We start from the raw sequence: 70456 nt of genomic DNA on the forward strand, positions 1-70456 counted from the left end.
TGGATTGCAGAAAGAGTTTCAATACAAGTATTGATCTTACTTCCCATAAATGTATCCACACAGTGAATAAACCATATAAATGCACAGAGTGTGGAAAAAGCTTTACTCAAAATACTCAACTTCCGTCCTGTAAAAGGGCCCAGACAGGAGAGAAGTCACATATCTGCACAGAATGTGCAAAGAACTTCACAGCAAGTGGTTCCATTACATACCATAAAGCAATCCACACTGGGGACAAACCATATAAGTGCCTGAAATGTGGGAAAAGTTTCAATCAGAAGAGTTTGTTTACTTCCCATGAAAAGATCCACGCAGGGATGAAATCATGTCAATGCCTGGATTGTGGGAAAAGATTCAGTCAAAGCAGTCATCTCATTTCTCATAAAAGGATCCATACAGGGGAGAAAGGATTTAAATGCATGGAGTGTGGGAAAAGTTTTACAAGGAAGAATGGTCTTACGTCCCATGAAAGGATCCACACAGAGGAGAAACCGTATCAATGCATGGAGTGTGGAAAGTGCTTTAAATGCAGGAATGATCTTTCTTCCCACAAAAGGATCCACACAGGAAAGAAACCATATCAATGCATGGAGTGTGTAAAGTGTTTTACAACGAGGCGTGATCTTACTTCCCATGAAAAGATCCATACAGGAGAGAAGCCATATAAATGCATGGAGTGTGGGAAAAGCTTCAGTTGGAACAGTAGTCTTATTTCTCATCACAGGATCCACACAGGGGAGAAACCATTTAAGTGCATGGAATGTGGAAAGAGTTTCAACCGGAGTAATTCCCTTCGTCGCCATGAAAGAATCCATACAGGGATGAAACCGTATCAATGTATGGATTGCGGAAAGAGATTCAATAGAAGTGGTGATCTCATTTCCCACAAAAGGATCCACACAGGGGAGAAGCCATACAAATGCACAGACTGTGGAAAGAGCTTCACCACCAGTTTTTCACTTACTGTCCATAAAAGGATCCACACAGGGGAGAAGCCATATAAATGCATAGAATGTGGGAAGTGTTTCAACTACAGTAGTTCACTTACTACCCATGAAAGGATCCATACAGGGATGAAGCCTTATCAATGCATGGATTGTGGGAAAAGATTCAGTCACAGCAGTTATTTTAGTACTCACAAGAAGATCCACTCAAGGAAGAAACCGTATAAATGCACAGACTGTAAGAAGAGCTTTCATAGAAAAAGTATCCTGATATCACATAAGAGGATCCACTCTGGTGAGAAACCATATCATTGCATGACCTGTGGAAAAAGTTTCACTGTAAGCAGTTCCCTTAAATCACATATGAGGATTCACACAGGAGAAAAACCGTATCAGTGCCAGGAGTGTGGAAAGAGTTTCAGACACAGCACTTCCCTCTCTTTTCATAAAAGGATCCACACAAGGGGGAATTAATGTCCCAGCATGTAATCCTGAATGAGCTTTATTTGGAAGAGTGAACCTCTCATAAAAGCAGCCACTTGGAGATATACCTGTAGTATGGAAAGAACCATATAAAAATTTAATAAATATAAAAAGATATATAAATATAACCTCAGCAGCTCCATTTTTGATCACAATATCAAAATGGAAAGGGGGTGGATTATGATTAGTAAATGAGTTAAAAGTGAAGGAAGAGGGAGAGAAAGAATAAAATGGATGGACCACATGAAGGAGTTTACAGGAAATCTTTAGAAGAGCTTCAAGTTATTACAAGAGGGAAGCTGATCTCTGTGTAGTGCGTACAGAATGAGTGGATTTGATGCCACCTAATACGCATAGTCTCAAATGTAATCCCATCTGGGAAAGATAAGGGATCCCCAGATTTTATTAAAGCATTACTTGAATGGGGATTGAGGTTTTTTCCCCTTGCCCAATCATTATCTGTGAGTTCACTTGATTCAAACGTTTGGGGACTTAGATATGTATGTTTCTGTTTGGAACTCTTAAGCATGAAAAAAAAATTACCTTGGTAGAAAACATGAGATTTAGAATAGGCAAAAAAGTGGCTTTTTCACATGTATTTTTTATACTGTTAGCATCTAATCAAACATATGAAGAAAAAAACCATTAGTGAAGGAAACAATTTAAATTTATATGGAAGAACTAAATTTAATAGATCCCCGAGTTTAATGTATGCACCCAAACGAGAATATAATTCTATACAACTCTGCACCAGATTTTTTTAGGCTGGATTATTTTTTAATATCAACTTTACATCACCAAATTCAAGAATGTAATATTGAGGTTTGTTTATCCAATTGTTTCAAGTTTATCCTGTCATAGAATGATGTTTCAGAAACTAATTAAGGTATCAAGAAACTAGTATTTCAGTGTTTCCCTATTGAATAATAAAAAAATTTGTACAGTCGTTTTCAGAAAGTCTTTTGAGTCTACCTATCTCTGAAGTATTACTTGTAATCATATATTGGCTTTGTTGGCAACCTAAGCTATTTGTCATGACATTTTTAAAAATTATTCATTTATTTAACATAATTGGCCAGTCTAACACAGTATGTTTATCCCAAAATACATATATGGCCACAGATGGTTAGATGTCCATCTATGATTAAAAAAGGCTTCAGTTAAAAAGTTTCCCTTTTCACAAGGAAAAACACCTACAGTATAAATGCATGGAAGAAAGAAAGGAATTCATCAGTGGTTATACTCTTCAGTTGTGTTAAAGCAGACATGTCAAACTCGCGACATCAGTATCGGAGCTTTTTCCCCATTGCTGGCAAAGCGGTGGTCGTAGTTTCATCGTGACGCGTCCGGCCTGCGGGCCGGCAGTTTGTCACCCCTTTATTAAAGAATCTATATAGGAGAGAAACCATAGAAATGCACAGAGTGCAGAAAGAGCATTAAACAGAGTGAACGTTTCATAAAACAATCCGCCCCAGAAAGCCATATAAAAATATGGAACACAGAAGGAACAGCACTAAGAGCTGTGGGGGTGCAATGGTTAGAATGCAGCATTGCAGGCTAACTCTGCCAACTGCCAGCAGTTCAATCCTGACCTGCTCAAGGTTGACTCAGCCTTCCATCCTTCTGAGGTCAGTTAAAATAATGATCCAGATTGTGGGAGGCAACATGAATGGCTCTGTAAACCGCTTAGAGGGGGCTGTAAAGAACTGCAAAGCGGTGTATAAGTCTTAAGTGCTATTGCTAACATGGGATTTCCTTATTTCATCTGATCATCAGGAAACTGAGGAGTCCTTGGTGCTCTCTGAGCTTTGTTGTTTTCTTGCAGACACTTCCATTACCCAAACTGGTAACATCACAACTCGCATTGATGTGGGTTTTTTTTTTGTTTTTTTATTTTTATTACATTTATATCCCGCCCTTCTCCGAAGACTCAAGGCGGCTTACAAGCTTAGCAGTAGCCTTCACTCTATTTTTTTATTTTAATTCCATTTATATCCCGCCCTTCTCCGAAGACTCAGGGCGGCTTACAAGCTTAGCAGTAGCCTTCATTCTATGTATATGCCTGCTTGTTAGGGCTTTCGGACCCCCCCCCCAAGCGGCATTATTACAAAGTCAGCTTATTGCCCCCAACAATCTGGGTCCTCATTTTACCTACCTCGGAAGGATGGAAGGCTGAGTCAACCTTGAGCCTGGTGGGACTCGAACCTGCACTAATTTGCAGGCAGCTGGTGTTACTTAAGGAGGCATTAGCCCACTGCTCCACCAAGGCTCCATGTTACCTAGTTTGGATAACGAAATGTCTGCAAGAAAACCACCAAGCTCAGAGAACACCAAGGACCCTTCAGTTCAAGCCTGAGCTAGGTATAAATTCTCTTTTATTGGCATTGGCCGCTTCCAACGGGTCTTCCTCACAGACAGGGGGGGAACTCTTAACCCCGCCCCTTCCAACGGGTCTTTTCCGAAGGTTCTCAAGAGGGCAGTTCCCGGAGGGGATTCCGCCAGGGCAGCGAAGGAGAGGGCCGGAAAGGCCACTCTCTCAGTACGGCCTTTCTAGGGAGAAGCACTCGCTCCCTTTAACCCTTGGAGACCCTGGAGAAAACGAGGATGCTTGGAATGCCTTGGATGTCCGTGTGAGCGGCTGCATCTGCGGGGCAGAGGGAGCGCGGGGGTGGGTCGGTGGGTGGGGGAGGGAGGTTGGTCCTCCTGCAGCCTCGCTTGGGATCGGGGTTCCAGGCGAGGGGGAGCTTTCGGCACGTCCATTTCTTCCCCGCGGGCTCCCAAGCAAGGAAGCCGTTTCTCTGTGCCAAGTTTGCCTCCGGCGTTTCCCGAAAGGGTCGAAGCCGCTGCCTGCATCCTCGGGAGGACAAAAGGAGCCAGTTGGGATGCTTTTATGCTGGAAGCCTCAGTTGCGGATGGCAGGAGTGAGGAGAGGAGGCCCGGGTTTCTGCTCATACAGCTCTACTATAGTAATAATAAATAATAATAAATAAATTAATAATAATAATAATAATAATAATAATAATAATAATAATAATAATAATAATAATAATAATAATAATAATAATAATAATGATGATTAATAATAACAGTAAGCCGCCCTGAGTCTTCGGAGAAGGGCGGGATATAAATGGGATTAAAATAAAATAAATAAATAATAATAATAAGTTTAAGTTTATTATATTTGTATACCGCCCTTCTCCCGAAGGACTCAGGGCGGTGAACAGGGCACATATAAAATACAAAGTACAAAAGTTAAAAGAGAATTAAATATAAGCCCGAGCTAAAACAATAAATAATAGTGTAAAAAACCGCAATAAAAACCCCAACACATCCCCCATCAGGCCAGGCCGGCTTGATAATAATAATAATAATAATAATTTGGAAGGGACCTTGGAGGTCATCTAGTCCAACCCGCTGCTCAGGCAGGAAACCTTATACCATTTCAGGCAAATGGCTGTCCAGTCTCTTCTTAAAAACCTCCAGTGTTGGAGCATTCACCACCTCTGGAGGCAGATTGTTCCACTGGTTAGTTGTTCTGTCAGGAAATTCCTCCTTAGTTCTAGGTTGCTTCTCTCCTTGACTAGTTTCCACCTGTTGCTTCTTGTCCTGCTTTCAGGTGCTTTGGAGAATAGCTTGACTCCCTCTTCTTTGGGGCAGCCCCTGAGATACTGGAACACTGCTATCATGTCACCCCTCACCCTTCTCTTCGTTAAACTACACATACCCAATTCCAGCAACCGTTCCCAATATGTTTTGGCCTAATACGTAGTACTGGCTTCCAGGTCTATGGAGATTCTCAGTAGTCTTCTTCATGAAGCTAGCCATCCCCAATTCCAGCAACCGTTCTTGATATGTTTTAGCCTCCAGACCCCTGATCACCTTTGTTGCTCTTCTCTGCTCTCTTTCTAGAGTCTCAACATCTTTTTTTACATCGCAGTGACCAAAACTGGATGCTGTATTCCCAAGTGTGGCCTTACCAAGTCCTTAGAAAGTGATAAGAGAAGAGCTACACAGCGGCCTTACCAAGGTGTTATAAAATGGTAGAAAGGGGTAGAAGAGCCACACAGCGAGTACGCCTTGGCAGGCTTTAGCGGCATCTCCCTCTCCTCCGGCCATCCTGGGCTGGAAACCTCACTTCCCCGTCCATCGCCCCGCAGGCTTGGCACGTAGGACCCGCCAGAGGGCGCCCCTCGCAAACAACCGCCGGGTTCAGACGAACGGCTTTTGCTCGCTCCGGGGAGAAGCATCTCGCCCGATGCTTGCAAGGGAGGGCAGGAAGTGACCGTTCCCACGCCCAGGGCGCGCTTTGCAGGAAGCGGACCGAGTCTGCAAACGGATCCTTCCTTCCTTCGCTGGCCCTTCCTTTCCCGCAGCTGCCCGGATTGGGAAGCGCTTCCTTCGTCGTGGGGAAGTGAGCCAGGCCGGGAGATCTTCTCTGACTCCAGATCTGAAGGGGGGCGTGTCTTATGGGGCTAAGCTGAAAATCCCCCAATATTCCCACCTTCTGCACCTCCCACTCACTTGCTCCATTTTTGATAGAGCGCACCGGACTCTTATTTCTGCCAGGAGAGGAGCTTCTTGGTTAAAAGATTGAATTCTGCACATTTTTTTTAAGTCTCCAGCAAGTTTAGGGCTGAGTTTCTGCTAAGAACATCTGGAACATCTGCAGTTCAGAAGATCTGGGTTTCTTGGCTTGGGAAGAAGTCTTCTTTCCTAGGCTTGGAGGCAAGGAAACATTCCTTTCAGCAGAGGTTCAAGGGGCAAGGCTGATTTGCACCCCATGTGGATATCTGAGTCCTTCCAAAGTAGCATCTTGAGTAGATATTTGTAAAAAAAAATTAAAATTCACAAACTTCAAGATTTCTAACCGGCACACTGTGGGTGATGCCTGTATCTGATGGAAGTTATTTTTGTTGTATTGATGACTTAAGACTTACCCACCCCCACCCAATCCTTTTTTCCAGGAATTGATGGGAGTGAAATAGTCGCCTTTTGCAGCACTCCAAGGATCCAGGCTGATCTGCACCCCGTGTCAATGTTCCCAATAGATCTGAGTCTTTGCAAAGTGGCACCCTGGGTAGATATAAAAAAAGAAAGTAAACTCCCACAAATGTCAAGGGTTTCTTAACTTTCAAGAGAGACTTGCACATCCTTTGTAATGTGTAGCTGGGGTGGAAGTAGTATATGTGTTAATGACCAAGATTCTTTTTTCCCCCCACCCACTGCAATTTTCATTAGTCCTTGTGACCTACCGTTTTTGCCTTTAATCCTTGCAGGCCACTCTCGTGTGTATTTTTAGGGAGGCAAATTGTAAACGTATATATAATGGAAGTTTTCTGTCAGTGCTTTGGACTATAGTTTTCTATGCTTTTTCATCTTAGCCTGCAGGCTGAACGTAATTCCCAAAGAATTGAGTCATGGAGGGGAGAAATGCTTCATTCTTCAAGATGGCTGAAGGAGTCTCTCCTTGTGATTCTATTCCCACGAATGAAAGTTGCTTTGCAGATTCAGAAGAGCTTTTAGGTTTATTTGGACAAACAGCAAGAACTCAGCAGGACATTCTGAAAGAAGAAACCACACAAGGCGTCGTCCATCGTTGCCCTTTCAGGGAACTCTGTTACCAGGAGGCTGAAGGACTCCGAGACGTGTGCAGCCGACTCCACCATCTTTATGATCGGTGGCTGAACCGAGAAGACCACATGAAAGCTGAGATGATGGATCTGGTGGCTCTGCCCCTGGGCACTCTGTCCCAGATGGAGAATTGTGTCTGGATGTGTGGAGCAGAGACCAGCTCCCAGGAAATGGATCTGACTGAAAGCTTCCTCTTGAGCCAGCTGGAGCAGAAAATGCAGCAAAAACGGCAGGTGAGATCAATATAAATGATTTTTACATGTTCCCATTCCAAAATAGTTAGGATAGAATCCTGTCCTGGTTAGGTAAATGGTTCTATCCACCTTCCCTCTGATCTAGTGAAGAGAAAGAGCAGGGGAGACATGATAGGAGGATTCCAATATTTGAGGTGCTGTCACAGAGAGGAGGGGGTCAAGCTATTTTCCAAAGCACCCGAAGGCCAGACAAGGAATAATGGATGCAAACTGATCAAGGAGAGGTTCAACCTAGGAATAAGGAGACATTTTCTGATAATGAGAACAATCAATCAGTGGAACAGCTTGCCTTTAGAAGTTGTGGGAGCTTCATTACTGGAAACTTTCAAGAAGAGACTGGACTGCCATCTGTCAGAAATTGTGTAGGGTCTCCTGCTTGGGTGGGAGGTTAGACTAGATAACCTACAAGGTCCTTTCCAACTCTGTTATTCTATTCTATTTTATTTCCAAGGACATATAACAGGTTGGGACAGGGGCAGTAATATTTTGTTTGCCTGCTATTACAGGCTCGTGCGTTCTTCATGAAGGTGGCCACCCATGGTTCTAAAGCATCAGGAGATACATCACACCTCCCTCAAGAAATTGTCTTTGGGAAGATTTCCCAGGAGGACCTATGTCAGGAGACCTCATCAGGTAAAAGAGGGCTCCTTTTTATATATTGGAGTCCTCGGAAGTCTTTATTTTCCTGAGTTCCTGTTAAAATAATACCTTAATCCTGTGTGCAGTGTTTCTCCAACTGTTTTTAAAACATTGGCTTCCTCTGCTTTTATCTCATTTTCAGAAAATGGAGCAATGGTGATTGTACCAGTAGAAAGGTCTCCTCTTTCTGATGGTGCAGAAACAATGGTTATACTTCCAACTCAGGTAGGAGTATCACCTCCCAAAGTGCAACATGATTCATTCAAGGAACACGCAATTCTCTCCACAGTGGTCTGAATCACTTTTTCAGGCCAATTTAATATCTCCTAGCCAACAGAGCATAAGCATCTTCCCCAGCGAACTGATACCATCCATCCATTCATAGCATCTCAAGCTTCTTGAGGACATCTCCCAAAATGTTCATCTTGTTGTTCAGTGAAGATTGTGTATCTCCTACTGGGCAACATAAGACATTAAAGTGTCATAGGAATATCCCAATAGTTGCTTAATGAACGTGCCTCAGGAGTAGATCAAAATGAATATAGGAGATCTTCCCAACAAGTGGGATATTTGCCATTAGAATAAGGAATTTGCGAATATTTTCTGGAATTGTACGTTAACAAGGAGTGTTTTTGTACTTCAGATCCCTGTGTCCTTTGAAGATGTAACTGTGTTTTTCTCTGAGGAGGAGTGGGTTTTGCTGGATTTTGACCAAAAATCCCTGTACAGAGAGGTCTTGCTGGAAAATACCAGGAATGTGGAGTCCATGAGTAAGTGATTCATTTTGCTCTGGGGTTGAAATTGGTGGGGAAGGTATATTCTGATAAGAGCTAAGCAGCTTATCAGTTACTTGGAAGAGATTCAAGTTTGTACTTTTCCTGAAGATAACTGATGCAACCTTATGTGCATTGCACCTAGAGTCATGGGTGAGATGGGTAGCTGTATAAATCAAGGTAATAGTCTCAGCATATTTTTAAGGACTATGTTAAATAAGGTAATAGAAAACCTAATATAAAACTACATAAAAGTTAGAAAGTGCAACCTTTTGCTAAGTGTCTTCCCTTTTCATCTCCAATTAAAATTAATCAAGATCAACACTACATCATTGACTCTTAAAATACAGCCCCAATACCTTTTCATTCCATATCTTACCCTGTTTTCTACAAAGTCTTCTCTAAATCTTCAGCTAGCCTTATTAATCCCCAAAGATGTAGTAAAATTTAGATACACTATTATGTATTTCTAAAAGAAAAACTATTCAATCCAGATAATCATTAAACATCAGAAAAAATAACCTACTCTTTAACCGTACACAGGTAAACCAGTCTTACATATTTTTCCTTTTTCGTCCCAGCCATCTTTAAATCCTATTAATACTCCAAAATTATTTTAAAAAGAGGTTTGATTAAACCTTGAGTCCTGAAAAGCTGCATTTACTACTCAGAGATGGTGGAATCCCTAACTTCTAGCTGATCACAAACAGGTGCAAGAAAACAATAGTTTCTACTGTCTGCTCATAAAAATCAGCTGTCTGAATATACATATAGGAAATTTCCAGATCTCTCTTTTTTCTGGAGAGAATTTCAGTAGTCCAGATCTCACATCCCGCTACCAATTTCAAATGTAATGCCCCGTGAAAAATGCAGGCTTTGGTTCTCCTCGCCTCACTGGAAGTCATCATACACAAATCAAAGTAATAATAATAATATTAAAATAATAATTGCCTCTCACAGTTGTTCTGGTAGGAGCTCAGATTTTCATGCTGTCTCGAGAAAGGAACAAGCACCTTCTGAGACGGTTTCCAATATGGCTTACTCGGGTTTGCAAATCCCCTTAGAACTGTCTTTTACATTTTTTTTTCTGTCTATAATAACATTTGAAAATCCTGTGTTGCTTCTGATTTGTGCATCAACGCTTAAATTGAGGTTTGCAGGACAGATACCAAAGAACCACAGTGCAAGAGTGATGATAGCACTGAAAATAAACCCTTAGGGAAACTATATTAAAAATTGTCCCTGAATATATACCGTGAGATTTCATCCCCAAATAGCTGGGGGGGTGGGGTGCCGAGGGGGGGCAAACAGCAAGTAATTCTCTGCGGTTCAACTCAGGAGGAAACTAGGTTTGTGGGGCAAATCTTAAAGCCCTTCCCCCCGCCTCTGATTCCTCACCCTGTAGATTGTTCACCCTGTAGTTGGATAATTATTAAGAAGGAAGTTAATATTTGCATTTACATTGATTTAGAAAGAAGATATTATGAGTAAACAGGCAAAAAACTGAAAATAAACATTGTGAGGAATGTGCTTACTGGGTTTCTTTACTTTGTTCACTTTTGGACACACAAACAGTATGAAACTGATTAAGGTCTGGTCAGTTTCAGGCAGCAGCATAAGTGGGAAAGTTCAAATCAACTAATTACTGTGACAGAGCAGAGTTTGTTAACTTGTGGTCAGCCCTTATTAAAGAACCATTGGGCTGGGCAGAAAAACTTTTCAAGTAGATGTAGCTCGTTTAAGCCATGGGTGTCAAACCCGCCACATCATGTGACATGTCATGATGTGCCGCGACTCTTTTTGCATTGCCGGCAATGGGGTGGGGGCGGCTTTAGTATGATGAAACCGGCCTCACTACTTGGAGGAGAGAGAAAAAAAGGATCAAGTTCAGGCTGTCCTGATTGTCTCACACTGTTTATCTCAAAGTTGTTACTGTGAGTAAACACAGATCTCTATATCTCTATATGACTGCCAGCAAATGCAAGGAGCATGAAGGATCACTCCTGGAGTGCACATCTGGGGGGTTTTTTTCCCCAAGGGAGGGTGACTTTTATCTATCAATCACAATAGAACTGGAGGGGACCTTTGACCTTTGTTCAGGCAGGAGACCCTATACCAGGGATAGGCAACCTTGGCTCTTTTATGACTCGTGGACTTCAACTCCCAGAATTCATGAGTCACCCTACCTCTGCCCTATAACAAGTGGCTGTCCACTCTCTTCTTAAAAACCTCCAGTGAATCCCAGTATCTAAATCCAGTTCCCTTGTAGCAACAGCATCTCCACTTTCTCTAGATTTAATTTCAACTTGCTTTCTTCCACACTTGAAACTGATGGTTAAGCAACAAAGTCCACTCCAGTCCAGAACTCAAGACGCTACTCCCTGCAAGTTTCCTCTTGACACTAAATTATTTTCTACAATGGGGAAAAGTGATGGAGTTCTGTGGGACTTCATACTTCAGGTGCCTCCAAGCAGTCTGACGTTCTGGAAATAACCGGAAAGATCCGCGATGCAGTAAAGAAAGCCCCCAGTCATATACTCAGCACCTGATACAATAGTATTGAAATAAATATTTAACTAATATAATATGTTGGTACTTTTACTTTGTACCTTAAACATTTGATGATTTTTTTTCCTCTTTTTTTCTTCCAAACAGTTGACAGGATGCAACCACAGGGTTATAAAGAATCAGGTGTGAATTCTTTGAAACAAACTGAAACTGGAGAAGGGATATTGCAAAATCAGGAGGAGCCAAACATGACTGAAAACCAGCTGAATAATAGGATCAAGAAATTCTCTAATTTTCAGTATGGAGAAAATTGCACCTTTCATACGCAACATCACAAAGAAAAAGGGAACTGTTTAAAGCCTGAAAAAATGTTCATCCCTAAATCAGATGTCCATGAACATAGCAGTATCTGCATGAAAGAGAAACAGCTTGAATACAAGGAACATAGAAAAAATAATAATTTAAATATCTATCTTACTTTACATCAAAGCATCAAGATGCCAGAATCACATAAATGTTCAGACAGTAGGAAAAGCTTTAATGAGAACACTACTTTTATCACCCAGAAAACAATTCATAGAGTGGAGAAGTCATATAAAAGCAGAGAACGCAGAACAAGTTTCTGTGCAACCAATGATCTTATTTTGCACAAAAAATCCTACCCTGGAAAGAAAATTTATAAATGCATGGATTGTGGAAAGAGGTTCTATACAAGTATTGATCTTACTTCCCATAAAAGTATCCACACAGAGGATAAGCCACCTAGATGCACAGGCTGTGGAAAGAGCCTGGCCACACCTAGTTCCCTTACTGCACATGAAAGGATCCACGTAAGGGATAAACAACACAAGTGCATGGAATGTGGAAAGAATTTCAGCCAGAGTGCTTCACCTAATTCCCATGAACTGATCTATACAGGGGTGAGACCATATCAGTGCTTGGCCTGTGGAAAGCGATTTTGTACAAGCAGGGATCTCATTTCTCATAAGAGGATCCACACAAGGGAGAAGCCATTTAAATGCAAGAAGTGTGGGAAACACTTTACAATGAGGCGTGGCCTTATTTCCCATGAAAGGATGCACAGAAGGATAGAGAAAGAATATAAATGCATGGACTGTGGAAAATCCCGTGTAAGTAGAAGTGATCTTACTTCCCATAAGAGGATCCACACAGGGGAAAAACCGTATCAATGCACAGAGTGTGGAAAAAGCTTCAGTTGGAGCAGTAACCTTACCTCCCATAGAAGAATCCACACAGGGGAAAAGCCTTATCAATGCATGGAGTGCACAAAGAGCTTCAGAGACATGAGTTCCTTCACTTCCCATAAAAGGTTCCATACAGGGGAGAAGCCCTACGAATGTACGGAATGTGGAAAGAGCTTTACTCAAAACAGTCAACTTACTTCCCATAAAAGGGTCCACACAGGGGAGAAACCGTATAAATGTACAGAGTGTGGAAAGAGCTTCACCACAAGTGGTTCTCTTACTGCCCATAAAAGGAATCATACAGGAGAGAAACCGTTTAAGTGCATGGAATGCGGGAAGAGTTTCAGCCAAATTGCTTCCCTTACTTCTCATGAAAAGATCCATACAGGGATGAAACCATTCCAATGCTTGCAATGTGAAAAGAGATTCAGTACGAGCAGCGATCTCATTTCCCATAAAAGGATCCACACAGGGGAGAAACCATTTAAATGCATGGACTGTGGGAAAAGCTTTACAATGAGACGTGGTCTTACTTCCCATGAAAGGATCCACACAGGGGAGAAACCATACCAATGCACAGATTGTGGAAAGTGCTTTATAAGTAGGAGTGATCTTACTTCCCATAAAAGGATCCACACAGGGGAGAAACCGTTTCAATGCCTGGAGTGTGGAAAAAGCTTCAGTTGGAGCAGCAACCTTACTTCCCATAAACGGATCCACACAGGGGAGAAACCATATAAATGCATGGAATGCGGGAAGAGTTTCAGCCAGAGCACTTCCCTTACTTCCCATGAAAGGATCCATACAGGAATGAAACCATTTCAATGCATGGAGTGTGGGAAGGGATTCAGTACAAGCAGTGAACTGATTTCCCATAAAAGGATCCACACAGGAGAAAAGCCCTATCAGTGTATGGACTGTGGAAGGAGTTTTAGAGACTTGAGTTCCTTTACTTCTCATAAAAGGTTTCACACTGGAGAGAAGCCCTATAAATGCATGGAGTGTGGAAAGAGCTTTACTCAAAGCAGTCAGTTTACCTGCCATAAAAGGATCCACACAGGGGAGAAGCCATACAAATGCACAGACTGCGGAAAGAGCTTCACCACCAGTGGTTCCCTTACTGCCCATAAAAGGATCCACACAGGGGAGAAACCATATAAGTGTACGCAATGTGGGAAGAGTTTCAGCCAAAGCGCTTCCCTTAGTTCCCATGAAAGGATCCATACTGGGATGAAACCGTATCAGTGCATGGACTGTGGAAAGACCTTCAGTCAAAGCAGTCATCTTAGTTCTCACAAGAAGATCCACTCGGGGGAGAAGCTGTATAAGTGCACAGAGTGTGAAAAGAGCTTTCATACAAGCAGCTCCTTGATATCCCATAAGAGGATCCATTCTGGCGAGAAACCATATCATTGCATGGACTGTGGAAAAAGTTTCATTACAAGCAGTTCCCTTAATTCACATAGGAGGATCCACACAGGAGAGAAACCATATCAATGTCAGGAGTGTGGAAAGAGTTTCAGTCACAATACTTCCCTCTCTTTTCATAAAAGGAGCCACACAAGAGAGACCCCACCTGTCAGCATATAATATGGAAGACATTATATTGAGAATAGTGAACTTCTAATAAAAGGAGCCACAAAGAGGAGAGACCATACAGATGTACGCAGTGTGGAAAGAATGTAATGTTCCATTTCTGATCACAGTGTCAGAAATGGAATGGATTATGCTTAAATAATAGTAAAGGAAGGAGTAAAGAAAGGGTAACATAGATGAAGACAATTACAGGAAAATTTTAGAAGAGCTTCAGTTTACTACAATGTGACCAAGATTATGTGATAGGTACAGTTATAGATGAACTTGATGGGGTCTCACTAAGCATATGCCTGAAATATAATCCCATTGCATCAAGATACTCAGTATGCCCATTTTTTTATTAAACAGATTTTTATTAGGAGAGTTGTTTATCTGAAATTTAACTGTTTCTCTAAGGTCTACAGCAGAGATCTCTCTTTTTTTCTACTATCCAGGTGGATTAATATCCACTTCTCTCTACTTCAAACACCTCCAATTCTATTTGTTTCTGTATCCTCCTTTTCCAGTAAAAATACTTGTCAACAATTGCTCATATTTTTGTTGTTCCCTTTGGAATCTGGAAAGAGCGTGTTTGGGTGTGAGAGATAATGGTTGGTGCATGTAAACAAGAACCAGTCTGCTATCTTATTTAAATGGCAACAAAATTTTATTAAATTTTATTTACATTTTTATTCTTAACCTGTTTCTTTTTGAAGCATGATTTTGGCAGTCATGCAGAAATGTGACTGATATATGACATTTATTGACAAGGCAGCAGTAACTCATAATTGGATAACTAAGACTCTACTTCATTTAACCACTTAATATCCCAAAACTATTGGGAAAAAATGCCATGCTTTGGCCAAGCCTGTAGATGATACTGAAATATTGAAAGTAGGGAAAAGTAAAGTGTCAAGAATTTGAGAGGAATCTCTTCAAATAGACAGGTTCAGCCAATTCAGTGGACAATGTAGTTTGTGTTATGTATTTGGGCATAATTTCTTAATTTGACACACACATTACTGAATATTGAACTGTAATTAAGCAAGGATTAGGTTATAACGGAGCCCCCAGTGAAGCTATTGACTCAGTATGTGGCAGATAACAAAAAAAATAATAATCCCCCATTAGGGATCAGTAGGAAAAGAATGGAAGTAAAACAGCTGCAACTGTATATGAAAATTGTGTATAGTTCTGATTGCCCCATTTGAAAAATGATATAAAGGAGATGGAGAAAGTTCAAAAACAGCCATCCAAAAGATTAGCAGCTTGATTATGTTTGTGTTTGGCACCCTCAAGCAAAAACTAACAATAAATCACCCAGGTACGGTAGAGAAGGTGTGGCAGAAGTTGTGGATGGAGTTAAAAGAGGAATAAGCCTAGAATTCCTATGTAGCCCCAGTGGAATAAATCCAACCCATGAATTCCATTGCCCATTATCTAACTACAAACAGGTACTAAGCACTAGTTGGATATTAATCTTCTCAACTAACAGCATCAACTTGTACAAGCGAATTCAAGGAACAAGCGAATTCAAGGGGGTTGGACTTAGTCCGCTTGTGGCTATAGGAATTCTAGGCTGATTCCTCTTTTAACGCCACTCCCAGATTCTGTCACTCCTTCGACAGGTGCAAAACTTCCAGGGATCATCCAATTAAAGTTTAATAGGAGATTTAGAATAGACAGAAAAATGTTTTTTCACCTTGTCCATTATTAACCATAACCCTGCTAAGAAAACTGCATGTATTCAGTCTCCCAAGATTTAAATTCCACTCAACAGTATTTATCTCTAATATTGGTTTGGATTTGACTATATTAATATGTATATGTGTATTATTTTATATATATTATTTTTCACAATGTTAGCTATGCAGTCACGCATGTGAGATAGATGGCCATAGAAATCCATTAAAGAAAAATAAATTTACTGATTTTTATGTAGTTATGTATTTTTTAATTATTAAAAATGTAGTCCTCCAGCCCTGTGAATTCACCTTTGACTTCCAGCTGTATCTGGTTTCCATTACAATCTTTTTCTTCTATTGTCATTACATTTGCTTTTTCGAAAGTTCCCCCCCCCCCGAGCTTCCTGCACAATACAGGTAGTTCTCGACTTACAACAGTTCTTTTAGTGGCCATTCAACATTACAATGGCACTGAAAACAGTGACTTACAGCCATTTTTCACTTTTGTAGCATTCCCCATGATGATGTGATCAAAATTCAGATGCTTGGCAACTGCTTCATATTTACAATCATTGCCTGTCATGTGATCCCCTTTTGCAACCTTTTTTGAGCAAAATCAATGGGGAAGCCAGATTCACTTAATAATAATGTTGCTAATTTATCAACTGCAGTGATTTACTTAACTATTTGTGGCAAGAAAAGGTCATAAAATGGGACAAAAGTCACTTAACTGGTCTCACTTAACAACATACATTTTGGGCTCATTTGTCATAAGTTGAAGATTACCTGTATTTCCCCTCACCTTCAATTCCTGAGGTAATTTTTTTTTAAAGAACTGAATGTCTTTTGAGAAATATTCCCATTGGGGAATTTGATTCTTTTCAGTATTCTGGATTTTTCTTTCCCTCAGGACTCCCACAGCTTCTCCTCATAGATGTCATAGCCGCCATGTTTCCTCACTTCAGATCAGGGGCTGTTCCTCAAGAACAAAGTTTGCTAGTAGCATGATCTTCAATAGAGCAGATTGCAAGTCCTACCCTGGAAAAGGACTTTAGGGCAGAATCTCTGCACTGCTATTTTTTTTTCTTGTATTACTATTATATTACTAATGTTGTTTTACCAGAAGGAGGACATCTTTGTCACTCGGCTCTTCCTCAGACAGGCAGGAACTCTGCAGCTGCCAAAAAAGCCAACACAGTGCTAGGCTGCATTAACAGAGGGATAGAATCAAGATCAAGTGAAGTACTAATACCACTTTACAATGCTTTGGTAAGGCCACACCTGGAATACTGCATCCAGTTTTGGTCACCACGATGTAAAAAAGATGTCGAGACTCTAGAAAGGGTACAGAGAAGAGCAACCAAGATGATTAGGGGGCTGGAGGCTAAAACATATAGGGAACGGTTGCTGGAATTAGGTATGTGTAGTTTAATGAAGAGAAGGGTGAGGGGTGACATGATAGCAGTGTTCCAATATCTCAGGGGCTGCCCTAAAGAAGAGGGAGTCAAGCTATTCTCCAAAGCACCTGAAAGCAGGACAAGAAGCAACGGATGGAAACTAGTCAAGGAGAGAAGCAACCTAGAACTAAGGAGAAACTTCCTGACAGTTAGAAAGGGGTAGAAGAGCCACACAGCGAGTACGCCTTGCCAGGCTTTAGCGGCATCTCCCTCTCCTCCGGCCATCCTGGGCTGGAAACCTCACTTCCCCGTCCATCGCCCCGCAGGCTTGGCACGCAGGACCCGCCAGAGGGCGCCCCTCGCAAACAACCGTCGGGTTCAGACGAATGGCTTTTGCTCGCTCCGGGGAGAAGCATCTCGCCCGATGCTTGCAAAAGAGGGCAGGAAGTGATCGTTCCCACGCCCAGGGCGCGCTTTGCAGGAAGCGGACCGAGTCTGCAAGCGGATCCTTCCTTCCTTCGCTGGCCCTTCCTTTCCCGCTGGGCTGCCGAGCTTGCGAAGCGCCTCCTTGCCGGGCTCCTCACAGGGAAGCGGCGGATTCTGGAGAACCGCCGAGCCAGACTCAGGTGATTTCAGTCTCCGGATCTGGAGAGAGATTACTTATTTGCTCCCTTTTTTAGGGGGGGGGTGGCGAAGACGCTTATGTCTGCAAGGAGAGCCCCTTCTGGGTAAAAAGGTTGAGTTCTGCAGGAGCTGAGAACCCCTCCCACGTCTTCCGTACGGTTGTCAAAAGCGCTAGATATCTGCTGGATGCATCTGCAGGTTAGAGGATCTGGGTTTCCTGATCTTGGACGTTCTTTCCAGGACTGGAAGCAAAGAGTATTTCGTTCTGCAGAAGCCCAAAGAGCTAGGCTGATCTGCATCCCATGTCAATATTCTCCTGATACCTGAGACACTTATTTCTGCAAGGAGAGCCTCTTCTGGGTTAAAATTCAGCTCTGCACAAGCTCCCTCCTAAGGACTCCGGGGTTTGTTGTCTGCTGAGAGCATCTCAGGATCTTCCTGGCTTGGGATCTTTCCAGGACCTGGCGGCAAGGAAATATTCCTTTCAGCAGAAGTTCAAGGGGCCAGGCTGATCTGCATCCCATATCGATATTCCCCCAGATATCCGAGTCCTTCCAAAATAGCACCTTGGGTAAATATTTGCACAAAATACACACACACAAATAAAACCCACAAACTTCCAAGATTTCTAGCCTGCACACTGTTTGTGATGTCTATCTCTGGTGGAAGTTGTTTAGTATTAATGACTGAGATTTTTTTACACTCCTTTGCAATTATTTTCATTAGCAGTTGTAATCTGCTGTGTTTGAATAATAGAATGACAGAATAACAGAGCTGGAAGGGACCTTGGAGGACTTCTTGTCCAAACTCCTGCTGTGGCAGGACCCCCTATAAGTACCATTTCAGACAAACGGTTGTCCAATCTCTTCTTAAAAACCTCCAGTGTTGGAGCAGCCACAACCTCTGGAGGCAGGTTGTTCCACTGATTAATTGTTCTAACTGTCAGGAAGTTTCTCCTTAGTTCTGGGTTGCTTCTCTCCTTGATTGGTTTCCATCCATTGCTTCTTGTTTTGCCTCACTTTTATTCTTTGCAGGCCACTCAGAGTCATCAAATGTGTGGACTTAGGAATGTAAATTACAACTTTAATAAGGAAAAAGTTCTCAGCGTGCTGGATTAGAGGTCTCTACTCATTTTCATCTTATCCTGGAAGCTGAATTTTACTTCCCATAGAACCTAATCATTCGAGAAACACCTCATTCTCCAAGATGGCAGAAGGAGGATCTCCTTCCCATTCTGCTCCCATGAATGGAAGTTGCTTTGGAGCTTCAGAAGAGCCTTTGGATTTGTTTGGACAAGCAGCAAGAACCAAACAGAACATTCTGGAAGAATCAGTCATACATTGTGTTGTCCAGTGTTGCCCCTTCAGGGAGCTCTGTTGCCAGGAAGCTGAGGGACTCCAAGTCATATGCAGCCAGCTCCATCATCTTTACGATCGGTGGCTGAAACAAGAGGGCTGCATGAAAGCTCAGATGATAATCCTGCAACAGTCCTTGGCCACCCCACCCACTGAACTGGAGAGCTGTGTTTGGATGCATGGAGCAGAGATCAGCTCCCAGGAAGTGACAGCCAAAGGTTTCCTCCTGAGCCACGTGGAGCAGAAAATACAGCAAAAGCAGCAGGTGAGATGATCAAAACAATATGAATGAAGTCTTAAATATAATCAGGACGATTTTAATAAAATGTATCCTTGATAGGTAAATGAGTCCATCCCCCTTCACCCCTTATTTCCAAGGTCATATTAACAAGCTGGCGCAGGGGCGGTAATGTTCTCTTCACTGCTTTTTCAGATTCATGGGCATTTGATGGAGGTGGCCACCCATGGTTCTAAAGCATCAGATGTGTCACATCTCTCTCAAGAAATTGTCTTGAGACAAGACGACCCATCTCAGGAGACACCATCAGGTAAAAAAGGGTTCTTTTTAATGTATTGGGACTCCTCAAGAGTATGCACTGCCCAAAGTCTTTATGTTCATGAGTTTTGTTTACTGTATTACCTTAGCCCTGTATACAAAATTTTTCTCTAGCTGTTTTTAAAATATGTACCTCCTCTGCTTTTATCTCATTCTTAGAAAACACAACAATGGTGATTATACCAATGAAAAGGTCTCCTCGTTGTGGTGGATCAGAAACAGTGGCTGTACTTCCAACTCAGGTAGGAGGGTCCCATCTCTCAAAGTGCAACATGAATTATTCAAGGAACACGTAACTCTCTCCAAAACAGTTTGAGTCTTTTCCAGCATCAATTCAATAGCTCGCATCTAACCAATTATTCAGAGCATCTTCCCAGTGTTCTGATAACATCCATACATTCATAGCATTTCAAGCTTCTTTTTGAGGACATCTCCCAACGTCTTCTAGTTGTTCAATATAAGACTGTGTATGTCCTACTGGACAATATAAAACATTAATTAAAATATCACATAGTAATATCCCAAGATTTGATTGATAAGCAACCTTGCAGGAATTATTGGAATCCATTTTGCACCCTCATCTATTGGAATCCATTTTGCACCCTCATCTTGTCTCAGGAGCAGATCAAGAAGAATTTAAGTTGCTCCCAATGAGTGGAATATTTGCCATTAGAATAAAGAATTTGCAAATATTTTCTGGAATTGTACGTTAACAAGGAGTATTTTTGTACTTCAGATCACTGTGTCCTTTGAAGATGTAACTGTCTTTTTCTCTGAGGAAGAGTGGGCTCTGCTGGATTTTGACCAAAAATCCCTATACAGAGAGGTCATGCTGGAAAATGCTAAGAATGTGGAGTCCATGGGTAAGGGATCCATTTTGTTCTGGGTTGAAATTGGTGGAGAAGGTATATTCTGATGAGAGCTAAACAGTGTATCGATTAAAAAATGTGGAGAAGGTATATTTTTACTAGTTTCTCAGAGGTCTATAAACTAGAGGTCTATACTTTTCCTAGACAGAATGGAAATGACCGTATGTACATCATGGCCAGAGTCACATATGTAATACAGACAGCTATATAAATCAAAATAAATAAATTTCAGTAGAAAGTTTGGATTGGTTACAAGAAGGCATTTGATTCCCTGCCATATATTTGGATAATCAAATGTCCAGAAATAAGAGAAGTCTGTAGAAACATCTGAAGCTTTGTGAAATGATTAATAGCTCAATGGAAAACATAGTTGCTAGTCAATGATGTTAGACTGGGAGGGGAATCTTCTAAGGAGGCTCACTAACATTTTTGTCAGTGCATTGATTCCTCTCTCAACTATACTCTCCAAACAAATCAAGCCATAGCTAACAAGAACATCTGCCAGGTTACTTGACCTTATTTCCATTGGGCATCTTAATTCATTTAGTTTTCACCATTTTTTCTTCTGTGATTAATAAGAGTGGCACATTTGCTCAGCACAAAATAGTGCAATATTTGGCTGTACATTCAAATAGTATTGAGCAGCAATTTCATTTCAAATGATGTTTTTGCACACAATTGTAGAATGTGCATGTAGTTGAAGAAAGAAGCAGAGGGACTAATTCTGGCTGCACAAGACCAAGCTTTCAGAACAAATGCATACAAAAGCAGAATTGAGAAAACAACAACAAACAGCAAATGCTACCTCTACAAAAAAAACACAACTAGCTGCTGCAAGAAGATTGCACAGACTTACCGCAAACAATGCCACGTAAAAGTAGCAACAATGGTGCATTGGTACTGTATATCTGCAAAATTGCCATTTTCCTGCAAGGAAGAACAGGTGGGACCACAAAATAGACAGTCATAAAAATATTAAGTGCTTAAGTAGAGATAAAAACAATCTCTCCGCTCTTGAGGAATAAGGGAGATAAAGCACAAGATATCCTAATAGTCTCCATTTTTCTCACAGACATAACTTTGAATAAAGCAAGTGATCTGTGTGCCTGCTAAGAGGTTTAAGGCAAGCTGAGGGTGAAGGAACATTCCTGAAGTGCAGATCTATTTTTTTCAAGGGATGGCAACTCATCTCAAACCCACTCAATCCCAGCATTTAAGTACAGTTTGCTTGTAACAACAGCACCTCCATTTTTTCTTGATTTAATTTCAACTTGTCTTCTTCCCCACTTGAAATTAAATGTTAACCAATAAAGTGATGATATTCCACTCCAGAACTCTAGATGCTACTCTCCAGATGTTTCCTCTTGGCACCAAATTATTTTCCCTAATGGGTAAAAATAATGTAGCTTTGTGGGACCTCATACCTCAGATGCCTCCTAGCAGTCCAACTTTCTGGAGATAACTTAACAGGAATGATCAGAGATGCAATAAAGAAAGCCCCGGACATATTCCCATCACCATGTAGCTTAGAAGGAAAAATCTTGGTACAGTAGTGTTGAAATAAAAAAGGAGCAGAATATGATGTGATGGCACTTCACTTTATGTCTTAAATATCTCATGTTTAATTTTAGTCTCTCTTCTCTTTTCTCCTTCCAAACAGATGACATGGAGGAGCCTGAAGATTATAAAGGACCAGGTGTAAATTCATTGGAAAGAACTGAGACTGGAAAAGGGATATTGCAAAATCGGAGGAAACCAAAGGTGACTGAAGAAAACTGGTTGAATAATAGGAAGGAAAAATCGTCTATTTTTCAGTATAGAGAAAATTGCAGATGCAATATCCACCCTCACAAAGAAAAAAGAAGCTGTTTAAAGGGTGGAAAAGTATTCAGCAATAAATCACTCATCTATGAATGTAGCAGGACCCACTCTAAAGAGAATCAGGTTGAATGCAGGGAACATGGGGAAAAAAATTTGAGTCTATGTCTTACTTTACATCAAAGGATTGAGACACCAAAATCACATAAATATTCAGACAGTGGGAGAAGCTTTAATGACAGCAGTACTTTTAACACCCATAAAGCAACTCAGAGAGTGGAGAAGTCATATAAATGTGCAGAGTGCAGAAAGAGTTTCTCTACAAGCAAAGATCTTTCTTTGCATAAAAAGTCCCACGCAGGAAAGAAATATAAAAGGATGGAATGTGGAAGGAGGTTCAGTATGAGTATTGGTTTTACTTCTCATAAAAGGATCCACAAAGGGGAGAAGCCATATAGATGCACAGACTGTGGAAAGACCTTCACCACAGGTGGTTCCCTTACTGCCCATAAAAGGATCCACACAGGGGAAAAACCATATAAGTGCATGCAATGCAGGAAGAGTTTCAGCCAAAGTACTTCCCTTACTTCCCATGAAAGGATGCATACAGGAATAAAACCATATCAATGCATGGATTGTGGGGAAAAATTCAGTCAAAGCAGTGATCTCATTTCTCATAAAGGGATCCATACAGGGGAAAAACCGTTTAAATGTATGGAGTGTGGAAAAAGCTTTACAATGAGACGTGGTCTTACTTCCCATGAAAGGATCCACACAGGGGAGAAGCCGTATCAATGCACAGATTGTGGAAAGTGCTTTATAAGTGGGAGTGATCTTACTTCCCATAAAAGGATCCACACAGGCGAGAAGCCGTATCACTGCATGGAGTGTGGTAAAAGCTTCAGTTGGAGCAATAACCTTACTAGTCATCAAAGGATCCACACAGGTGAAAAACCATATAAATGCATGGAATGCGGGAAGAGTTTCAGCCAGAGCACTTCCCTTACTTCCCATGAAAGGATCCATACAGGGATGAAACCATATCAGTGCATGGATTGTGGAAAGAGCTTCAGTACAAGCAGTGAACTCGTTTCCCATAAAAGGATCCACACAGGGGAAAAACCATATAAATGCACAGCATGTGGAAAGAGCTTCCGCAAGAGTACTGATCTTATTTCTCATGAAAGGATCCACACAGGAGAGAAGCCATATAGATGTACAGTGTGTGGAAAGTGCTTTAGCCAACACAGAAATCTTTCCTGCCATAAAAGGATCCACACAGGGGAGAAGCCATACAAATGCACTGACTGTGGGAAAAGCTTCACCACCAGTGGTTCCCTTACTGCCCATAAAAGGATCCACACAGGGGAGAAACCATATAAATGCACGGAATGTGGCAAGAGTTTCAGCCAAAGTGCTTCCCTTAGTTCCCATGAAAGGATCCATACTGGGATGAAACCATATCAGTGCATGGATTGTGGAAAGAAATTTAGTAAAAGCAGTCATCTTAGTTCTCATAAGAAGATCCACTCAGGAGAGAAGCTGTATAAATGCACAGAGTGTGAAAAGAGCTTCTATACAAGCAGTTCCCTGATATCACATAAGAGGATTCACTCCAGTGAGAAGCCATATCATTGCACGGACTGTGGGAAAAGTTTCAATACAAGCAGTTCCCTTAGTTCACATAGGAGGATCCACACGGGAGAGAAACCATATGAGTGCCAGGAGTGTGGAAAGAGTTTCAGTCACAACACTTCCCTCTCTTTTCATAAAAGGATCCATGCAAAGAAGAACCCACCTGCCTGCATATAATATGGGAGGAACTTCTTTCAGAGTTCTGATAAAAGGAGCTACATTGAGAAAAGGCTCTGTACATGCATGATTCTGTTTCTGATCAGCATGCCATAATTAAAAGGGAATGGATTAGAGTGAAAGAAGGAGAAAAGAAGAAGTAGAATGGATGGAGAGATTATAGGAAACTTTGGAAGAGCTTCAAGTTATTAAAAGAGGAAGGCCAATATCTTGTCTGTGTAATAGGTACAATATAAATCAACTATATTTATTTATTTATTTATTTATTTATTTATTTATTTATTTATTTATTGATGGGATTTATATCCCGCCCTATCTCCCGAAGGACTCAGGGCGGCTAACAACAAAACATATAGTAAGTACAGAAATCAAGATAAAAATAAAATTGAAATCATCTGTGCAATAAATTAAAATTAAAGAATTAAAAAATAAATTCAAAATTCAAAATATAAATTAATTAAAATGCCTGTCAGTCCAGGTCAGCCTGGTGGAACAGGAGTGTTTTGAGGCCGCGGCGAAAGGATTGGAGGTTTTGGGCCATCCGAAGCTCAGGGGGGAGCTGATTCCATAGGGCTGGCGCTCCCACAGAGAAGGCCCTCCCCCTGGGGGTCACCAGCCGACATTGCCTAGCTGACGGTACCCTGAGGAGGCCTTCTCTGTGTGAGCGTACTGGACAATGGGAATTTGTTCCCGGCAGCAGATGGTCCTGCAAGTATCCCGGACCTAAGCCATGTAGGGCTTTAAAGGTAAGTACCAGCACCTTAAATCTCACCCGGAGGGCAACTGGTAGCCAATGCAGCTCACGTAGGAGGGGTGTAATATGGGAGTATCGGGGTGCTCCCATCACAACCCGTGCAGCTGCATTCTGCACCAGCTGAAGCCTCCGGGTGGTCTTCAAGGGCAGCCCCATGTAGAGAGCATTAATCAATACGGGAGGTAACGAGTGCGTGGGTGACTGTACGTAGGGCATCTCGGTCCAAAAAGGGGCGCAATTGGTATATAAGACGAATCTGTGCAAATGCCCCCCTAGCCACGACTCCAATATGATCTTCAAAACAGTCGTGAATCTAGGAGGACGCCCAGATTGCGTGCTCTATCAATGGGAGGTAACATCTCTCCTCCTATAGTCAGAGATGGAACCTCTTGGACTAAACGAGATGACGCTATGTACAGCCACTCAGTCTTGGCCGGGTTGAGTCGAAGCCTGTTTTCTCCCATCCAAATCTGTACCGCTTTCAGGCAACGGGACATCACATCGAGGGCATCACTGGGTTGGTTCTGTTGTGACTCAGGGCCAGCCTGTGGGTCCGACAGCCGGCTCCGATGTATCGGAGGACTCAGATGTGGGGGAGGAGGGAAACGAACCGGCTGATGATGATGATTTGGAGGCTTTGCAGAGTCCTCAGCCGGGGACCTCTTCTCAGCTGTGTGAGCCCGAGAGTGCGGAGGATGATGACCCACAGCTGGCCCTGTTCAAGGACGCCCGACGCAGGAGGCAGACGAGCAGGGACAAACAAAGAAAGACTATGGGACTCCTCGGGAGGAGGCACAGGGAGACCACGCCCTGAGCTCTCTATAAAAGAAGTGTTTGGGGAGGGGCTGGTTGCTGAAAGCAACTTTTCCGCTTGAGAAGACAAGCTCTTGTGTTTTTGTTAACTGCGTAATTAAATCTTGGCAGAAGCCTTTTAGCCTTGGACGCTTTCCAGACTCTTCTTTTAATTAGGGGTTGTGAGAAGAGGGCTGGTTCAGAACAGGTTCGGGGTGGAGATGAATAGCTGGGTATCATCAGCATATTGATGATATTTCACCCCGAAGCTACGGATGATCTCTCCCAGCGGCTTCATATAGATGTTGAACAGGAGGGGCGAGAGCACCGAACCCTGAGGCACTCCACAACTAAGAGGCCTAGGGCTTGACCTCTGCCCTCCTGCCAACACCGTCTGCGAACGGTCCGAGAGGTAGGAGGAGAACCACCGCAGAACGGTGCCTCCCACTCCCAGCCCCTCAAGATGACGCAGTAAGATACCATGGTCGATGGTATCAAAAGCCGCTGATAGATCTAATAGGACCAGGATAGAGGAATAACCTCTATCTCGGGCCCGCCAGAGATCATTCACCAGTGCGACCAATGCCATCTCAGTGCTGTGCCCGGGTCTGAAACCCGATTGGTACGGATCTAGATATTCAGCTTCCTCCAGGTTCAAAGGGAGCTGTCGTGCCACCACGCTCTCAACGATCTTCGCAAGGAAGCGAAGGTTGGAGACAGGACGGAAGTTGTTTAAAACAGCTGGGTCCAATGCCGGTTTCTTGAGGAGGGGCCTTACCACCGCCTCTTTCAAGGCGGCAGGGAAGTACTCCTCACTCAGTGAGGCATTGATAACTGCTAGGAGCCAGCCTCGTGTAACCTCCCGAGATGCATAGACTAGCCAGGAGGGACACGGGTCCAACAAACATGTGGCGGCACTTAGTTTCCCCATGATCTTGTCCACTTCATCTGGAGTCACAGGATCGAACTCTTCCCAAATGTACTCGGCCAACTTCATTGTTTTCCTCTCGTTAGATACTGCCCAGTCAGAGTCCAGACCAGCCCGAATTTGAGCAATTTTGTCCACCAGATATTTACTAAATTCCTCAGCCCGTCCATGTAGGGGGTCCTCTCCCGTCTCTTGACTTAAAAGGGAGCGGACCACTCTAAATAGGGCGGCCGGGCGGTTATCTGCGGACGCAATGAGGGTGGTGAAGTAGGCGCACTTTGCCACCCTCATTGCCACAAGATAAGATCTAGAAAAGGATCTTAACTGTGTTCGGTCAGACTCAGACCGACTGGATCTCCAAATGCTCTCTAGGCCCCTTCTCTGGCGTTTCATCTCCCGCAGGTCCTTGGAGAACCAAGGAGCGAGTCGGGACTTGCGCCGGGTCAGAGGCCGCAAAGGGACAACGCGGTCGAGAGCCTCCGAAGCAGCCTGTTGCCAGGCATTAACTAAGGACTCAACTGGGTTGTGGGAGAGGGAGGTGGGAATCGGTCCAAGCGCCATCTGGAATTTATCTGGGTCCATCAGGCGCCTGGGGCGGAACCACCTGGTCGGTTCCGCCTCCTGACAGCGGGGGGTGATGTGACAGAGGCCCAACCGCAGGAGGTAATGGTCTGTCCATGAAAGGGGTTGTGATGTTGGAGTAACCCCACCCAGTCCATTTAGCCATTGCCCAGAGACAAAAATAAGATCAGGCATGTTTCCTCCCTCGTGAGTTGGGTCCTGAGTAATTTGAGTCAGGTCCATGGCCGTCATGGAGGCCATGAACTCTCGGGCCACTTCTGATGCACTGCCCAGGGAAGGTAGATTAAAGTCTCCCAGTACCATAAGTTTTGGAAATTCGACCGCCAATCCTGAGATGGCGTCAGGTAGCTTGGGTAGAACCGTTGCTGTGCAGCTTGGAGAGAGGTATACCAGAAGTAGCCCAAACCGACCACCAGGACCCCATCTTAAGAGGAGGGATTCACATCCGTCTATCTGAGGGACAGTGGCCTCCCGCGGATGGAGGGTTTCTCTGATAACGACCGCCACGCCACCTCCCCTACCCTGAGCTCGAGGTTGATGTAGCACATGGAAACCTGGAGGGGATAAATCAGTCAGAGGGACCCCTCGCTCTGGGCCCAACCAGGTTTCCGTGATGCACGCCAGGTCTGCGTCTTCCTCCTCGATCAAGTCATGGATGAGGGGAGCTTTATTCACAACAGACCTGGCATTAAAATAGATCAGCCTGAGCTCAGGAGTCTGCCCTCCCTCTTCCCCAGGACAGCAGGTGAGAGCCAGAGGGTCGGAGTGCGCCACAGCTTGAAGATAGCGGGGGCGTGATCTCAGATTACGATATGGCCCTCTGCTCATCCATCTGCTGCCATTCCCAATTACTGTGGGGATCGGTATCCCTATCCCATCCCCCTGGGTCACAAGACTCTCCCCGGCCCTCATATTGCCGCGGCCATTGGCCAACCTAGACTGAGACAGGTCCGATAGGATCTTCCCCTCATTCTGCCGGGCCTGACCCTCCCCCCTCCCTAACCCTTCAAAAAATTTTAAAAGAAAACCCAAGAGCCTCTTTTTGGCGCCATGCCACCTCTCGGGGTCCCAGGACCCGTCATTAAGGAAACGGTGGCGTAGGTTTGATGGCCACATCTGAGAGGGGGGGAAGCTCTCAGGGCAAGTAGCTCATTTCTGGTGTAAGCCATCAGAGGTGGAAATAGGAGTAAAGGACGAGTTGGTTGGAACAACTGCATATCAAGACCACAGAGCTGAAGTAGTGGCTCCTGAAAACATGGTCACCCTCTCACAGTGATCAGGATCTCAGGGGACCACCATCCAGCCCTGGGTAGGTCGCAGGAGGAGAGAGAGTCCGGTGGTTGCTAGAAAAGTCTGTTGGTGGATAACTTCGTAGCTCCGGTGATGAGCGGTGGTAGTTCATCTATCTCCATGTCTTAGATGTCATCGCGACCGAGGGGCTGTAGTCAGTCTCCGGTGAAAAAATGAAGGAAGGATTATCTAGATTTAAAGTATGATCCCGAGGGGATAACTGCTATCTCGGGGGCCATTCGGCACATCCCACCTCCAAATTAAGCTTCAGGTGGTCCCTGGTGAATTCTGCCCTCCAGACCAGATACAGGAGGGTTTTAAATGGCGCTCAAGCCTACGGACGGTGGCCATCATCCCAAAGACCTCCGTCGGGGGGGAAGCTCGATGATCTAATAGATGGGCAGATGGGGGGCAGCAGCCACAAATTCTGGAGCCTCGCCGTCCGGACTACCTTTCTAGGCAGCCCCAGGTCGTTACAGCTCCTCCGCAGGTGGCTGCAGGACCGGACCGTTTGTCTGTCGAAGGGAGATCGATCAGGTCATTGCAGGTCCGTTGCAGGCTTCCGCACGCCGCGTATCCTAGCAGGCCGCTTAACAGCTGATTTGGAGGCCGCTGCAAGATGCCACCGGCAGCTACTGGCTAATATATGCTTTCTGCCGGTCTGAACGAGCCAGAAAAGGCTGTAAACTGCACGTTGCAGCCCGCCCATCATCGGCCGTTTTACAGGCTGCCGTGGGGTGCCGCCGGTTGCTGTCGGCCGTTGTAATTCGACCGCCTGCCTGATCGAGCCGTTCCGCTGGGTTATTTTGAGTCCGGGAGCCTTGCCTCCTCGCCGCCTCGCCGTCCTCTCTAGCACTGCCCCGCCGTCATTGCTGGTGCTCATTACGGGCTCCACCGAAGCCTCGGAGGGTCCTGTCACCCATCCGGGCTAGGGAACAACAGCCCCCTGCAGGGCCCCATGCCAAACTCGCACCCTTTGATCTCCGCGATCAGCTGCGAGCGGCCATCTTCCAGGAGGCGTGGCAAACTTATATACAGCCAAATCTCCAGCTAGGTATTAGGAATACCTAGATTTTTATTAAATCGCTTGACAATCCATTCCCCATTGGGACATCATTTCAGAACGTAGAGGTGCAGTGGTTAGAATGCAGCATTTCAGTTTGATCCTGGCCACCTCAAGAATGTCTCAGCCTTCCTTCCTTCCAAGGTCAGTAAAATGAGGACCCAGATTATTGGGGGCAATATGCTGACTCTAAACTGCTTAGAGAGGGCTGTGAAGCATGGTGAAGTGGTATATAAGTCTAAGTGGTATTGCTAAAGCTATTGCCTTACCTGACTAATGATGAGCAAAAAAGCTGTGGGAACAGGAGTTAACTGCCAACTTTCTGCTGGACTCCCCCATCAACTTTCCTTGGGTGAATCGGGTAAGGAGCATTGGAAATCTCCCCTTTCCCTTCTCTTCCCAACAGGCAGGTAAGTGGCTGCTGCTGAGTACAGGAGGGTGCAAGGGATTGTGAGAGTAGGTGGGAAACTGTCCCAGCACTACACCAGCTGTCAGTAGCAATGAGGCAGTTATAATTCCTTTGGGAGTCACTGGTCCCAGAATGGATGCATTCTGTAAATTAGCCCATAAGCTGCCCAAAGTAACCTTGTGGTAAGGTGGGCAGCCATTGCTTCAACTGAGTATCCCTGTTTACCCAGGTAAAGTCATGATGAGACCTTTAATGGTATATATAGATTATCCATACGGAAGGTGACTTTTCTTCCTTCTTGTATCTGTGAGTTGAGTTGGGGATGCTGACTTTCAGTGTATTTGGGAGCAGACATCGATGTTGAATATAACTGGGCTAGAGGCATAAATGACTATAGAGACAGCTGTGAATGAGCATTAGCCAGCCCTTAATCCTAATCCTAAATCTGGTTTTGGAGCATTGTGGTTTATCCTTGCTTGCCTGCAGAAATTTTAACTGTTTTTCTAAGGGCTAAAGTGGGCCCTTTCTCCCTTCCTCAATTCACTTTCCCATCCTCAATTCATTTTTCCTTCCTCAATTCACTGTTCTTCTGGATCATACACCTTTGGTTCTTTTCCTTCTCTATTTCCAGCAAAATTACCCCTTCCCCAATCTCTCATGTCTCTGTTGTTTCAGTTGAAGATGGAAAGGGCATGTTTGGATGTGAGATACAATGGTGCATGTAAATAGAAATTAATTTGCTCCCTTATTTTAACAGCAATGACATTTTATTACCGTATTTTCTGGCGTATAAGACGACTGGGCGTATAAGACGACCCCCCAACTTTTGAGATGATTTTCAAGATTTTTCGTCTTATACGCCGGAAAATCAGCAAGCCCGGGAAGGCACGCCCTCCCCTCTCACTGTGGAGGAAGCAGGGCAGGCAGACGTCTGGCAGGAGCCCGCAGGACAGTCCTGCGCACACGCGCACTCCCAGGCTGCTCCTTAGCAGCTGGGGAGTGCGCGCGTGTGCAGGACTGCCCTGCCGGCTCCCGCCCGACGCTCTTCCCTTTTGAGACAGCATCGCTCCCCGGCTCCTAAGGAGTCCTCGGGGATGCTGCCTCAAGAGGGAAGAGCGTCGGACGGGAGCCGGCAGGGAAGTCCTGCGTGCGCGCACGTGTGCAGGACTTCCCTGCCGGCTCCCGTCCGACGCTCTTCCCTCTACTTCATTTAACCACTTAATATCCCAAAACCATTGGGAAAAAATGCCATGCTTTGGCCAAGCCTGTAGATGATACTGAAATATTGAAAGTAGGGAAAAGTAAAGTGTCAAGAATTTGAGAGGAATCTCTTCAAATAGACAGGTTCAGCCAATTCAGTGGACAATGTAGTTTGTGTTATGTATTTGGGCATAATTTCTTAATTTGACACACACATTACTGAATATTGAACTGTAATTAAGCAAGGATTAGGTTATAATGGAGCCCCCAGTGAAGCTATTGACTCAGTATGTGGCAGATAACAAAAAAATAATAATCCCCCATTAGGGATCAGTAGGAAAAGAATGGAAGTAAAACAGCTGCAACTGTATATGAAAATTGTGTATAGTTCTGATTGCCCCATTTGAAAAATGATATAAAGGAGATGGAGAAAGTTCAAAAACAGCCATCCAAATGATTAGCAGCTTGATTATGTTTGTGTTTGGCACCCTCAAGCAAAAACTAACAATAAATCACCCAGGTACTGTAGAGAAGGTGTGGCAGAAGTTGTGGATGGAGTTAAAAGAGGAATAAGCCTAGAATTCCTATGTAGCCCCAGTGGAATAAATCCAACCCATGAATTCCATTGCCCATTATCTAACTACAAACAGGTACTAAGCACTAGTTGGATATTAATCTTCTCAACTAACAGCATCAACTTGTACAAGCGAATTCAAGGAACAAGCGAATTCAAGGGGGTTGGACTTAGTCCGCTTGTGGCTATAGGAATTCTAGGCTGATTCCTCTTTTAACGCCACTCCCAGATTCTGTCACTCCTTTGACAGGTGCAAAACTTCCAGGGATCATCCAATTAAAGTTTAATAGGAGATTTAGAATAGACAGAAAAATGTTTTTTCACCTTGTCCATTATTAACCATAACCCTGCTAAGAAAACTGCATGTATTCAGTCTCCCAAGATTTAAATTCCACTCAACAGTATTTATCTCTAATATTGGTTTGGATCTGCCTATATTAATATGTATATGTGTATTATTTTATATATATTATTTTTCACAATGTTAGCTATGCAGTCACGCATGTGAGATAGATGGCCATAGAAATCCATTAAAGAAAAATAAATTTACTGATTTTTATGTGGTTATGTATTTTTTAATTATTAAAAATGTAGTCCTCCAGCCCTGTGAATTCACCTTTGACTTCCAGCTGTATCTGGTTTCCATTACAATCTTTTTCTTCTATTGTCATTACATTTGCTTTTTCGAAAGTTCCCCCCCGAGCTTCCTGCACAATACAGGTAGTCCTCGACTTACAACAGTTCTTTTAGTGGCCATTCAACATTACAATGGCACTGAAAACAGTGACTTACAGCCATTTTTCACTTTTGTAGCATTCCCCATGATGATGTGATCAAAATTCAGATGCTTGGCAACTGCTTCATATTTACAATCATTGCCTGTCCCAGGGTCATGTGATCCCCTTTTGCAACCTTTTGACAAGCAAAATCAATGGGGAAGCCAGATTCACTTAATAATAATGTTGCTAATTTATCAACTGCAGTGATTTACTTAACTATTTGTGGCAAGAAAAGGTCATAAAATGGGACAAAAGTCACTTAACCTGTCTCACTTAACAACATACATTTTGGGCTCAATTGTCATAAGGTGAAGATTACCTGTATTTCCCCTCACCTTCAATTCCTGAGGTATTTTTTTTTAAAGAACTGGATGTCTTTTGAGAAATATTCCCATTGGGGAATTTGATTCTTTTCAGTATTCTGGATTTTTCTTTCCCTCAGGACTCCCACAGCTTCTCCTCATAGATGTCATAGCTGCCATGTTTCCTCACTTCAGATCAGGGGCTGTTCCTCAAGAACAAAGTTTGCTAGTAGCATTATCTTCAATAGAGTAGATTGCAAGTCCTACCCTGGAAAAGGACTTTAGGGCAGAATCTCTGCACTGCTATTATTTTTTTTATTGTATTACTATAATATTACTAATGTTGTTTTAACAGAAGGAGGACATCTTTGTCATTCGGCTCTTCCTCAGACAGGCAGGAACTCTGCAGCTGCCAAAAAAGCCAACACAGTGCTAGGCTGCATTAACAGAGGGATAGAATCAAGATCAAGTGAAGTACTAATACCACTTTACAATGCTTTGGTAAGGCCACACCTGGAATACTGCATCCAGTTTTGGTCACCACGATGTAAAAAAGATGTCGAGACTCTACAAAGGGTACAGAGAAGAGCAACCAAGATGATTAGGGGGCTGGAGGCTAAAACATATAGGGAACGGTTGCTGGAATTGGGTATGTGTAGTTTAATGAAGAGAAGGGTGAGGGGTGACATGATAGCAGTGTTCCAATATCTCAGGGGCTGCCCCAAAGAAGAGGGAGTCAAGCTATTCTCCAAAGCACCTGAAAGCAGGACAAGAAGCAACGGATGGAAACTAGTCAAGGAGAGAAGCAACCTAGAACTAAGGAGAAACTTCCTGACAGTTAGAACAATTAACCAGTGGAACAACCTGCCTCCAGAGGTGGTGAATGCTCCAACACTGGAGGTTTTTAAGAAGAGACTGGACAGCCATTTGCCTGAAATGGTATAGGGTTTCCTGCCTGAGCAGGGGGTTGGACTAGATGACCTCCAAGGTCCCTTCCAACTTATATTATTATTATTATTAATTATTATTATTATTATTATTATTATTATTATTATTATTATTATTATTATTATTATTATTATTAATATTAATCTTATCCCCACCCCTTCCAACAGCTCTTTTCTGACTTAGCCCCGCCCCTTCCAACCGTTCCTTTCTGAAGGTTCTCAAGAGGACTGTTCAGTTATTGGCCCCTTTTTAAAGGATTCCACCTTCCTCATAGAGGATTAAATTAAATTAATTCCATGAAATTTCTCCTTAGTTCTAGGTTGCTTCTCTCCTTGATTGGTTTCCATTGCTTCTTGTCCTGCCTTCAGGTGCTTTGGAGAATAGCTTGACTCCCTCTTCTTTGTGGCAACCTGTGGAACACTGCTCTCATGTCAACCCTAGTCTTTCTTTTCATTAAACTAGCCATCCCCCATTCCAGAAACTGTTCTTTATGTTTTAGCCTCCAATCCCCTGATCATCTTTGTTGCTCTTCTCTGTACCCTTTCTAGAGTCTCCACATCTTTTTTACATCGTGGTGACCAAAACTGGATGCAGTATTCCAAGTGTGGCCTTACCAAGGTGTTATAAAAGGGTAGAAAGGGGTAGAAGAGCCACACAGCGAGTACGCCTTGCCAGGCTTTAGCGGCATCTCCCTCTCCGGCCATCCTGGGCGGGAAACCTCACTTCCCCGGCCATCGCCCCGCAGGCTTGGCACGTAGGACCCGCCAGAGGGCGCCCCTCGCAAACAACCGCCGGGTTCAGACGAACGGCTTTTGCTCGCTCCGGGGAGAAGCATCTCGCCCGATGCTTGCAAAAGAGGGCAGGAAGTGATCGTTCCCACGCCCAGGGCGCGCTTTGCAGGAAGCGGACCGAGTCTGCAAGCGGATCCTTCCTTCCTTCGCTGGCCCTTCCTTTCCCGCTGGGCTGCCGAGCTTGCGAAGCGCCTCCTTGCCGGGCTCCTCACAGGGAAGCGGCGGATTCTGGAGAACCGCCGAGCCAGACTCAGGTGATTTCAGTCTCCGGATCTGGAGAGAGATTACTTATTTGCTCCCTTTTTTAGGGGGGGGGGGGCGAAGACGCTTATGTCTGCAAGGAGAGCCCCTTCTGGGTAAAAAGGTTGAGTTCTGCAGGAGCTGAGAACCCCTCCCACGTCTTCCGTACGATTGTCAAAAGCGCTAGATATCTGCTGGATGCATCTGCAGGTTAGAGGATCTGGGTTTCCTGATCTTGGACGTTCTTTCCAGGACTGGAAGCAAAGAGTATTTCGTTCTGCAGAAGCCCAAAGAGCTAGGCTGATCTGCATCCCATGTCAATATTCTCCTGATACCCGAGACACTTATTTCTGCAAGGAGAGCCTCTTCGGGGTTAAAATTCAGCTCTGCACAAGCTCCCTCCTAAGGACTCCGGGGTTTGTTGTCTGCTGAGAGCATCTCAGGATCTTCCTGGCTTGGGATCTTTCCAGGACCTGGAGGCAAGGAAATATTCCTTTCAGCAGAAGTTCAAGGGGCCAGGCTGATCCGCATCCCATATCGATATTCCCCCAGATATCCGAGTCCTTCCAAAATAGCACCTTGGGTAAATATTTGCACAAAATACACACACACACAAATAAAACCCACAAACTTCAAGATTTCTAACCTGCACACTGTTTGTGATGTCTATCTCTGGTGGAAGTTGTTTAGTATTAATGACTGAGATTTTTTTACACTCCTTTGCAATTATTTTCATTAGCAGTTGTAATCTGCTGTGTTTGAATAATAGAATGACAGAATAACAGAGCTGGAAGGGACCTTGGAGGTCTTCTTGTCCAAACTCCTGCTCTGGCAGGACCCCCTATAAGTACCATTTCAGACAAACGGTTGTCCAATCTCTTCTTAAAAACCTCCAGTGTTGGAGCAGCCACAACCTCTGGAGGCAGGTTGTTCCACTGATTAATTGTTCTAACTGTCAGGAAGTTTCTCCTTAGTTCTGGGTTGCTTCTCTCCTTGATTGGTTTCCATCCATTGCTTCTTGTTTTGCCTCACTTTTATTCTTTGCAGGCCACTCAGAGTCATCAAATGTGTGGACTTAGGAATGTAAATTACAACTTTAATAAGGAAAGAAAGTTCTCAGCGTGCTGGATTAGAGGTCTCTACTCATTTTCATCTTATCCTGGAAGCTGAATTTTACTTCCCATAGAACCTAATCATTCAAGAAACACCTCATTCTCCAAGATGGCAGAAGGAGGATCTCCTTCCCATTCTGCTCCCATGAATGGAAGTTGCTTTGTAGCTTCAGAAGAGCCTTTGGATTTGTTTGGACAAGCAGCAAGAACCAAACAGAACATTCTGAAAGAATCAGTCATACATTGTGTTGTCCAGTGTTGCCCCTTCAGGGAGCTCTGTTGCCAGGAAGCTGAGGGACTCCAAGTCATATGCAGCCAGCTCCATCATCTTTACGATCGGTGGCTGAAACAAGAGGGCTGCATGAAAGCTCAGATGATAATCCTGCAACAGTCCTTGGCCACCCCACCCACTGAACTGGAGAGCTGTGTTTGGATGCATGGAGCAGAGATCAGCTCCCAGGAAGTGACAGCTAAAGGTTTCCTCCTGAGCCACGTGGAGCAGAAAATACAGCAAAAGCAGCAGGTGAGATGATCAAAACGATATGAATGACGTCTTAAATATAATCAGGACGATTTTAATAAAATGTATCCTTGATAGGAAAATGAGTCTATCCCCCTTCACCCCTTATTTCCAAGGTCATATTAACAAGCTGGCGCAGGGGCGGTAATGTTCTCTTCACTGCTATTTCAGATTCATGGGCATTTGATGGAGGTGGCCACCCATGGTTCTAAAGCATCAGATGTGTCACATCTCTCTCAAGAAATTGTCTTGAGACAAGACGACCCATCTCAGGAGACACCATCAGGTAAAAAAGGGTTCTTTTTAATGTATTGGGACTCCTCAGGAGTATGCACTGCCCAAAGTCTTTATGTTCATGAGTTTTGTTTACTGTATTACCTTAGCCCTGTATACAAAATTTTTCTCTAGCTGTTTTTAAAATATGTACCTCCTCTGCTTTTATCTCATTCTTAGAAAACACAACAATGGTGATTATACCAATGAAAAGGTCTCCTCGTTGTGGTGGATCAGAAACAGTGGCTGTACTTCCAACTCAGGTAGGAGGGTCCCATCTCTCAAAGTGCAACATGAATTATTCAAGGAACATGTAACTCTCTCCAAAACAGTTTGAGTCTTTTCCAGCATCAATTCAATAGCTCGCATCTAACCAATTATTCAGAGCATCTTCCCAGTGTTCTGATAACATCCATACATTCATAGCATTTCAAGCTTCTTTTTGAGGACATCTCCCAACAATGTCTTCTAGTTGTTCAATATGACTGTGTATGTCCTACTGGACAATATAAAACATTAATTAAAATATCACATAGTAATATCCCAAGATTTGATTGATAAGCAACCTTGCAGGAATTATTGGAATCCATTTTGCACCCTCATCTATTGGAATCCATTTTGCACCCTCATCTTGTCTCAGGAGCAGATCAAGAAGAATTTAAGTTACTCCCAATGAGTGGAATATTTGCCATTAGAATAAAGAATTTGCAAATATTTTCTGGAATTGTACGTTAACAAGGAGTATTTTTGTACTTCAGATCACTGTGTCCTTTGAAGATGTAACTGTCTTTTTCTCTGAGGAAGAGTGGGCTCTGCTGGATTTTGACCAAAAATCCCTATACAGAGAGGTCATGCTGGAAAATGCTAAGAATGTGGAGTCCATGGGTAAGGGATCCATTTTGTTCTGGGTTGAAGTTGGTGGAGAAGGTATATTCTGATGAGAGCTAAACAGCGTATCGATTAAAAAATGTGGAGAAGGTATATTTTTACTAGTTTCTCAGAGGTCTATAAACTAGAGGTCTATACTTTTCCTAGACAGAATGGAAATGACCGTATGTACATCATGGCCAGAGTCACATATGTAATACAGACAGCTATATAAATCAAAATAAATAAATTTCAGTAGAAAGTTTGGATTGGTTACAAGAAGGCATTTGATTCCCTGCCATATATTTGGATAATCAAATGTCCAGAAATAAGAGAAGTCTGTAGAAACATCTGAAGCTTTGTGAAATGATTAATAGCTCAATGGAAAACATAGTTGCTAGTCAATGATGTTAGACTGGGAGGGGAATCTTCTAAGGAGGCTCACTAACATTTTTGTCAGTGCATTGATTCCTCTCTCAACAATACTCTCCAAACAAATCAAGCCATAGCTAACAAGAACATCTGCCAGGTTACTTGACCTTATTTCCATTGGGCATCTTAATTCATTTAGTTTTCACCATTTTTTCTTCTGTGATTAATAAGAGTGGCACATTTGCTCAGCACAAAATAGTGCAATATTTGGCTGTACATTCAAATAGTATTGAGCAGCAATTTAATTTCAAATGATGTTTTTGCACACAATTGTAGAATGTGCATGTAGTTGAAGAAAGAAACAGAGGGACTAATTCTGGCTGCACAAGACCAAGCTTTCAGAACAAATGCATACAAAAGCAGAATTGAGAAAACAACAACAAACAGCAAATGCTACCTCTACAAAAAAACAACAACAACTAGCTGCTGCAAGAAGATTGCACAGACTTACCGCAAACAATGCCACGTAAAAGTAGCAACAATGGTGCATTGGTACTGTATATCTGCAAAATTGCCATTTTCCTGCAAGGAAGAACAGGTGGGACCACAAAATAGACAGTCATAAAAATATTAAGTGCTTAAGTAGAGATAAAAACAATCTCTCCGCTCTTGAGGAATAAGGGAGATAAAGCACAAGATATCCTAATAGTCTCTATTTTTCTCACAAACATAACTTTGAATAAAGCAAGTGATCTGTGTGCCTGCTAAGAGGTTTAAGGCAAGCTGAGGGTGAAGGAACATTCCTGAAGTGCAGATCTATTTTTTTCAAGGGATGGCAACTCATCTCAAACCCACTCAATCCCAGCATTTAAGTACAGTTTGCTTGTAACAACAGCACCTCCATTTTTTTCTTGATTTAATTTCAACTTGTCTTCTTCCCCACTTGAAATTAAATGTTAACCAATAAAGTGATGATATTCCACTCCAAAACTCTAGATGCTACTCTCCAGATGTTTCCTCTTGGCACCAAATTATTTTCCCTAATGGGTAAAAATAATGTAGCTTTGTGGGACCTCATACCTCAGATGCCTCCTAGCAGTCCAACTTTCTGGAGATAACTTAACAGGAATGATCAGAGATGCAATAAAGAAAGCCCCGGACATATTCCCATCAGCATGTAGCTTAGAAGGAAAAATCTTGGTACAGTAGTGTTGAAATAAAAAAGGAGCAGAATATGATGTGATGGCACTTCACTTTATGTCTTAAATATCTCATGTTTAATTTTAGTCTCTCTTCTCTTTTCTCCTTCCAAACAGATGACATGGAGAAGCCTGAAGATTATAAAGGACCAGGTGTAAATTCATTGGAAAGAACTGAGACTGGAAAAGGGATATTGCAAAATCGGAGGAAACCAAAGGTGACTGAAGAAAACTGGTTGAATAATAGGAAGGAAAAATCGTCTATTTTTCAGTATAGAGAAAATTGCAGCTTCAATATCCACCCTCACAAAGAAAAAAGCAGCTGTTTAAAGGGTGGAAAAGTATTCAGCAATAAATCACTCATCTATGAATGTAGCAGGACCCACTCTAAAGAGAATCAGGTTGAATGCAGGGAACATGGGGGAAAAAATTTGAGTCTATGTCTTACTTTACATCAAAGGATTGAGACACCAAAATCACATAAATATTCAGACAGTGGGAGAAGCTTTAATGACAGCAGTACTTTTAACACCCATAAAGCAACTCAGAGAGTGGAGAAGTCATATAAATGTGCAGAGTGCAGAAAGAGTTTCTCTACAAGCAAAGATCTTTCTTTGCATAAAAAGTCCCACGCAGGAAAGAAATATAAAAGGATGGAATGTGGAAGGAGGTTCAGCATGAGTATTGGTTTTACTTCTCATAAAAGGATCCACAAAGGGGAGAAGCCATATAGATGCACAGACTGTGGAAAGACCTTCACCACAGGTGGTTCCCTTACTGCCCATAAAAGGATCCACACAGGGGAAAAACCATATAAGTGCATGCAATGCGGGAAGAGTTTCAGCCAAAGTACTTCCCTTACTTCCCATGAAAGGATGCATACAGGAATAAAACCATATCAATGCATGGATTGTGGGGAAAAATTCAGTCAAAGCAGTGATCTCATTTCTCATAAAGGGATCCATACAGGGGAAAAACCGTTTAAATGTATGGAGTGTGGAAAAAGCTTTACAATGAGACGTGGTCTTACTTCCCATGAAAGGATCCACACAGGGGAGAAGCCGTATCAATGCACAGATTGTGGAAAGTGCTTTATAAGTGGGAGTGAGCTTACTTCCCATAAAAGGATCCACACAGGCGAGAAGCCGTATCAATGCATGGAGTGTGGTAAAAGCTTCAGTTGGAGCAGTAACCTTACTAGTCATCAAAGGATCCACACAGGTGAAAAACCATATAAATGCATGGAATGCGGGAAGAGTTTCAGGCAGAGAAGTTCCCTTACTTCCCATGAAAGGATCCATACAGGGATGAAACCATATCAGTGCACAGATTGTGGAAAGTGCTTTGTAAGTGGGAGTGATCTTACTTGCCATAAAAGGATCCACACAGGCGAGAAGCCGTATCAATGCATGGAGTGTGGTAAAAGCTTCAGTTGGAGCGGCAACCTTACTAGTCATCAAAGGATCCACACAGGTGAAAAACCATATAAATGCATGGAATGTGGGAAGAGTTTCAGGCAGAGCGGTTCCCTTACTTCCCATGAAAGGATCCATACAGGGATGAAACCATATCAGTGCATGGATTGTGGAAAGAGCTTTAGTACAAGCAGTGAACTCGTTTCCCATAAAAGGATCCACACAGGGGAGAAACCATATAAATGCACAGCATGTGGAAAGAGCTTCCGCAAGAGTAGTGATCTTATTTGTCATGAAAGGATCCACACAGGAGAGAAGCCATACAAATGCACTGACTGTGGGAAAAGCTTCACCACCATTGGTTCCCTTACTTCCCATAAAAGGATCCACACGGGAGAAACCATATAAATGCACGGAATGTGGCAAGAGTTTCAGCCAAAGTGCTTCCCTTAGTTCCAATGAAAGGATCCATACTGGGATGAAACCATATCAGTGCATGGATTGTGGAAAGAAATTTAGTAAAAGCAGTCATCTTAGTTCTCATAAGAAGATCCACTCAGGAGAGAAGCTGTATAAATGCACAGAGTGTGAAAAGAGCTTCTATACAAGCAGTTCCCTGATATCACATAAGAGGATTCACTCCAGTGAGAAGCCATATCATTGCACGGACTGTGGGAAAAGTTTCAATACAAGCAGTTCCCTTAGTTCACATAGGAGGATCCACACGGGAGAGAAACCATATGAGTGCCAGGAGTGTGGAAAGAGTTTCAGTCACAACACTTCCCTCTCTTTTCATAAAAGGATCCATGCAAAGAAGAACCCACCTGCCTGCATATAATATGGGAGGAACTTCTTTCAGAGTTCTGATCAAAGGAGCTACATTGAGAAAAGGCTCTGTACATGCATGATTCTGTTTCTGATCAGCATAGGTACAATATAAATCAACTATATACAGCCAAATCTCCAGCTAGGTATTAGGAATACCTAGATTTTTATTAAATCGCTTGACAATCCATTCCCCATTGGGACATCATTTCAGAACGTAGAGGTGCAGTGGTTAGAATGCAGCATTACAGTTTGATCCTGGCCACCTCAAGAATGTCTCAGCCTTCCTTCCTTCCAAGGTCAGTAAAATGAGGACCCAGATTATTGGGGGCAATATGCTGACTCTAAACTGCTTAGAGAGGGCTGTGAAGCATGGTGAAGTGGTATATAAGTCTAAGTGCTATTGCTAAAGCTATTGCCTTACCTGACTAATGATGAGCAAAAAAGCTGTGGGAACAGGAGTTAACTGCCAACTTTCTGCTGGACTCCCCCATCAACTTTCCTTGGGTGAATCGGGTAAGGAGCATTGGAAATCTCCCCTTTCCCTTCTCTTCCCAACAGGCAGGTAAGTGGCTGCTGCTGAGTATGGGAGGGTGCAAGGGATTGTGAGAGTAGGTGGGAAACTGTCCCAGCGCTACACCAGCTGTCAGTAGCAATGAGGCAGTTATAATTCCTTTGGGAGTCACTGGTCCCAGAATGGATGCATTCTGTAAATTAGCCCATAAGCTGCCCAAGGTAACCTTGTGGTAAGGTGGGCAGCCATTGCTTCAACTGAGTATCCCTGTTTACCCAGGTAAAGTCATGATGAGACCTTTAATGGTATATATAGATTATCCATACGGAAGGTGACTTTTCTTCCTTCTTGTATCTGTGAGTTGAGTTGGGGATGCTGACTTTCAGTGTATTTGGGAGTAGACATCGATGTTGAATATAACTGGGCTAGAGGCATAAATGACTATAGAGACAGCTGTGAATGAGCATTAGCCAGCCCTTAATCCTAATCCTAAATCTGGTTTTGGAGCATTGTGGTTTATCCTTGCTTGCCTGCAGAAATTTTAACTGTTTTTCTAAGGGCTAAAGTGGGCCTTTTCTCCCTTCCTCAATTCACTTTCCCATCCTCAATTCATTTTTCCTTCCTCAATTCACTGTTCTTCTGGATCATACACCTTTGGTTCTTTTCCTTCTCTATTTCCAGCAAAATTACCCCTTCCCCAATCTCTCATGTCTCTGTTGTTTCAGTTGAAGATGGAAAGGGCATGTTTGGATGTGAGATACAATGGTGCATGTAAATAGAAATTAATTTGCTCCCTTATTTTAACAGCAATGACATTTTAGTACCGTATTTTCCTGCGTATAAGACGACTGGGCGTATAAGACGACCCCCCAACTTTTGAGATAAGATTTTTCGTCTTATATGCCGGAAAATCAGCGAGCCCGGGAAGGCACGCCCTCCCCTCTCACTGTGGAGGAAGCAGGGCAGGCTGACGTCTGGCGGGAGCCCGCAGGACAGTCCTGCGCACGCGCGCACTCCCAGGCTGCTCCTTAGCACCTGGGGAGTGTGCGCGTGTGCAGGACTGCCCTGCCGGCTCCCGCCCGACGCTCTTCCCTCTTCAGGCAGCATTGCTCCCCGGCTCCTAAGGAGTCCTCGGGGATGCTGCCTCAAGAGGGAAGAGCATCGGACAGGAGCCGGCAGGGAAGTCCTGCGTGCGCGCGCGTGGTCAGGACTTCCCTACCGGCTCCCGTCCGACGCTCTTCCCTCTTGAGGCAGCATCCCCGAGGACTCCTTAGGAGCCGGGGAGCGATGCTGCCTCAAGAGGGAAGAGCGTCAGGCGGGAGCCGGCAGGGCAGTCCTGCACACGCGCGCACTCCCCAGCTGCTAAGGAGCAGCCGGGGAGTGCGCGCGTGTGCAGGACTGCCCTGCCGGCTCCCGCCAGACGCCACCCGCTGATTTTCCGGCATATAAGACGACTGGGCGTATAAGACGACCCCCCAACTTTTGAGGTGATTTTCATGGGTTAAAAAGTCGTCTTATACGCCGGAAAATACGGTATATTAAATTTTATTTACCTTTTTTGCTGTGGGCCTGTCTTATTTGGAGTATGGCTTTTGACAATGGTACATATGCACACATACAGATTTGAACACATAGATATGTAATACATGGCCACATCAAATTTACGGACCAATTCCTTTTCTGAAAATATGACAACAGTCCATAGTTGGATACGGAAGAGACACTACTTTGATCAACTACTTAATATTCAGAAACCCCTGGAAAGAAATGCAATGGCTATTCATTTTCTGATAGGCCTTGAACTGGCCAAGCCCGTGTAGATGATATTCAGGGTGGTGAAAACTAAAGTGATTGTGATGAATTTTGGAAGAATTACTTTAAATAGAGTAACTGCCAACTCAGTGACCAGTGCAATTTCCTTGAAGAACATTGCAAGTGATGGGTACTGGAGCCTAACTTCTTAATTTTACAGTCACATTTTTCAGGCTTGAACTGTAGTTAAAAGAAAGCTCTTGGGTCATTATGGAAACCTCTGTGGACTCAAAATGCAAATAATCAAGGTTCGCTGCAATATTTAGTGGATAGTATGTACTGTTAAGACCCACCAAATGAGTAGCGAGGAACCCCCGGGCAAACAAGAGATGCTGATATTTATACATTTTACAAAAATAGGGGAATGTAATGAAAATGAAAGAAAATGCATGCATACATATTCGTAAGTAATAAGGCCATGAAGACGGGATAGTGCACATTAAATGGCTGGTATGAGTGTGTGTTGTTGCCAGGGTGGGGATTATTGTTTTATTATTTTTATTTCTTTTATACTGTGTTTCCATTTCCTTTAAGCCACCTGAGTCTCCATGAGCAAGCAGGTGGCAATATAAATTTTCCAAATAAATAAATAATGTAATAGATCTCAGGTTACTTCTTGACCTGAGGTCTACAAAGAACAAGTCTTAGGAAAAAAAGAAATATTTACATCTTTTGCAGGGTTTGCAATTAATATTCTGAGATTTGTTAACTAAGGCATGTTCCATATTCCTTATGTTTCAACTTGTTTATTAAATAGTCCTATTTACCTGAAAACTGATTTTCTCATAATCCTCCCCACTTTTGACCTCTTGGGAGACAAAATATGTCTGAAGGAATAGGATGTAAGCCTTACTCTCTTCTGGAAACAATTATCGAAAAGACCTATTAGACATGCTAGTGCAAAGTAATAGGATATATAACAAGAATGCCTACGAACCCAGATTAGATTCACTAGTCTTGCAAGACACCAGTCAGGTAAACAATTCTATTCTATTTTGCATCATACAAAGCTTTTTTATGTCTATGGATGAGTCTTGCAACTCAGAAGTCAAAAATTACTTGGGAAAAGGCTGAATATGTATCTTTGGCAGTATCAATGGTGGGAGTTCCAGATTTAAGCAGCTCACAGTGCCAACAATATTAATGTCATGACTGATGTGCCAACTAAAGCATTAAATTATATATCTCAGATACTGGATGCTCTTAGCATGTTGTAAAATTAGAGATGCAATTTTAGAAAATAGAACAATGGATAACTTTTTAAGGCACAATTATGGCTATGAAGATTTTAAGAGAATATTGTTTGAATTTAATTGATAATTACCAACTGATTGGAATCAACCTTGGAAAACATAGAGGTGTAATCTCTAATAGCAAGATCAGTCAGGCGTTATATTTGTCTTGTCTTAAATCTTGGTCACCCACCTAATTTTGTTTAGCTCAAATAAGGTAAAGGTTCCCCCACACATGCGTGCTAGTCATTTCCAACTCTAGGGGCCGGTGCTCATCTCCGTTTCAAAGCCGAAGAGGCAGCGCTTGTCCAAGGACGTCTCCGTGGTCATGTGGCCGGCATGACTAGACGCCATAGGCGCACGGAACGCTGTTACCTTCCCACCGTAGTGGTCCCTATTTTTCTACTTGCATTTTTATGTGCTTTCGAACTGCTAGGTTGGCAGAAGCTGGGACGAGTAACAGGCACTCACTCTGTTACGTGGCACTCGGGATTCGACCTGCCAAACTGCTGACCTTCTGATCGACAAGCTCAGCGTCCTAACCCACTGAGCCACCGCTTCCCTCTTTAGCTCAAATAAGCATCCATGCTAATGATGCTGCTTTTTATTGTCGAAGTTACCATCCGTTGTTTATTCTGTTTTCCTGATATTATGTCTTTGTGTGTTCCACATGTTAGAAAGGGAGAATAAAATTTTGGTTAATTAAGAGTATACAAACAATTAAGACTACTTCCTATCTCTCCAAGAAGTGCTATGAGACATTTGACTCTATTGTAAGAGTCAAAAGTCTCGAAGAAGCCCTGGCGGCCAGTGGTTAATCCTAACTAGGCTGACTCAGCCTTCCATCCTTCCAAGGTCAGTAAACTGAGGACCCAGATTGTTGGGGAAAATCATGCCTACATTGCAAATTGCTCGGTCAGTGCTGTAAAGTGCTATGGGACAATATATAAGGGTAAATGCAATTGCTACTGCTAAAAGACGAGAGTGCATAATGATGAGGGAAGCTCAGGGAAAAAGGGTTTTCTGGCAACTGCGCAGTAGACAACTAAATTCATCAAAACTTTAAATATATCACCCAGAAGTGTAGAGCCAATATTATAATTAACTTTAAACACATGTCTAGTAGAAATGTGTGCAAAAGGAAGAGAATGTGCAGGTGCAACTTTCATGCCATGTATAAAGGGTTAACAGTGTGCATTAGAGAGCGAAATAAATGTCTGATTATGCAATTGAAGTTAATAGAATTGGAATATCCAGATGCCTTTTTGTTTTTGTATCTTCACATAATTAGTTTACCCTTCCATTCAAATTCTTTTCACTTTATTGTATACTGGCTGATGGTGGTGCAATTGAAGACTTTTTTTTAACTTTGTATCTTGTTGTAAGAATACAAGCCCGTTGATTTAAAAACTGGATGCTTGATCTGCTTCCTGGGCACCGGCTTTCTGGCCAGAAATAATTATTTTATTATATCCATCCTTGATATATTTTTTTAATGAGCACTGCACACCAGACATGATCTCAGGCTTTTTTGGGCAACAAAATCTCTTCCTCTTATTTCCTGATCAGGGTCAAACCAATTGCTAAATGTTCAATTATTCTTAGGCATGGTTTAATTCCATCATATATTGATCAGCATAAAGCTGGTTTTCCAAATTGTTTATTGTTGCCTCTTAGTTACAGTGCAGCATTCCTGGGATCTAAACCACTTGCAATTTTTGCACTCACTATTGCTGTCTCTTCCTTTGTATAGAGCAGTCAATCACATTGTTGAGGACAAACGCGTTGTAAAGATCACCACTGGAACTGGAGTATCCTACAAATATTGGAAAACATGCAGTTATAAAACTTTACAACATAGGTCTCCATCCAATGTACATGTGTCACAACTATGATGTTCTGACCATTCCACTAGGAACAGATCCTTACTAATTCCTTTGCCCTACAGTCATGGACCAAAGATTTTTTTAAGTAGCATAGATTTGCCACTCAGAGCAGCCCCACAGCAAAATAGACGGCAAATTTAATGAATAAATAAATTTGCAGCTATCAAAATTAAAATGGCCATTGTCTCTTTGTTTACCTCCAGCTGTTCAAAATCCAAAGTCCTAAGAGTTAAAGGCTGTACCTGTGACTTATAGATGTAGGTGAGATATAAATAAATGAATAAAATATATAAAATGTATCCATAGGTAGAGTGTGGAAAATGCTTGTCACCTTGCGATAGGTATAGGTAGTCCTCGACTTACGACAATTGAGCCCAAAATTTGTTAAGTGAGACATTTGTTCAGTGAGTTTTGCCCCATCTTATGACCTTTGTTGCAAATGAATCACTGCAGTTGATAAGTTACTAACCCAATCGTTAAGCGAATCTGGCTACCACATTGACTTTGCTTGTCAGAAGGTCGCAAAAAGTGATCACATGACCCTGAGCTGCTCCCCTCCCCCTCTCCGCGCATGCGGAGTCCAGGAACAGCTGCGAGAGCTGGATGGGGCAAGGTAAAGCCATAAAAGGAGCAAGTTTTGGCGGGAGAGTGAATGAGCAGTCTTCGGAAGTTACCAGTGTTTGGTTTCAAATCATTTAATAACCGGTTCTCTGTCTCGCCTTCCCTCCATCTTGGTCAGGCTGGGCTGCTGGGGATGGGATCAGCAGGGATGGGGGCAAGAGCTCCCGGCTGCAGAATTGCTGAGGGTCCCAGCTGGGGAGGGGGGCAAAAGGATACGGGGGGGGTGTCTGCAGGAGTCTCGAATTGGGGTGAGTGCAGGAGGGTGGGGGTCATCAGGGCCTGGCTGGGGGAAGGCGAGGGGGTCTGGCTGGGGGGCAGGAGGACCAGGAAAAGAAACCCGCTACCTGCCAGCCAAGCCTCTCATCCACATTGCAGCCATGTAGGATTGCATAGAAGGGGCACTGGGCAGGGGCCTAGGGGGTTGGCCAGCAGGGAGGAGTCGCCATCTCCCTTCCACAGTGCAGCCCCATTGGTGTGGGTGAAGACAGCCGCGGGACGTCCGGAAAGGAGCTGTCACCCAGCATGGGCCCTTTCTACAAGGTGGCTCTGACGGGGGTGGCGGTTGCAGCTCCTGCTGCTGCTCCCAGCCCCTTGACCGGCCAACCACACAGGGAAGCAGGAGGCGGAGGAGGGGCAGCCAGGTGTCTGGAACTGTCTCAGCTGCTAACTGGCTGCAGCCGGCCCTCCCTTAGCAGCCCAACGAGGCGGCAGATCTTACACACTGGCTGCCCAGCCTCATGGGACAGCAGCACCTGGTAACACGCGGGGCTGGGCAGGAGGCAGTGGCAGTGATCCCTGCCAGCAGCATATCTGGAAGTGAAGCTGTGCTGCCCATACTCGCGCTGGTGGGTGCAGCGGCAGGTGAGCGGTGGCGCATGCACGCCCCTCTCCGCTGCCACCCCACATCGTCCCGCACGCATATCCCAGAGGCGTACGTGGCATGATGTGGGGCAGCAGCGGTAGAGGGTGAGTGCATGCCAGATCCCACCTTCCACCGCCCACACAAGCACCAGGATGGGCAGCACAGCGTCGCTTCCAGATCTGCTGCCTGAGACCATTGGCCCCCGCACACAGAGGTCAGTGAGCACATGGGAGCTGATGGTGTCCGTCAGCAGCCAGTCTGTTGGCTGTCCTGCATCATGGCAAATTGGCCACAGCACCATCGAGTGGATGGGCCCCAGGCCAGGCAAGGGCTTCCTTCCAGCCGTCCTGGAGCTGTCTCCACCCACGCCGATGGGGCTCTGACCAGTTTGCCATGATGCAGGACAGCCAGCAGGCTGTGGCTGCTGAAAGACACCGTCTGCCCCATGCGCTCACTGGCCTGTGTGCAGGGGCTGATGGTGTCAGGCAGGAGCTGCCCTGGCCCCTGGCTTGCCTTGCCTTGCGGCAGTTGGCACCCTCGCCCTACCTCGCCTAGCCTCACCCAGCAGAACGAGCCTCCGGCCTACCACCCCAACCGCCAGAGACCCCCTGGATCTCCCCCAACCCTGTCCGGCCCCCACAGGCATCCCACCCAAGCATCATCGAGGTGGCCACGCCCACCCAGTCTGCCCTGACCAATGCAGCCACACCCAGCCAGCAATAAATAAGTGGGTTTGGGGTTGCAGTTTGGGCACTCGGTCTCTAAAAGGTTTGCCATCACTGCTATATGCTATTCTACAAGTTTGTACTATTCTAAAACTATGCTTTGAGTCATTGTATATAGTTCCTCTCTATTCCTCCAGCTTACTACATCTCCTTTCCTAAAAGTACCTTAGCTAAGTGCCTCTACATGGCTATTCCTTTAAGCAGAAAAGGGAAATTACATGTACTTTTATTGTGTACCTCACATTTCCTAACTCTTCAAGAACTCTTCTCTTCCCATTTATTCATATTAAAATAGCTTCATATTTCTCCTTTAACAGGTAGCTGCCATCTCCCTCGCACTTTTATCTTTTTGAAAGGTTCCCCTCAGCCTTCTAAGCTTCCACATACTTCTGCAACTTCTGAGGTAATTTTTTTCCCTAGAACTGAATGCCTTACGATCAGTACTCCCACTTGCAATACTAGCATTTTCAATATTAACTCCCCCCCCTTCAGGATCTCCCATTTTTGCTCTTCCACAGCTTCTCCCCATGCGCTACAGCCGCTTTTATCACCTCAGATCAGGGGCTGTTTTTTTTTTTAAAAGGCTGTCTTCCAGCTGGAGAGTCCTCCCTTGAAAAAGGACGTCGGGGCAGGATCCCTCAACACTACCATCGTTTTACTACAAGAGGACTTCTAAGATAATTTACAGAATAAGTGAGTTGGAAGAGACCCTGGAGATCTAATTCAACCCCCCCCCGCTCGAGCAAACGGCTGCTCAGTCGATTCTTGAAGACTTCCAGTCGCTCCTCGCTCTCTTTCTTTCTCCCTCAGTTGCTCCTCAGACAGGCGGGAGCTTCTAGCCCCGCCCCTTCCAACGGGTCTTCCTTACGGACAGGCGGGAGCCCTTAGCCCCGCCCCTTCCAACGGGTCTTCCTCACGGACAGGCGGGAGCCTTTAGCCCCGCCCCTTCCAACGGGTCTTCCTTACGGACAGGCGGGAGCCCTTAGCCCCGCCCCTTCCAACGGGTCTTCCTCACGGACAGGCGGGAGCCCTTAGCCCCGCCCCTTCCAACGGGTCTTCCTCACGGACAGGCGGGAGCTCTTAGCGCTGTCCTTTCCAACGGGTCTTTCCCGAAGGTTCTCAGGAGGGGAATTCCCTGAGGGGAATCCGCCAGGACAGCAAAGAAGAGGCCAGAAAGGCCACCCTCTCCTCAGCATGGCCTTTCTAGGGAGAAGCACACGCTCCCTTTAATCCTTAAAGAGAACGAGGACGCCGGGAATGCCTCGGATGTCCATGTGCGCGCGGCTTCACCTGTGAGGCTGCCGGCGCTGCGAAGAAGGCGGAGCTTGGTTCCTCCTCCTGGCGCCTCCAATATATGTTAACCTTCCAATGGATAATAATATCTCCAGAGACTATGAAATCCGTGTTTTGATCTGGACCGCTGAAACTTTGCAACTGTGCTCTCTCCCATACTGTCAGAAGGACAAACGGAGAGGCGGAATAACAGAATAAGTTGGAAGGAACTTGGAGGTCATCCAGAACAACCCCCTGCTCAGGCAGGAAACCCTATACCAGGGGTAGGCAACCTCGGCTCTTTTATGACTCATGGACTTCAACTCCCAGAATTCTTGAGTCAGAATATCTGGCTCAGGAAACCTGGGAGTTGAAGTCCATGAGTCATAAAAGAGCCGAGGTTGCCTACCCCTGCCCTATACCATTTCAGACAAATGGCTGTCCAAGAAAGCCCGTTTATTTTATTTATTTTTTTAAAAAATCCCTCGCTTTCCCTTTTTTATGGCTGTCTCCCGTTGGAATCCCAAAGTCCAAAGTTTACCCCTTTAAACCCCTTAACTTTCCTCCCCACCCCCCCCCCACAAACTTTGCTTCCCAGGATTAAAATAGGATCCGCCCGCGGGCGCCCTCTTGCCAAAAGCTTCCAGGGCAGTGAGAAGGAGTCCATAGGATCTGGGAGGATCTGGAAGAGGAGGAGGAGGAGATGGGAAGAGGGAGGGACCTCAATAGGGAAAAGCAATCTCTGCCTAGCACTTTAAATCTTTCCGTGGAAGGAGGGAGATGCAGCTTGCTAGGAAGGCAACTGGCGTTGGAGGAGCTGTGAGTCCTGCCCTGCGCGCCTCTTCTTGGAGGACGGAGTCCCAGGCGAGGGGCAGAGGAGGGTAAGAAGCTTCCACTCCCCTTTCTCTTCAGGCCAGTTCTGGGAATGAGACGGGGAAAGGTCTTGGAAATGTGACTTTTAAATGCTGCTTTTAGGAATCACTCCTAAGATTCTTCCTGTAGGCACCACTCTTTCTCCCTGGAGTTGTTGCGGTGGGGGGGGAGGCAATCGCTGGAAGTTTTTCCAAAAGAGACCGGACAAGCGTTTTGACCAGGATAGTATAAAATCTCCTGCCTTGAGCAGAGGGGGTTGGACTAGAAGACCTTAGAGGTTCCCTAGGACTCTTACCTTGTGCGATAGTTTCCCGTGGGGTTTTCTCCGGTGCTGTGCCAGGTCCAAGAAGCCTTTGATTGAAATGGCTGCTGGCCACTTTCTCCTACAACAGCATGCCTCCCGGACTTGTGGCTGCCCCAATTACTGGAAGTTTTTCAAAAATAGACCGGATAACCATTTGACCTATAAGGTCTTCTGCCTTGAGCAGAGGGAGTTGGACTAAAAGACCCCTTCCAGCCTTAGGATTCTATGTTCTGTGATTATTTCCCATGGGTTTTTTCCCGATTCTCTGTCAGGTCCAGAAGCCTTTGATTGAAATGGCTGCTGAATTCCCTGGAGGAATTCTTGCTTTGCCCCATTGTTTCTTTGCTTATGCCAGCCTGCCATGAACCCTGGGGGAAAGGGGGGCGAGGGGGGAGAGAGCCCAGAAAACCAAACCATTTTGAAATGTCCGACCTCAAGGCCACAAGGGAATGCAATGCGGACCGGACCGTGGTCAAACCAGCCAAGCATTAGAACTGTTTGTTACCCATACAATTTGTTTGAATCCAATTGGACATCAGGGAGATAATTGGGGTGGGAGGGAAGGGCTTATGAGAGGGGAAAGTAAGTGGGCAATCTTAGCGTGCAAACCTCAGATCTGACTTTCTAGGAATGCAGTGGAAGGCTCTTTCATCCTAAATGACCGAGTCAGGACAAGCCCACAGAAAGGAGGAATGGTCCCTCCTTGGAGCCATTGGGGTTTTTTTGGGGAGGTCATTCAGGAGGGGACCACCTCAGAAGAGGTAAAAGGTCCTTCTGATGCCCTTTAATCCTCAAGATCGAATTTGCCCACATTTCTTTCCTTCATGAGTTCCTTTTTGTTTTTTCATGTGCTTGTTTTTTTTATATCGCCACTCAAGAAAGATGGATTGATTCATTAATCAAGGAGAGAAGCAACCTGGAATTAAGGAGAAACCTCCTAACAGGGAGGACAGCTAACCAGTGGAACATCCTTGTCGTCTTTGACATGGTGGGTGCTTCATCAATGGAGCTTTTCAGGAAAAGACTGGACGGCCACTTGTCTGAAATGGTAGGATAGGGTCTCCTGCTTGAGCTGGGGGCTGGACTGGAAGACCTCCGAGGTCCCTTCTAACTCTCTAGTCTGAATCCAAAGTGCTGTGGGGAGTGTGCATTTGAAAAGAAATCATCCATTTCCTGTAGGCTGTTCCAAAGGGCAAGTTGCATCTGAAAAAAGAGTTTTTCTTTGTTTTCCCTGATTCACTGGCAGGGAGGGTGAACACGCAATAGAACTCCCCTAGATGGGATCTGCTTGAGGCCTCCAGTGTCAAGCTCTCTGATGCTTCAATGCATACATTCATGGCTGAGAGACCTGCCTCTGAATCCAATCCCTGATCCTTCCACACCTTTCAGTTTTCTTCTCACCCAGTGTCAGCTTCTATGTGTTGCTGTGGCTGCAAAGCACTCAGACAAACTGATTCCCTAGGTCACAGGTCGGCAACCTGCGGCTCCCAGCCGCCCGGTGCGCGCGCACCTCTTCCAACGGGCAGTGGTGCACGCGCACCTCTCCAAATGGAGAGTGGCACCGCCCGTTTGGAGAGGTGCACGCGCACCTCCCCAAACCTTTGGAGAGGTGCACGCGTACCTCCGCGCGAATGGGCAGCGGTGCCGCTCTTTGAGGAAGCTGCTGCGGCCCGTCTGCGAAGCTGCGGCAGCTTCCTCAAAGAGCGGCGCCCCTGCCCATTCCGAGGTGCGCGCGCACCTCTCCGAACGACCGGAGGTGCGCGCGTACCTCCGCGCGAATGGGCAGCGGTGCCGCTCTTTGAGGAAGCTGCCGCTTTCGGCAGCTTCCTCAAAGAGCGGCGCCGCTGCCCCTTCGCACGGAGGTACGCGCGCACCTCCCCAAAGGTTTGGGGAGGTGCGCGCGCAACTCCGGTCGTTCGGAGAGGTACGCGCGCACCTCTCGGAATGGGCAGGGGCGCCTCTCTTTTTGAGGAAGCTGCCACGGCCCGTCTGCGAAGCTGCCGAAAGCGGCAGCTTCGCAGACAGGCCGCGGCAGCTTCCTCAAAGAGCGGCACCGCTGCCCATTCGCGCGGAGGTACGCGCGCACCTCCGGTCGTTCGGAGAGGTGCGCGCGCACCTCTCGGAATGGGCAGGGGCGCCGCTCTTTGAGGAAGCTGCCACGGCCCGTCTGCAAAGCTGCCGAAAGCGGCAGCTTTGCAGACGGGCCGTCGCCGTCGGGCAACCGGGAACCGGTTCCATCTCATTTTTAAAAAAATGGCAGCCGCGTGCGTCCGCGCATGCGCAAAAAAACTTTTTGCGCATGCGCGTGCATGGACACACGCACGCGGCTCCCTCTTTTTTTAATTTGTGATGGAACCGGTTCCCAGTGGCTCTTTTTCTTTTTTAGGTTGCCGACCCCTGCCCTAGGTAGCACAGAAATAGGCAAACATCGCCCTTCTGCACTATAGGTTCAAGAATGTCGTTAGTATGGTGAATAATAATAATAGCAGCAGCAGCTAAATTAATCCACTGGGCACTGTGTAAAAAATATGACTTGCCTGTATCCGAAAAGTTGTGGGAACATAGGGTGGAAAAAGTTGTTGAGAATGAGAGGGTGAAGATCTTGTGGGACTTTCAGATACAGACAGATCACCATTTGGAACACAACATGCCAGATATTGAAGTTGTGGAGAACCAAAGCGTACAGCTGATTGATCTCGCTGTACCAGGAGATGCCAGAGTCAAAGAAAAAGAACTGGAAAAAATTACAAAATACCGCGACCTGGCCATCGAAACTGTGCGATTGTGGATGAAATGTGTAACAGTGATACCCATTGTCATCGAGGCACTGGGAACTATGTCCAAATACTGCAAAATACATCAAGAAACTGCAGCTTCCTGCAATAACTCCAATGCTACAAAAAACTGCACTACTTGGAATGTCTTACATTTTAAGGAGGTGCCTGGTTGATAACCTAGGATGCTGGCAGCAACCTGTGTCAACCATCAGCGCCAGTGTCAGGACCCACCTCAATCCACATCTTAGGAAATAAGAACTCTTGGATGCAAGTTTAGTCCAAAAGGAAAATGTTTACTAGGATGGAATCGATTGTGGCAATACAAGACGGAATCTAACAAAGTTACATTTCAATCCTATATAAAGCATTCCCATTTCAGCCCCTCACCTCATCCATTTGGTCAGATGTCAGGCCCTTCCATGGGAAAGGGAACTCTCCTTGGTTTTATGGTTGTTGCTTCCTTTTGTAGTAAATGAAGATGCAATCCAGATCTGTCTCTCCCCCTCCCTCCCCTAGTTCAAATGTTCCCTGTTGTTTGAAAATGCCTAAAGTCTATCCTCTCCCCCCCACTTCGGAGAGATGGCAGTATCCCCAGAATAAGCACATTGTTCTACCTATACATTTATGAAATGTGATATAAATGGATTCTGACATTCGGCTCTCCTTTCAGAAAAAGATGAGTCCATCTGTGGGGAAAGAAAATATATAAATGTTAGCCTGGTTTGTTCGGATATTCTGTATGAAACCTCTTAAGCAACTTAGGTGCTTTAACATGGAGTTTGTTAACCCACTCATTTTCTGAGGAGGGGAGGTGTTTCCATGCCACTAAATATTGTATCGTTCCATGGTGTTTTCTGGAATCTAAGATTTCTTTCACTTCAAAATGTTGTTCTCCTTCTGTTGTGACTCAGGGTCAGCCTGTGGGTCCGACAGCCGGCTCCGATGTATCGGATGACTCAGATGAGGGGGAGGAGGGAAACGAACCGGCTGATGATGGTTTGGAGGCTTTGCAGAGCCCTCAGCCGGGGACCTCTTCTCAGCTGCGTGAGCCCGAGAGTGCGGAGGAAGATGACCCACAGCTGGCCCTGTTCAAGGACGCCCGACGCAGGAGGCAGTCGAGCAGGAACAAACAAAGAAAGGCTGCGGGACTCCTCGGGAGGAGGCACAGGGAGACCACGCCCTGAGCTCTCAATATAAGGAGTGTTTGGGGAGGGGCTGGTTGCTGAAAGCAACTTTTCCGCTTGAGAAGACAAGCTCTAGTGTTTTTGTTAACTGCGTAATAAATCTTGGCAGATGCCTTTTAGCCTTGGACGCTCTCCAGTCTCTTCTTTCTGAATAGGGGTTTGCCTTATTACAAGGCCAGAAGAGGGCTGGTTCAGAACACCTTCCACCATGATGGGGGGTGGTGGTGGTGGGATTTTTGCTCGTAGTGGTGATTGTTGTTCTCTCTTTAATAGACTGCAGTGGAAGGTTGGGTGTATTCGTCTAAGATTTTTGGGTAGTTCTAATTCAACTGTTACTGGGTTTATGATTCTTTTAATTGGAAAGGGTCCAATATATTTTGGTCCTAGTTTTTTACAGGGTTGGAGTGATTTCAGGTATTTTGTGGATAAATATACCATCTCTCCTACCCTAAATGGTGTGGGATCGGTTCTTTTTTGTCTGCCTGTGTCTTGTATGCTTTTCTGGCATCTTCCAACGCTTTCCTAACGATTGGCCATGTATTTTGTAATTGAGCAATCCATTCCTTCAGATCAGGGATAACCGGTTCTTTTGGGGTTAGTTCTGGTATTGGGTTGAAACTCTGGCCTGTAGCTACTTGAAAAGGAGTGTAACCTGTGCTTGAGTAGACTGCATTATTATATGCTACTTCTGCAAAAGGCAGTAGGTCCGCCCAGTCGGACTGCTGAAAATTAATAAAGCTTTATATAGGATTGAAATGTAACTTTGTTAGATTCCGTCTACTGTCAGGACCCACCTCAATCCACATCTTAGGAAATAAGAACTCTTGGATGCAAGTTTAGTCCAAAAGGAAAATGTTTACTAGGATGGAATCGATTGTGGCAATACAAGACAGAATCTAACAAAGTTACATTTCAATCCTATATAAAGCATTCCCATTTCAGCCCCTCCCCTCATCCATTTGGTCAGATGTCAGGCCCTTCCATGGGAAAGGGAACTCTCCTTGGTTTTATGGTTATTGCTTCCTTTTGTAGTAAATGAAGATGCAATCCAGATCTGTCTCTCCCCCTCCCTCCCCTAGTTCAAATGTTCCCTGTTGTTTGAAAATGCCTAAAGTCTATCCTCTCCCCCCCCCCTTCGGAGAGATGGCAGAATCCCCAGAATAAGCACATTGTTCTACCTATACATTTATGAAATGTGATATAAATGGATTCTGACAGCCAGTCAATTTGAATGTTCAGTTGACTGAGGTTTATGTCTAATGAATATTATTGTTGTTGTTGTTGTTGTTGTTGTTGTTATTATTATTATTATTATTATTATTATTATTATTATTATTATTATTATTATTATTATTATTATTATTATTATTATTATTTGGAAGGGACCTTAGAGTTTATCTAGTCCAATCCCCTGTTCAGGCAGGAAACCTTATCCCATTTCAGACAAAGGGCTTTTCCAGATGTTTGATAGCAAATTATTCCTTTGCTGTTTCCCCCCCCCCCCACTGGTAAATAGTCCTCGACATATGGCCACAACTGAGCCCAAAATTCTGTTATAAGGCCTTGGTAAGACCACACTTAGAACACTGCATCAGGTTTTGGTCACCACAATGTAAAAAAGACATTGAGACTCTAGAAAGTGTGCAGAGAAGAGCAATAAAGATGATAAGGGGACTGGAGGCTAAAGCATATAAAGAACGGTTGTTGGAATTGGGTATATCTAGTTTAATGAAGAGAAGGATGAGGGGGGACATGATAACAGTGTTCCAATATCTCAGAGGTTGCCACAAAGAAGGAGTCAAGCTGTTCTCCAAAGCCCCTGAGAGCAAGAAAAGAAGCAACAGATGGAAACTAATCAAGGAGAGAAGCAACCTAGAACTAAGGAGAAACTCCCTGACAGTTAGAACAATTAACCAGTGAAACAACCTGCCTCCAGAAGCGGTGAATGCTCCAACACTGGAAGTTTTTAGGAAGAGATTGGACAACAATTTGTCTGAAATGGTATAGGACTTCCTGCCTGGGCAAGAAGTTGGACTAGAATGACCTCCAAGGTCCCTTCCAACTATGTTATTCTGATCTGTTATTAATAGTAAATATGAAAAATGGTCAAAAATCACTTTTTCCAATGCTGTTCTAAGTTCGGTCACTAAATGAACTATTGTAAGTCGAGCACTACCTGCAAAGCATTAACTTAGAGAGGTTTTGCACTTTTTTATTCCTTTGGAAAGATTCTTCAAAGAAGATGTTTATTTGCCCTGCTTGGAAATTTTTGCTGATGGTTTTGTTCATTATGAACAAAATTTGCATGTAATTTACTGATTTTTTTTCCCATTAATAGGAATGTTCATGTAATGCTTTTTTTCCTGTTTTAGGAGCTGGTACTGATATAGCTGTGTTTTTCTCCATGGAGGAAGGGGCTCTACACCAAGAGGTCATGCTGGAAAACGCAACAAATATGGCCTCGTTAGGTAAGGAATTCTGTTAAGATGTTTATATTTAGTATCTTTGAACAGTGGAATTGTAGAATGAGTCAGAACTTACAGTTCTAGCTGATTGGTTGGATAGAGCTGTCTACTAATTGAGGCAATCTATGCTGTGATTAGCTAGTGTGAGTGTAAAGGGGTGTTTCCTTGTTTCCCGCCTTTTTTCCTGTGTCTGCTCTGCAATTTTACCTCAGGATGATCCTGTGGTTTACCTCATGATGCTCCTGTTAGACTGACTATCTTCTTTACTGTAAATATTGAGGTGAAATATATTTATTTAAACTACAAGTTCCCGTCAGTGTCTCTGACTTCATTTGGACACCTGCTGCATGATTCCCTGAAAGATTCTCTTTCCTCTGGATTGAAAGTGTGGTGGACGTGAGCAGCTGATCTGTTTCTCAGATGAACTGCTAGTTTCTTCACTTTATACAGTAAACAGCAGTGTCCTTATCTGCATTTCTACTCCTACATAGTCTGAGAAAATAGCCTAAAATCTCCACGCTGTCTCCATGAAGTTACCCATCTGAGCCAGTTTCTGATTGTGCCTATCCCACTTTGTAGAGGGCTATTTAGAAGCTGCTTTCATTTTGCTGGTTTTGGTCTATAATGATGGGTCCCTGGCTTTATCACAAGGTTGTAACTTCTTGTTTGTCGGATTGGCCAGGTCCTCTGCAGATGGGATCTTCCAACCCTAATCCATCCCATTTTCTCCCTTTTTAGTGCTACATGCAAATGCAGGAACAAGTAGAGATCCTGTAAATCTCTATGGAGATTCTCAATCAAGAAGGTCATAGTTGTCTGAAAGGTGTTTTTTCAAAAGGCAACTGGACATTATTGGTTTTTAAGGGATTTTCTTTCCTCTGGACTGAAAGGGTGGTTGAAGTGAGTAGCTGATGTGTTTCTAAGATGAAATGCTGTTCATTGTGTACACTTAACCACATTTTTTCTTCTACGTGGTGTGTTAAGATAGGCTAAACCATCCACACTCTCTCCAGGAGGAGGAGAGAGGTGTTTTTCCATGCAGTTTCTCATCCTAGACAGGTTCTCATCCTGTCTGTTTGTAGTCTTAGAAATGGCTTTCATTTTGCGGATGTCAGGCCTGCCCTAGTCCTATCTCTTAGGAAAGAAAGCACTTCGACTCCATTTAATTGAAATGATAGATTCTTTTACTAAAAAAATATTGGCTGCAGTAGAGTCTGACTACAACTAAATTTATGGAATGGAATGGAATGGAATAAGAATTAAGAGTAGAAAATAGAATAGAATAATAGAATAGAATAAGAATTAAGAGTAGAACCAAACAGAAATGAATAGAATTAGAATCAGAAAAGAACAGAACAGAATAGAATAGAATAGAATAACACAACACAGTTGGAAGGGACCTTGAAGGTCTTCTAATCCAACCCCCTGCTCAGGCAGGAAACCCTATACCATTTCAGACAAATGGTTGTCCAATCTCTTCTCAAAAGCTTGTGTTAGAGCAGTTGCAATTTCTGGAGGCAAGTTGTTCCACTGATTGATTGTTCTAACTGTCAGGAATATTTTTCTTAGTTCTAGGTTGCTTCTCTCCTTGTTTCGGAGATTCAAATGTTTTTCCTCCTCCCAGCCCTCCTCCCATGACCAGTCCATCTTGAACCAATAAGGATCCGCCTAGGTGTTTTGAGAACACTGAGATGTTTGGGGCAATCCTCATTCTTTCTCAGGGTCTATAGCTTTGAGTGCTGGTACAAACTGCTTTGGAGTTTCTTTGTACTCTGTTTCCCATCATGTGCACACACAGGTTAATTGCTGATTTGTCCCCCATGTCCTCCCTTCTCCTAGCCTTTGATGGCAGGATGCCAGCAAGGCCCTCCCCCCCCAAAAGGAGATCTTCCTTTAGGAGAGCTAGGGGAGAATGAACATCTCCAGATGAAAACCGGTATTTTCAAGGGAAAATATCCTCAAGCAGAGGAGTCAAAAACCTCAGTTAGGACATCAATCAATCAACCAGAATAGAGCTGAAAGGCACCTTGGAGGTCTTCTATTCCAACCCCCTGCTCAAGCAGGAGACATCAGTTGATGTTTCTCCTTTCTCAGTTGTAAATTTGGTGAACCTGTCTTCTGTTGTCATCCAATTTTTGAACAAAGTCATCTTTCAAGAGTCCCTCCTTCTATCGTTCGAACTGAACCTGAAGGAGAAGCAGAGTTGATGGGGCTCCACTCTGAGACTCAAAATGATTTTCCCCCAAAGCATTAGGGGTTTGTATTCTGCAGCAAAGAGGGCAACCCTAAGGCATATTTTAATCAACTACTGTCGATATGAAGCATAATACCATTTTTCAAACACGGCCTGCTAGAAGCAGGAAGAAGAATCACAAAAAGAGCTAAGAGAAAAATAGAAATGGTGGTGGGAGTTTCAGGAATGTTCAAATAAGGGATGCAGCAAATGATGCTTAATTTCTTTCACACCACAGTTTGTGTCAAATATCCCTTTTTTCTCCCCCCACCCCCCAAAATAGGTGGTGATGTGAAGATAGAGGATTCTAGCCAAGCAGTGGCAACACCTTTTCTAACAGCCAAAAACGAAGATGAAGAAAAGATGAGTGAAAAGGAAAGGCCTGAGGAAAAGGAGGAGCTGAAGAAATACTCTAGTTTCCAATGTGCAGACATCGGCTCTTTCTTGCACAATGATGATCCCCAAGAAAAAGGAGCATGTCCAAGGTGCGGAAAAATACCCAGAGATGAATTAGGATTATGTGATTGTGTAGAGAAACAAAGTGAAAGCAGGGAATGGTCCAGAAGGACCCTTCCTCTTCCTTTTCATCAGAAAATACAAGAGAGAGAGAAACCGGACAAATGCACAGAGTATGCACAAAGGTTCGGTACAAGCTGCTCCTTTGCATCGCATAAAAACATTGTCAAAACAGAGGATCCATATAAATGCCTGAAATTTGGAGAAAACATCAGTCAGGAAAGTCACCTGAATTCCCGTCAGAGGGTCCACAAAGGGAGGATACGGCATCAATGCAGAAACAGCTTCAGAAGCAACACCTCCCTAACTTCCCATCAAATCATCTATAGTGAGGAGAAGTATCAATTTTGGGAGGGTAGAACAAAGCTTACTCAGAGCCAGGAACAGAATTCCTGGAAAAAAAGCCCCACTGGGAATGATTCATGTAAATGCTTGGAATGTGGGAAGAGCTTCCGTTCTGCAAGTCACCTCACTTATCATAATAGGATCCATTCAGGGGAAAAGCCATATCATTGCACAGTGTGTGGAAAGAGCTTCACCCAAATTGGCAATTTCAATTCACATAAGAGGATCCACACCGGAGAGAAGCCACATAAATGCACAGAGTGTGGAAAATGCTTCTGCACCTCCAGTGCCCTTACTTCCCATGAGAGGATTCACACAGGGGAGAAACCCTATGAATGCTTGGAGTGTGGAAAAAGCTTCAATAGACGTGATTCACTAATGAAACATAATAGGATGCATAAAGGGGAGAAACCTTATAAATGCCTGCACTGTGGAAAGAGCTTTAGTCAAAAAGTTCATCTTCAGTTACACGAGAGGATCCACACTGGGGAAAAACCATTTCAATGCATGGAGTGTGGAAAGAGCTTCTGTTCCTCACAACAGCTTACTGCCCATCACAGAAGCCACACAGGGGAGAAGCCTTTTCAGTGCCTGCAATGTGGAAAGTCCTTTGCCAATTCTAGTGGCTTTCATACCCACGAACGGATCCACACAGGGGAGAAACCATACAAATGCCTGGAGTGTGGAAAGAGCTTCCGCAAATCTGGCCACCTAACTTCCCATAAAAATATCCACACTGGAGAAAAACCATATCAATGCACCGAATGTGGGAAGTGCTTCAATCAAACAAGTCACCTTAATATCCATAAAAGGATTCACACAGGAGAAAAGCCCTATAAGTGTACCGAATGTGACAAATGTTTTACTGACTCAGGGAACCTTGTTCGCCACAAGAGGATACACACCGGAGAGAAACCATACGAATGCAAGGAATGTGGAAAAAGCTTCGGTCAAAAAAGAACTTTTATAATACATTACAGAATCCACACTGGGGAGAAACCATACAAATGCACGGTGTGTGGAAAGAGCTTCAGTGATCCTCAAGAAGTTGTTTCCCATGAAAGAATCCACACTGGGGAAAAACCCTATAAGTGTGTAGTGTGTGGAAGGGGATTTAGGACTTCCCATGACCATGCTTCCCACAAGCGGACCCACACAGGTGAAAAGCCATACCAATGTGGGGAGTGTGGAAAGTGCTTTAGTCAAAATAGTTCCCTTCATAGCCATAGAAGAATTCATTCAGGAGAGAAACCATATAAGTGTATGGAGTGTGGAAAATGCTACAGTCGTAGTGGTGCTTTTAATTACCATAGGGGGACACATACTGGTGAGAACCCAGATAAAAGAGTTGAACGTAGAAAAGTAATTAGTTAGAATCAGTCACATAACATCTGAAGAAAGATTCATTCACCGAAGAAGCCATTAAATGTAAAGTAGCTTTTTTAAAAAAAAAATTCTTGTTAAAGGATTTGCTCATTGGAGAAACTAGTATAAATATCTCAAGGTTATAAAGTGCTTTGGTGCCTGCTATTTGCTTATTGTCATAAAATGATTTACCTGGAAGAAACCATAGAAATACACTGAATGTAGAAAGTGTTTCTGAAGCACCAGAAACCGCCCATCTTATACATGGTTCCGACTGGCTTACAATTAACATAACAGGAAAGTAAAAGCACAACCAATAATTAAAAGCTCTCTTAGGCACAAAGCCAGACCTAACAGGATGGATAAACACTAGATATAGTCCTCGACATACGACCACAATTGAGCCCAAAATTTCCCTTGTTAAGGGAGACATTTGTTAAAGTGAGTTTTGCCCCGTTTTACAACCTTTCTTGCCTCCCTTGTTAAGTGAATTACCGCAGTTGATAAGTTAGTCACCTGGTTATTAAATGAATCTTGCTTCCCCATTGACTGCTTGTCAGAAGGTCACAAAAGGTGATCATGTGAGCCCCCAGGAAGACTGCAACCATGATAAATATGAGTCAGCTGCCAAATGTCTGAATTTTGAACACAAGGCCATGGGATGATGCAGTTATGACCGTAATTTTGAAAAGCGGTCATAAGGACCTTTTTTCACTGCCATTGTAACTTCAAACGGTCACTAAATGAACTGTTGTAAGTCAAGGATTACCTGTACTGGAGAGTGGGCGGGCGGGTTCGATAGGTAACCCAGCTACAACGCATGAAACGATTGGAGTGGTTTAACTAACCAGCGGTAAGATCCTAGTGCAGAGTCAAACAAGAGCCTAACTCTAGCAATTGAGAAACAAACTACTGTCAAGATGGTTATACCCTTCTACACTCACACCTGACCCACTGATGTCTTATACCCTGGGTGCCAAATTCGCTGTGTCACATGACGTGTCGCAGTGAATCGTGACTTTTTTTTTGCATTGCCAGAGCTGGGGTGGGCGTATCCTCCAAATGATGCAACCGGCCCATGGACGGTCAGTTTGACACCCCTGTCTTACACCCTCCAATGACTCTCACCTGAAATAACCTCCCCATCACAAGACTCATCCTCTCTGATGAATTGCACATGACCCATCGTCAGACCCTCACTTGACATTGTTGTTAGTTGCAAAATCATGTCTGACCCATCGAGACCCCATGGACAACGTTGCTCCAGGCCTTCCTGTACTGTCTTCTGAAGTCCCTTTAAGCTCACGACTACTGCTTCAGTGACTCCATCTCACCACCTCATTCTCTGTCATCCCTTTCGTTTATTGCCCTCAATCTTTCCCAGCATTAGGGGTTTGTATTTTGCAGCACAGAGGGCAAGAGGGAAGCCTATGGCAGATTTTATATTGACTACTGGAGATATGAAGCATAATAGCGCACAGCCTGCTAGAAGCAGGAAGAATCACAACAAGAGCTAAGAGAAAAATAGAGATTGTGGTGGGAGTTTCAGGAATGTTCAAATAAGGGATGCAACAAATGGTGCTTAATTCCTTTCACACCACAGTTTGTGTCAAGTAACCTTTTTTTCTCCCTCCCCCAAAATAGGTGGTGATGAGAAGATAAAGGATTCTAGCCAAGCATTGTCAACACCTTTTCTAACAGCCAAAAAGGAAGATGCGGAAAAGATGAGTGAAAAGGAAAGGCCTAAGGAAAAGGAGGAGCAGACATCGGCTCTTTCTTCCACAGTGATGATCCCCAAGAAAAAGGAGCATGTCCAGGGTGCGGAAAAATACTCAGAGATGAATTAGGATTATGTGATTGTGTAGAGAAAGTGAAAGCGGGAAATAGTCCAGAAGGACCCTTCCTCTTCCTTTTCATCAGAAGATACAAGAGGGAGAGAAACTATACAAATGCACAGAGCATGCGGAAAGTTTCGGTACAAGCCGCTCCTTTGCATCACATAAAAACATTGTCAATACAGAGGATCCATATAAATGGCTGAAATTTGGAGAAAACACCAGTCAGAAAAGTCACCTGAATTCCCATCAGAGGGTCCACAAAGGGAGGATACGGCATCAATGCATCACCTGTGGAAAGAGCTTCAGAACCAGCACCTCCCTAACTTCCCATCAAATCATCCATAGTGAGGAGAAGTATCAATTTTGGGAGGGTAGAACAAAGCTTACTCAGAGCCAGGAACCAAATTCCTGGAAAAAAAGCCCCACTGGGAATGATTCATGTAAATGCCTGGAATGTGGGAAGAGCTTCCGTTCTGCAAGTCACCTCACTTATCATAATAGGATCCATTCAGGGGAAAAGCCGTATCGTTGCACAGTGTGTGGAAACAGCTTCACACAAAATGGCAATTTCAATTTACATAAGAGGATCCACACCGGAGAGAAGCCACATAAATGCATAGAATGTGGAAAATGTTTCAAGACCCCTGATGCCCTTAATGTCCATAAGAGGATTCACACGGGAGAAACACTATGAATGCCTGGAGTGTGGGAAAAGCTTTGCCAGATGTGGTACTCTAGCATTACATAATAGGATGCATAAAGGGGAGAAACCTTATAAATACCTGCACTGTGGAAAGAGATTCAGTCAAAAAGTTCATCTTCAGTCACACAAGAGGATCCACACCGGGGAAAAACCATTTCAATGCATGGAGTGTGGAAAGAGCTTCCTTTTCTCAGAACACCTTACTGCCCATCACAGAATCCAGACAGGGGAGAAGCCCTTTAAATGACTGCAATGTGGAAAGTCCTTTGCCAATTCTGGTGGCTTTCATGCCCACGAACGGATCCACACATGGGAGAAACCATACAAATGTCTGGAGTGTGGAAAGAGCTTCCGCAAATCTGGCCACCTAACTTCCCATAAAAATATCCACACTGTAGAGAAACCATATCAATGCACTGAATGTGGGAAGTGCTTCAATCAAACAAGTCACCTTAATATCCATAAAAGGATGCACACAGGAGAAAAGCCCCATAAGTGCACCGAATGTAACAAATGCTTCACTGAGTCAGGGAACCTCGTTCACCACAAAAGATCACCACTGGAACTGGAGTATCCTACAAATATTGGAAAACATGCAGTTATAAAACTTTACAACATAGGTCTCCATCCAATGTACATGTGTCACAACTATGATGTTCTGACCATTCCATCAGGAACAGATCCCTACTAATTCCTTTGCCCTACAGTCATGGACCAAAGATTTTTTTAAGTAGCATAGATTTGCCACTCAGAGCAGCCCCACAGCAAAATAGACGGCAAATTTAATGAATAAATAAATTTGCAGCTATCAAAATTAAAATGGCCATTGTCTCTTTGTTTACCTCCAGCTGTTCAAAATCCAAAGTCCTAAGAGTTAAAGGCTATACCTGTGACTTATAGATGTAGGTGAGATAAAAATAAATGAATAAAATATATAAAATGTATCCATAGGTAGTGTGGAAGATGCTTGTGAACCTTGCGACACGTATAAGTAGTCCTCAACTTACGACAATTGAGTCCAAAATTTGTTAAGTGAGACATTTGTTCAGTGAGTTTTACCCCATCTTATGACCTTTGTTGCCACAGTTGTTAAATGAATCACTGAGTTGATAAGTTACTAACCCAATCGTTAAGCGAATCTGGCTACCACATTGACTTTGCTTGTCAGAAGGTCGCAAAAAGTGATCACATGACCCTGAGCTGCTCCCCTCCCCCTCTCCGTGCATGCGGAGTCCAGGAACAGCTGCGAGAGTTGGACGGGGCAAGGTAAACCCATAAAAGGAGCAAGTTTTGGCAGGAGAGTGAATGAGCAGTCTTCGGAAGTTACCAGTGTTTGGTTTCAAATCATTTAATAACCGGTTCTCTGTCTCGCCTTCCCTCCATCTTGGTCAGGCTGGGCTGCTGGGGGTGGGATCAGCAGGGATGGGGGCAAGAGCTCCCGGCTGCAGAATTGCTGAGGGTCCCAGCTGGGGAGGGGGGCAAAAGGATATGGGGGTGTCTGCAGGAGTCTCGAATTGGGGTGAGTGCAGGACCGTGGGGGTCATCAGGGCCTGGCTGGGGGAAGGCGAGGGGGTCTGGCTGGGGGAGCAGGAGGACCAGGAAAAGTAACCCGCTACCCGCCAGCCAAGCCTCTCATCCACATTGCAGCCATGTAGGATTGCATAGAAGGGGCACTGGGCAGGGGCCTAGGGGGGTGGCCAGCAGGGAAGAGTTGCCATCTCCCTTCCACAGTGCAGCCCCATTGGTGTGGGTGAAGACAGCCCCGGGACGTCTGGAAAGGAGCTGTCACCCAGCGTGGGCCCTGTCTACAAGGTGGCGCTGACGGGGGTGGTGGTTGCTGCTCCTGCTGCTCCCAGCCCCTTGACCAGCCAACCACACAGGGAAGCAGGAGGCAGAGGAGGGGCGGCCAGGTGTCTGGAACTGTCTCGGCTGCTCACTGGCTGCAGCCGGCCCTCCCTTAGCAGCCCAACGAGGCGGCAGATCTTACACACTGGCTGCCCAGCCTCGTGGGACAGCAGCACCTGGTAACGTGCGGGGCTGGGCAGGAGGCAGTGGCAGTGATCCCTGCCGGCAGCAGATCTGGAAGTGAAGCTGTGCTCCCCATACTCGCGCTGCTGGGGGCAGCGGCAGGGGAAGGTGAGCTGTGGCGCATGCACGGCCCTCTCCGCTGCCACCCCACATCGTCCCGCACGCACATCCCAGAGGCGCACGCGGCATGATGTGGGGCGGCAGAGGGTGAGCACATGCCAGATCCCACCTTCCGCCACCCCCACAAGCACCAGGATGGGAAGCACAGCATCGCTTCCAGATCTGCTGCCTGAGACCATTGGCCCCCGCACACAGAGGCCAGTGAGCACATGGGAGCTGATGGTGTCCGTCAGCAGCCAGTCTGCTGGCTGTCCTGCATCATGGCAAACTGGCCACAGTGTCATCGAGCGGTGGGCCCCAGGCCGGGCAAGGGCTTCCTTCCAGCCGTCCTGGAGCTGTCTCCACTCACGCCGATGGGGCTCTGGCCAGTTTGCCATGATGCAAGACAGCCAGTAGGCTGTGGCTCCTGACGGACACCGTCTGCCCCATGCACTCACTGGCCTGTGTGCAGGGGCTGATGGTGTCAGGCAGGAGCTGCCCTGGCCCCTGGCTTGCCTTGCCTTGCGGCAGTTGGCACCCTCGCCCTACCTCGCCTAGCCTCACCCAGCAGAACGAGCCTCCGGCCCACCACCCCAGCCACCAGAGACCCCCTGGATCTCCCCCAACCCTGTCCGGCCCCCACAGGCATCCCACCCAAGCATCATCGAGGTGGCCATGCCCACCCAGTCAGCCCTGACCAATGCAGCCACACCCAGCCAGCAATAAATAAGTGGGTTTGGGGTTGCAGTTTGGGCACTCGGTCTCTAAAAGGTTTGCCATCACTGCTATATGCTATTCTACAAGTTTGTACTAATCTAAAACTATGCTTTGAGTCATTGTATATAGTTCCTCTCTATTCCTCCAGCTTACTACATCTCCTTTCCTAAAAGTACCTTAGCTAAGTGCCTCTACATGGCTATTCCTTTAAGCAGAAAAGGGAAATTTGCAACGTGTACTTTTATTGTGTACCTCACATTTCCTAACTCTTCAAGAACTCTTCTCTTCCCATTTATTCATATTAAAATAGCTTCATATTTCTCCTAACAGGTAGCTGCCATCTCCCTCGCACTTTTATCTTTTTGAAAGGTTCCCCTCAGCCTTCTAAGCTTCCACATACTTCTGCAACTTCTGAGGTATTTTTTTTTCTAGAACTGAATGCCTTTCGATCAGTACTCCCACTTGCAATACTAGCATTTTCAATATTAACTCCCCCTCCTTCAGGATCTCCCATTTTTGCTCTTCCACAGCTTCTCCCCATGCGCTACAGCCGCTTTTATCACCTCAGATTAGGGGCTGTTTTTCAAAAAAAAAAAAGGCTGTCTTCCAGCTGGAGAGTCCTCCCTTGAAAAAGGACGTCGGGGCAGGATCCCTCAACACTACCATCGTTTTACTACAAGAGGACTTCTTAGATAATTTACAGAATAAGTGAGTTGGAAGAGACCCTGGAGATCTAATTCAACCCCCCGCTCGAGCAAACGGCTGCTCAGTCGATTCTTGAAGACTTCCAGTCGCTCCTCGCTCTCTTTCTTTCTCCCTCAGTTGCTCCTCAGACAGGCGGGAGCTTCTAGCCCCGCCCCTTCCAACGGGTCTTCCTCACGGACAGGCGGGAGCTCTTAGCCCCGCCCCTTCCAACGGGTCTTCCTCACGGACAGGCGGGAGCCCTTAGCCCCGCCCCTTCCAACGGGTCTTCCTCACGGACAGGCGGGAGCTCTTAGCGCTGTCCTTTCCAACGGGTCTTTCCCGAAGGTTCTCAGGAGGGGAATTTCCTGAGGGGAATCCGCCAGGACAGCAAAGGAGAGGCCAGAAAGGCCACCCTCTCCTCAGCATGGCCTTTCTAGGGAGAAGCACACGCTCCCTTAATCCTTAAAGAGAACGAGGACGCCGGGAATGCCTCGGATGTCCATGTGCGCGCGGCTTCACCTGTGAGGCTGGCGGCGCTGCGAAGAAGGCGGAGCTTGGTTGCTCCTCCTGGCGCCTCCAATATATGTTAACCTTCCAATGGATAATAATATCTCCAGAGACTATGAAATCCGTGTTTTGATCTGGACCGCTGAAACTTTGCAACTGTGCTCTCTCCCATACTGTCAGAAGGACAAACGGAGAGGCGGAATAACAGAATAAGTTGGAAGGAACTTGGAGGTCATCCAGAACAACCCCCTGCTCAGGCAGGAAACCCTATACCAGGGGTAGGCAACCTCGGCTCTTTTATGACTCATGGACTTCAACTCCCAGAATTCCTGAGTCAGAATATCTGGCTCAGGAAACCTGGGAGTTGAAGTCCATGAGTCATAAAAGAGCCGAGGTTGCCTACCCCTGCCCTATACCATTTCAGACAAATGGCTGTCCAAGAAAGCCCGTTTATTTTATTTTATTTTTTAAAAAATCCCTCGCTTTCCCTTTTTTATGGCTGTCTCCCGTTGGAATCCCAAAGTCCAAAGTTTACCCCTTCAAACCCCTTAACTTTCCTCCCCACCCCCACCCCCCCCACAAACTTTGCTTCCCAGGATTAAAATAGGATCCGCCCGCGGGCGCCCTCTTGCCAAAAGCTTCCAGGGCAGTGAGAAGGAGTCCATAGGATCTGGGAGGATCTGGAAGAGGAGGAGGAGGAGATGGGAAGAGGGAGGGACCTCAATAGGGAAAAGCAATCTCTGCCTAGCACTTTAAATCTTTCCGTGGAAGGAGGGAGATGCAGCTTGCTAGGAAGGCAACTGGCGTTGGAGGAGCTGTGAGTCCTGCCCTGCGCGCCTCTTCTTGGAGGACGGAGTCCCAGGCGAGGGGCAGAGGAGGGTAAGAAGCTTCCACTCTCCTTTCTCTTCAGGCCAGTTCTGGGAATGAGACGGGGAAAGGTCTTGGAAATGTGACTTTTAAATGCTGCTTTTAGGAATCACTCCTAAGATTCTTCCTGTAGGCACCACTCTTTCTCCCTGGAGTTGTTGCGGTGGGGGGGGGGGGAGGCAATCGCTGGAAGTTTTTCCAAAAGAGACCGGACAAGCGTTTTGACCAGGATAGTATAAAATCTCCTGCCTTGAGCAGAGGGGGTTGGACTAGAAGACCTTAGAGGTTCCCTAGGACTCTTACCTTCTGCGATAGTTTCCCGTGGGGTTTTCTCCGGTGCTGTGCCAGGTCCAAGAAGCCTTTGATTGAAATGGCTGCTGGCCACTTTCTCCTACAACAGCATGCCTCCCGGACTTGTGGCTGCCCCAATTACTGGAAGTTTTTCAAAAATAGACCGGATAACCATTTGACCTATAAGGTCTTCTGCCTTGAGCAGAGGGAGTTGGACTAAAAGACCTCAGGGAGGTCCCTTCCAGCCTTAGGATTCTATGTTCTGTGATTATTTCCCATGGGTTTTTTCCCCTGATTCTCTGTCAGGTCCAGAAGCCTTTGATTGAAATGGCTGCTGAATTCCCTGGAGGAATTCTTGCTTTGCCCCATTGTT

General features: G+C 44.7%; 5 protein-coding genes across 9 annotated transcripts in view; all 5 read left to right on the top strand.

Moving 5' to 3' along the window:
- Positions 1 to 2395, top strand: part of LOC308661721 (uncharacterized protein) — a 6925-nt gene extending 4530 nt beyond the window's left edge. For all 3 annotated transcript variants that reach the window (XM_081316877.1, XM_081316878.1, XM_081316876.1), the window contains one exon: positions 1 to 2395. This exon is cut by the window's left edge and continues 528 nt beyond it. In XM_081316877.1, the coding sequence (XP_081173003.1) occupies positions 1 to 1418 (1418 nt within the window). In that variant the 3' untranslated portion in view covers positions 1419 to 2395.
- Positions 2396 to 5643: 3248 nt separating this feature from the next.
- On the top strand, positions 5644 to 15947 carry LOC308661717 (uncharacterized protein). The gene is made up of 5 exons (XM_081316867.1): positions 5644 to 7291; positions 7819 to 7945; positions 8094 to 8176; positions 8595 to 8721; positions 11380 to 15947. Exons 1-5 carry the CDS (start codon positions 6845 to 6847, stop codon positions 14025 to 14027), a joined length of 3432 nt encoding a protein of 1143 aa, XP_081172993.1. The 5' UTR covers positions 5644 to 6844; the 3' UTR covers positions 14028 to 15947.
- Positions 15948 to 18881: 2934 nt separating this feature from the next.
- On the top strand, positions 18882 to 45716 carry LOC308661722 (uncharacterized protein). 2 transcript variants are annotated; one of them, XR_014025010.1, is made up of 7 exons: positions 18882 to 19338; positions 19507 to 19621; positions 19789 to 19871; positions 20366 to 20492; positions 22159 to 24353; positions 41468 to 41879; positions 45358 to 45716. XR_014025010.1 is itself a non-coding variant. In XM_081316879.1 (5 exons), exons 1-5 carry the CDS (start codon positions 18925 to 18927, stop codon positions 24126 to 24128), a joined length of 2709 nt encoding a protein of 902 aa, XP_081173005.1. In that variant the 5' UTR covers positions 18882 to 18924; the 3' UTR covers positions 24129 to 24462. The 2 variants fall into 2 exon arrangements, 1 of the variants encoding a protein (XP_081173005.1); XM_081316879.1 differs by lacking the exons at positions 41468 to 41879; positions 45358 to 45716 and having other exon boundaries at positions 22159 to 24462.
- LOC308661726 (zinc finger protein 197-like) lies at positions 34652 to 41412 on the top strand. Of its 2 annotated transcripts, none has more exons than XM_081316887.1 (6): positions 34652 to 34794; positions 35828 to 36415; positions 36584 to 36698; positions 36866 to 36948; positions 37444 to 37570; positions 39241 to 41412. In XM_081316887.1, the coding sequence occupies exons 2-6, from the start codon at positions 36002 to 36004 to the stop codon at positions 40944 to 40946; spliced, it is 2445 nt and encodes an 814-aa protein (XP_081173013.1). In that variant the 5' UTR covers positions 34652 to 34794; positions 35828 to 36001; the 3' UTR covers positions 40947 to 41412. The 2 variants fall into 2 exon arrangements, with proteins under 2 accessions (XP_081173013.1, XP_081173014.1); XM_081316888.1 differs by lacking the exon at positions 39241 to 41412 and adding an exon at positions 38261 to 38403.
- Positions 45717 to 69698: 23982 nt separating the features above from the next.
- Positions 69699 to 70456, top strand: part of LOC308663054 (uncharacterized protein) — a gene marked incomplete at its 3' end in the record, with an annotated part of 11640 nt that continues 10882 nt past the window's right edge. Inside the window, exon 1 of the mRNA XM_081319196.1 lies at positions 69699 to 69804. The remainder of the gene's footprint in view (positions 69805 to 70456) is intronic.

This window comes from Vipera berus, assembly GCF_964194415.1.
Source record: "Vipera berus genome assembly, chromosome: 2".
Lineage (NCBI taxonomy): Eukaryota > Metazoa > Chordata > Lepidosauria > Squamata > Viperidae > Vipera > Vipera berus.

Bases quoted from the DNA above. Each gene is read 5' to 3' on its own strand.
- LOC308661717 (XM_081316867.1), top strand. From the start codon at position 6,845: ATGGAGGGGAGAAATGCTTCATTCTTCAAGATGGCTGAAGGAGTCTCT. The intron at 7,946-8,093 runs GTAAAAGAGGGC...TCTCATTTTCAG, and splicing joins ATGTCAGGAGACCTCATCAG to AAAATGGAGCAATGGTGATT. The intron at 8,722-11,379 runs GTAAGTGATTCA...TCTTCCAAACAG, and splicing joins CAGGAATGTGGAGTCCATGA to TTGACAGGATGCAACCACAG.
- LOC308661726 (XM_081316887.1), top strand. From the start codon at position 36,002: ATGGCAGAAGGAGGATCTCCTTCCCATTCTGCTCCCATGAATGGAAGT. The intron at 36,416-36,583 runs GTGAGATGATCA...CTGCTATTTCAG, and splicing joins AAATACAGCAAAAGCAGCAG to ATTCATGGGCATTTGATGGA. The intron at 36,699-36,865 runs GTAAAAAAGGGT...TCTCATTCTTAG, and splicing joins ATCTCAGGAGACACCATCAG to AAAACACAACAATGGTGATT.
- LOC308661722 (XM_081316879.1), top strand. From the start codon at position 18,925: ATGGCAGAAGGAGGATCTCCTTCCCATTCTGCTCCCATGAATGGAAGT. The intron at 19,339-19,506 runs GTGAGATGATCA...CTGCTTTTTCAG, and splicing joins AAATACAGCAAAAGCAGCAG to ATTCATGGGCATTTGATGGA. The intron at 20,493-22,158 runs GTAAGGGATCCA...CCTTCCAAACAG, and splicing joins TAAGAATGTGGAGTCCATGG to ATGACATGGAGGAGCCTGAA.